This window comes from Humulus lupulus, chromosome 9, assembly GCF_963169125.1.
Source record: "Humulus lupulus chromosome 9, drHumLupu1.1, whole genome shotgun sequence".
Lineage (NCBI taxonomy): Eukaryota > Viridiplantae > Streptophyta > Magnoliopsida > Rosales > Cannabaceae > Humulus > Humulus lupulus.
In genome coordinates this window covers 104,563,493-104,635,581 of record NC_084801.1, presented here as the reverse complement: position 1 = coordinate 104,635,581, position 72,089 = coordinate 104,563,493, and the positions used below count along the sequence as shown (strand labels likewise).

The 72,089-nt window shown below is 39.8% G+C and overlaps 2 protein-coding genes and 1 pseudogene across 2 annotated transcripts; all 3 read right to left on the bottom strand.

Moving 5' to 3' along the window:
* Positions 1 to 31,132: 31,132 nt before the first annotated feature.
* Positions 31,133 to 32,028, bottom strand: LOC133799918 (cycloartenol Synthase-like; the record flags this gene model as incomplete). The annotated part of the gene is made up of 3 exons (XM_062237908.1): positions 31,133 to 31,252; positions 31,380 to 31,460; positions 31,840 to 32,028. Coding segments are annotated over 3 exons (390 nt in total), but the record flags the coding sequence as incomplete, so codon positions are not given.
* A 97-nt stretch (positions 32,029 to 32,125) lies between these two features.
* LOC133799917 (cycloartenol synthase-like) lies at positions 32,126 to 34,713 on the bottom strand. Its single transcript, XM_062237907.1, has 8 exons — positions 34,651 to 34,713; positions 34,417 to 34,530; positions 33,721 to 33,843; positions 33,495 to 33,617; positions 33,321 to 33,419; positions 32,799 to 32,855; positions 32,413 to 32,459; positions 32,126 to 32,318 (listed from the first exon to the last, which is right to left on the bottom strand). The coding sequence occupies exons 1-8, from the start codon at positions 34,711 to 34,713 to the stop codon at positions 32,141 to 32,143; spliced, it is 804 nt and encodes a 267-aa protein (XP_062093891.1). The 3' UTR covers positions 32,126 to 32,140.
* Positions 34,714 to 35,144: 431 nt separating this feature from the next.
* Positions 35,145 to 37,530, bottom strand: LOC133799916 (phosphomevalonate kinase, peroxisomal-like; annotated as a pseudogene).
* Between the last annotated feature and the right edge of the window lie 34,559 nt (positions 37,531 to 72,089).

Genomic DNA, 72,089 nt, shown 5'->3' with positions numbered 1-72,089 from the left:
AAAATCTTACCTTAGTTCTTGAGAGAGTCCCTAGCTGAACTTTGGACTAATCCTTCCAAACTCTAGCCCAATCCACTGATTTCCCAGCTAAAATCCTCAACTTCTAGTAGTTGTCCTTTCAGAGAGAAAGGGAGAAAGAAGGAGGGTCAGTTCCTTATGTTCTACTATATTCTGAGTCTTTTTACTTAGTCTATCCTTAGGTAATTAGGTTAATCCCAAGGCTCGGGGTGCCGGAAACATCCCCGAGGGCAAAATTGTAAAATCCCCCAGTATTCCCACCTAGACTTCCTAACCTCAAATATATCTCCAATTATTTATTTCCATAACCCGATAACCTAAATAACCATTCAATACGTAAAATACCCGTTGACTTGCCCGAAGTCAAGTACTAAGCCCCGTTGTGACTTTCCCGCTAGCTAGCTCCCTAGGATCGCCTCAAGTCGCATGCTGCAGATTTACCCACATAATAATGCAGTTCTCACAATTATAGCATATATTCACATTTATATTCATATAAACATACTAGCATGCTTATCATATAATCATGCATTAAATCAATAAATTTACAGATAAACCAATTATGCTCTCCCAGCACTTTAATCAAGGTCCTTAAGCCATATTAGTGATTTTGGGTCGTTACACACATACTTCCTCAACATGGAAATATGGAACACATTATGCACACTAGACAGTGCAGGGGGTAAGGCCAAACTATAGGCCTCCTGCCTGATCCTCTCCAGGATCTTAAACGCTCCCACAAACCTAGGGCCCAGCTTTCCCTTCTTCCCGAACCTCCTCACCCCTCTCAGAGATGAAACCCTAAGGAAGACATAATCTCCCACCGGGAACTCTAAGTTCCTCTGCTTTGGGTCTGAATAGCTCTTCTGTCTACTATGAGATGCGAGCATCCATGTAATAATCTTCTCGTTAGCATCAGTTTTTTTTCTTAAATGCATCATGACCCAAATATTTCCTTTCACCCATCTCATCCCAGTGAATGGGTAATCTGCACTTCCTACCATACAACATCTCATAAGGTGCCACCCCAATGGTAGAATGATAACTATTGTTATAGGAAAACTCTATCAGAGGCAAATATTTACTCCAGGACCCTTCAAATTCCAACACACATGCTCTCAGCATGTCCTCCAATATCTAGATAGTCCTCTCAGACTGACCATCGGTATGAGGATGATAATTTATACTAAACTTCAGCTGTGTACCCATCGCCCTCTGAAAACTTCCCCAAAACATAGAAGTAAAGATTCGGTCCCTGTCAAACATGATAGACCTCGGAGTCCCATGAAGGCAATCTATCTCCTCACATAAAGATCTGCATACTGGTCAACAGTGTAATTCATCCTTACTGGTATAAATGAGATGATTTCGTATACCGATCCACAATGACCCAAATAGAATCATGCTGGCCCACTATCCTAGGCAACCCCACCATGAAATCCATCGTGGTATCCTCCCACTTCCATTCTGGGATATCTAGAGGCTGTAACAGCCCTGCTGGCCTTTGATGCTTAGCCTTAATCTTCTGACAGGTTAGGCACCTTGCCATATACTCATTCACATCCCTCTTCATCCTAGGCCACCAATATAGAACTCTCAGATCTTGGTACATCTTCATGGTGCCTGGATGTAGAGAATAAGGTGTAGTATGAGATTCATCTTGAATCTCCCGTTTGATCCCTGTATCCAATGGAATGCAGATCTGATCCTTGTATCTCAACAAGCCCATTTTTGACACTGTATAGTCCTTAGCTATTCTAGCTAGAGCCTCCCCTCTAATCTGCCCAAACTGTTGATCATCTAACTGCTTCTCCTGGATCGTCTCTAAAAGATAGAGTGTAAGGTGATGTTGGCCAGCAGGCCCACTACAAACTCAATTCCTACTCTTGTCATATCATCAGCTAACTCCCTAGATATCTGTCTAGCACTATATCACTTTCCCGGACCCTTCCCGCTTAAGGCATCTGCAACCACGTTGGCCTCCCAAGGTCATAGAGGATCTCACAATCATAATCATTTACCAGTTCTAACCACCGTCTTTGCCTCATGTTCAGATCCTTCTGGGTGAAAAAGTATTTTAAACTCTTATGGTCAGTGTATATCTCACACTTCTCACCATACAAGTAGTGCCGCCACACCTTCAGTGCAAAAACTATTGCTGCAAGTTTAAAATCATGTGTAGGGTACCTCTTCTCATATTCCTACAATTGATGTGATGCATAGGCAATCACCTTCCTATCTACGTAAGTACACAACCCAGAACCTGCTTCGAGGCGTCACAATAAACTACACACTTCTCCTGGTCTGTAGGAAGCCTCAAAACCAGAGAGGTGATCAAACTCTTCTTGAGCTTCTGAAAGTTGTCTACACACTTGTCTGACCATACAAACTTATGATTCTTGCATGTTAACTCTGTTAGTGATGACAAAATCTTGGAAAATCCCTCCACAAAGTGTCTATAATACCCTCCCAATCCCAAGAAACTACTTATCCCTAAAGCGTTCTTCGATCTTGGCCAGTCTCTGACCGCCTCGATCTTCGGTGGATCCACCCTAATCCCATCCTTACTTACTATCTGACCTAAGAAAGTCACATGTTGTAACGACCCAAAATTTCTAATAAGGTTTAGGGCCTTGATTAGTGTGTCGAGAGGGCATAATTGGTTTATATGTATGTTTAATTGGTTAAATGAGTGTCTATGTGGCAGACATCATTAATATGATTATATGAGTATGTGATATGCATGTTTACAAGTATTAGATATGCATGTTGACCCTCTATAGCATATAAGGAAATATTTGTAATTTTGGCCTGTTGAGGGCATAAATGTGGATATATTTGCAGCATATGGCTCGAGACGGTCCTCGTGAATGGGTTAGTGAAATAGTCACAGCGGGGTTTAAAACCCGGGTCGGGGGGAGCCAAGGGGTATTTTTGGGAATTTAGAGGATATTTTGGGGATTTATAGATATTGAATAAGTATTTGGAAATTAATTCGACGATGGGGATAATTATTTAATAGTAGGAACACATGAAGAATTAGCTGGAACAAGGAGCGGAATGACCATTTTACCACTAGGAACAATTTGAGGACTAATAAGCTATGAGGGGCAAAATAGTCTTTTTAGGGGTGAAAGATTATATTTTGTAGGATTCCAGACTTAGCCAAAATCACCTAGAACTCTCACCTCTCCCACACTCTCCCTCTCTTTATTCTTTGAAGCTAAGGAAAAAGGGCAAAAGAATTTAGGCTTGAGGCTGAAATTTTGGAAGGAATTTGGAAGAATTGAAGCTTTGGAAATAAGGGGGTTTGGCTGGGACTTGGAGCTAAAGGTCTGAAGTTGAGGTTGGAAGCTTGAAATGATCCAATAGCCATTGAAGTTTATCGCCAAGGCTCAGGACTGAGGATCGTGCTCGGGACCGTTCTGTATCCTTCGCTCGGAATTCAAGGTAAGAAAACTGCACCCTTGTGTGGCTGTGTTCCGACTGAGATTCCCCGTATCTGAGTATATGTGTTTTGTAACTATGATATTTTTATGCGAAACATGAAATGATTGGCCTAAGCGAGCCGGTGTAACGCCCTGGATAACCAAGACCGTTACACTATGTATTTTAAATAGTGTAGGACTTGCTAAGCAAGTCATTTGATTAAAAGTGTGGTCCTAAAGTCAACAATCAGGTTAGGGTTAAAAGATTTTGATCGTAAACATTAAATTTTCATTAAAATAGATGTTTGGTACATGGGATCCATAAAACAAGGTCTAAGAGATAAAAATTACAAATTCTCAAAAGTTATATACAATCTAGTGGCCACTCTAATGGAAAAATACAAATTTTAGGCTCTATCCCTATATTTTCCCTCGGTTATGGTCGACGAGCAGCTGACAATGTACACCTCGCCCCCAGATCTCTCTAACTCACAGTTGATCCATCTTGCCCTTGCCTTTTCCTGCACCACGTTGCACCCAAGAGCCAAGGCCTAGTAAGAAAACCATAACTTTTTACCTCTTATTGTTCTTGCTCTAGGTTTTGATGTTCCTACTAGCTTTGAGTCCTTCAAAACTCTTTCAATACCATAACCAACTCCCCCCAATAACATAGAGAGTTAGCTATTGAAAGACCTATGGTTAAAAACATCACAAAGTCAAGCTTTTTGAAACTTTACCTTAGGGAAACCCTTCCTAGACCAAAGCTTAATGCTTCGAAGCCTTCTTAGTGTTCTTGAGGTTGAATATGGAGAGAAAACTTGAGAGAGAGTTTTCAAAAAAAGATGAGAGTGAAAGTGAGAGAGAGTTGTCGGTTTTGGGGGGTTAGAAGGGTTTAGACTTCTCTAAAATATCCTAAAACCACTTGAGTGTTTTACTATCCACTTGCCTATTTACCCTAATATTTAAAAATGGGATTAAACTTAATTAATTTGGTCTACCCAATATTTTTCTCTCACATGGCCGGCCACCCTTTATTTATATATGTGATTATATATTTTTTTAATATATATAATGGTTAATAAATATTTCCTAAGAAGAAAAATCTGATTTGACATCCTATTTCACTCTTATTAAGTTATAAAAACAAAACTTAACACATAATAATTAAATTAAATGTCTCTCGCATTTAATTTAATTAATCACACAATAAATTAAATTTTAACCTAAAATCCATACATGGAATAAAATTCCTCAATTTAGTAAAATTAAGTATTTAACACAAAATGCCCTAAAATTTCCATTTTCCCTTAGGTTTATTATTTTTTACTAAACTTTAATATTTATGAATGTATTTTACGCCCAATATATAATTGCCATAGTTTTTCATTTTATTTTCTGAGATTTTTACCCGATCAGGGTTTTTGTGTCGGTCCAAGACCGAAAGTCTTATCTTGAATTTTAAACACTAAATTCATAATTTGGCTAGCAATAAATCATGGAAATAAATTTAAAAAAATATATAATATTATTTAGAATAATATTCTTAACTCGAGGAAAAAAAATCCCGACCCGTGTTGTTTCAAGGTACCTGAAACACAGAACGTTACAATCGATCTGTCAAGTGAAGAAGAAGATGTGATCTCGTCGAAGTTGCTTGGTTGCCTAGGTTCTGTCGTCTCCAGCCATCGCCCAAGCCCCACACCGACCTCCAAGCTTTGACAGGACAACAACCACATGCAGAAAGAAATGGAAGAAGACAATGGTGAAGAAGAAGAAAAGGATGAAATGATTTAGTTTAGGATTTGGATTTTAAATTTAGTTTTAGTTTAGTTTAGTTTATTTTTAAAACATTTTAGAAGTAAAAGATTTTTTTTCTTTAATTAATTTTTTGTTTATTTTAATTAAGTTTTTTTATTAATATTTTGATTATTTAATCAGTTTTTAGGATTTTAAAAATAAATAAAATTATTTTATGATATAAGTTTTAAAAACCAAATTATTAAATGGTTTTTTAAAATGGTTTTTAAAAAAAAATGGATTAATCTTGCCCTTACACGTAAACCTAGAAATACACTAACGAAGACCCTACTGACGAAACTGGATGGAATTGTTATTTTATGGACTTTGGTTACTTTGCGCACTAAAAAAAAAGATAGGGTCCATGCCGGGTATTTTTCCCAAACATTGAATACTTATGCCGTAAATATCCCAAATGGAAATTATGAAGAATTCTTGGACTTTTTCTTTTTATGTGATGTAAAAATGAAACTTGATATTATTATTTTAACCCCTAGCTGCTGGCTCATATTAACCTATAATTAACCTTGATTTTGTTTTAATTAATCCTAATTTAGCTAATTAAATCTATGCTTAATGCTGTATTTTTTTTAAAATTGCCATGTGGTAATTCTTTTCTTACCTCACCAAATTGAAATCTTAACATAGTATAATTAATATACATAGATCTTGTCATTTAATTTAAGTTGTCACACTCCTATATTTATAACTCATGTAATGTAATTAGCTCAAATTCTTTTTTTTGGCTAAATGTGCATTTTTTGAAAATAAGGCATTTTTAAAGACTTTTCATACAAAATTAAAAAAATTCAACCTTAATATAAATTAATCCAAAAATATAATCCCCAATTATATTTTTCCATTATTATACTTCTCAAATAATAATTTATCTATGAATTTACTCGATTAGGGTTTTTATTTTGGTTCGGGACCGAAATGCTCAGTTTGTCACCAAGCTGCACATTTCACACTTTAGCTAGTAAATAACAACATGAAATTTGCTTCTCAATCATATATTATTACTCATAATAATATTTATGCATAACTCACCACGCCGTTCTTAGATACTAGTAGGTGCTCGAAATGCGGGGCGTTACGTTTAAGCTTGATCATTCTGACAAACCATAACGAGTTAATCAAAGGACTCGAATGACATAAACAAGAGTTCATAGTAACTTCAGGATTGAGATCAATTTGTATATGATTATCTTATTGATATTTTTAATTAATACTTATAAAATAAAATGGTATTTAATGAAGTATTAATAACATATCTAGTCCTGTTATGTATAACCACATGATACAAAGTACCTCCACTAAGATTTCCTACTACATGAGTATTCCGGAACTAGTTTACATGTATTCATAATACTAGTGAACCGTAGTAACAATATTTTATCCAAATATTCCTTATAACTTTGTTTCACTTTGAACTATTTAAATTCGTTCCTCATAATCTTAATCCTCTCATACCAATACAGGATTGTAGTCATAATAATGAATCTAAGATTTTTTTTTATATTTATATAATATTATTGAAATAATAATAATAATAAACCATTAATATATGCAAAAAATCATCTCATTTATTTAATTCATAAAAATATTGTCTAATACATATGCTTCCAAGGGAACCATTCCTAAAATCTCCTACTTGTCCTTAAGCAAATGAGGCATCTCTCCCAAACCCATGTTTCTAACATGATCCGTAAAAGACTTAGTAGATAAGGTCTTAGTGAAAGGATCTACAAGGTTATGTTCTGAATCTATCTTCATAACGACTACATCTCTTCTATTAATTATATCCTTGATCAAGTGGTACTTCCTCTCGATGTGCTTTCCCCCCTTGTGACTCCTTGGTTCCTTTCAGTTAGCTACTGCTTGTTGTTTTCGTAGTATAGGACCAATTTCTTATCCATGTCTAGAAAAACTTCCAGATCAGTATAGATCTTTTTGAGCCACACAATATCTTTAGTTTTTTCACAAGCCACTACGTATTCAAATTCCATGGTAGAATCTGCAATGGTGGTTTGTTTGATACTACGCCAGACTACAACTCCTCCACCAAGTGTGAACACTGATCTAGAGGTCAATTTTCGACTATATCTGTCTGGTTGAAAATTAGAATCTGTGTAACCAGTGGCGTTCAGGTCACCATTTGAATATACAATCATAAATTCTCTGGTTTTCCTAAGATACTTGAGAATATTCTTTACTACAACCTAATGACTCATTCCTAGATTGGATTGATAACAACTGACTATCCCAACTGCATAACAAATTGCAAGTCTTGTACATAGCATGTCGTACATAAGACTGCCTACTGTAGAGACATAGGCATACTGTCTCATGTCCTCTTATTCTTTAGATTTCCTAGGACACTGTTCTTTAGAAAGGAAAATTCCATGATAGGTTGGCATGTCACCCTTATTGGAATTTTAAATACTGAAGCGTTCCAGTACCTTATCAAAATAAGTCGCTTGAGACAATCATAAAAATTTGTTTTGTTGATCCCTAAGGAACCTAATGCCCTAAACATAGTGTCATTCCCACAAATCCTTTATTTGGAATTGTTCGGCTCGCCATTTCTTCACTTTTGTTAATGTTTCAACATTATTTCCAATCTGTACAATATCATCAACGTAAATAACTAAGAATACAACAATGCCATCTTTGATTTTTTTATAGACACAAGGTTGATTTGTTTCTTGCATGTATTGACTTTAGAATATTTTATTTATCATTTGATTATTCTTAATTTGTCTTTAGACATGAAAATATAATATTCAATCTTTAACATTTTCATTTATTGAACAAAATCTAAATAACTCCAAATTATTTAAAGTAGAAAAACCGCAAGAAAACAAAAGACAAAATGCTTCAAATGAAGATGACAAATATCTTTGGCATCTTAGACTTGGTCATTTAGGACTAGATAGAATAATCTGGTTAACAAAAGGTGGGCCTTTGAGAGAACTAAGAGTTGGAACTCTTCCAGTTTGTGAATAATGTCTAGAAGGGAAAATGACCAAACAACCTTTCTCAGCGAAAGACTCCAGAGCTAAAGAACCTTTGGAGCTTGTACACAACAATGTCTGTTGTAATATCCCAAATTACCTAATAAGGCTTAGGGCCTTGATTAAGGGGCCAGGATTGAAAATTATGTGTTTATGTGATATATATATATATGTGTCATTATATGATTATGTGAGTTATATTATAATATGACTAGATATGCATTTTTGGGCGTATTAAATATTCATGTGGGCCCATTTCTTATTAAAAGAGCAATATGTGTAATTTGGCCCGTTACGGGTATATTTGTAGTATATGTGCATATATATGATATATGTGCGAGACCACATTATAATATGGGTATATTGGGTTACTCGGCACGAGGGGATTCTAGTGAGCAAGTTAGTGGGAAAGTCACAGTGGGACCGAATACCCGACTCAGGGTTAGTGAAGGGGTATTTTAGGGTATCTAGTACATTTCTGGGTTATCGGATAATAGGAATAAATATTGAAGATATATTTGGATTTAGTGAGATTAGGATGGAATTCTGTTGATTTCGACTATTTTACCCTCAAGGACGTTTTTAGGTGCACCAAGCCTCGGGATTTACATAGAGTTACTTGAACTCTAAGTAACCACTCATAACTGAACAACACAGGAAACAGAGGAGAAACTCTCACTCAACATTCTCTCTCTCCTTTTCACACACTCTCTTAATTTTCCTTGGGAATTTTTATGATTTAGGAGGAATCAAGGCTAGCTTAGGCTCGAGATTTTTCGGGGAAAATATTGGCATCATTTGGGACAACTGAGGTAATAATTTCCAGCCTATAATCTCTCTGTTTCTCTAGTTTTAGCTAAGTTATGGAGTTTAGAAACACATTTATGAATTTTGAGATTTGATGAGGTTTTGGCCAAGTTTAAGCTTCAGTTTTGTGTGTTTTGAGATGCTGAGTTGATTGGGAACATTACCTTGGGGATTTAACTATGTTTGGATAGGTTTTTTTGTGGGTTTTGGCTTGACGAAAATGGGGAAATTTATGAGTTTTCATGTCGAGCCACAACCCTATTCTTGGGGCGACGCGTCTCTCATGAATGAGAAGAAGAAGCAGGTGTTGTCAGCCCATTTGAGCCGCAACACCTGTAGTGGCGCACTGTGCTGAATGTGGTCAACAAGAGAGCTTTGAGCAATCTAACTTGAGGCGGACCACGGCTCTTTTTCCTTGGGCCATGGTGGTTAAAGGGCTTTTGAGCTCCAGGAGGGTTTTGAGTGCGGGAACTCAAACCTAAGGGCTTAGGATCAAACCTACTACCCGATTTAGTAGTATTCGATGTCCCAGAGGCTAGGACTTGGTTCAGAAGCCTTTATTCGCACATTATTGACTAGATTCTCCAATTGTTTGTGACTAGATTATTGCTAGGGGCTCAAAACCAGGATCGTGCTCGAGGGTCATTCTTAATATACATTGAAATCAAACCTACAGTAAGAAAACTACACCCAATACAAGATATATGTGATTAGGGCTTGGCCCTATTGTTGATTATAACAATGAATAGGGATCAAACCTTGAGAATGAACGTGATTAAGTAATGTTTGTGCTCGTTGATTAAACATGCTTGAATGCTCTGTGTCTTGCTAGTTGTTTAATGATTATATGCAGTGTGTGCACAGTTAGGGCTCAAACCCATTAAGGAACATGGTTATTACTATGTTTATATTTAATTGACTGAGATACATGACTAATATGTATGCATACATGTATTGTCTAAAGTATCTGTATTTGTATCTGTTTTTCTGGTTATCTAAATATCTGGTTAAGGCCTTGACTTATTATTCAAGGGTGGCAATAGCGCGCTGGTCGAGAGCATTAGGCCCCAATCAGGGATGTGCTTTTACGTTGGCCGACCATATGGTCATTGAAAAACAAAGCGCTTGGCTAGCTCTATAGCTAGTTACTTAGAGTTAAGGGCAAGGGCCTCAGTTGACTCTATGGTCACATAGCTAGCGCAAAGGGCCCCGGGTTGGCTCTATGGTCATCTATGCAGAGAAACGTGCCCCAGAATGATCCAATGATCATTTATTTGTAATTGTATGCATGCATGAGTAGGTTATTACTATTGGGCATGATAGATATGTGTTTGGAATCTACATTTACTGTTCATGCTCATGTTTAAGTTTTCTTGCTGAGCCTTGGCTCACGAGTGCTATGTGGTGCAGGTAAGGGGAAGGGAAAGCCAGACCAGCCATGAGTTGGAGAGCTTCGGTGGTGGCGTGTACATATGCTGCTACTCGACCACCACGGCCGAGGATATCTAAGAGGGACAAGGGTTGTATCCCTTATTTGGTCGCTTAGGATGGCTGCTTGTAACTTTTGATTTGTATATACTCTTTTAAACATTTGTTTGTAACATTTTGGGTTCCCAAGTACATATTAAACTTTTAAATGAAAATTCAATGTTTCCTTTGACTAAAATTTTAACCCTAACCATTGACATTAACCTTAGTTACACATTTATAACTGTTGACGCGGTTTTTCTCCAACAGTGTATTTATAAAATAGTAAGGTTGATTAGTGCTTAAGAATCAGCCTTAATCCGAGTTGTCTGGGAAGCCCTGAGTGCTCTCTTGAAATTAGCAGAAAACTTTTTCTATGATCTAATTGAATGCCTCTTGTATTGTTTAAACCACTACCTGGCTGGCCCAATCAGAGTTGAGGGGAATAAAATGCGCCTCAGATTGGGTCCGATGTTGTGGGCCATCATCATGGTGTTAAACATCCCAAGGTGATCAAACATATCCCCATCTCCGTCAAACTTTGACAAGTGTGGCATTCTGAAACCCACTGGATATATGGCTGTCGCAATATTTGGAGCGAAAAGCTTGAGCTCATCCACTGAGTCACAATCGTCTTTATCTTTTTCAGATTGAAGCTTCTTCATTTGCTCCTCCATCTGAGCTAACCTCTCGAGGGTTTGGTCCCTTGTCCCTATGTTATTTTGGGGCTATTCAACAACTTCAATCCTATCGCACGTATTTGATGGGTTGTTGTCCCTCCAAGCTTGAGCTTGGTGTGATGGGGCATTTCCATTATCACGTACTATGGACTCCTTCTTGACGGATGTGACTAACACCCTCATCTCGAGTTCAATTTCTTCTCTACGAATTCAGGCGATCATGTAGATCAGGCTGTGAATTGTATTGAGGGCTTTGTGCCAAACTTAGATGATTTCTTAGATCGCCCTCGGACCTGCCACTTCGACGACTTTCAGTCCAATAACTTCCATTTGGGAAGCTTACAGCTCGTGGTTGAGGCCAAGGATCTGGATTTTCAACATGTGTCTGTGGGACATAGGTATGGGCAGACGGAGGAGGGTCTGTCCTTCTGTCTCCATAAGCAAACAATGTCCCGCATAGGCTGAGGTGGTGTTGGATGTCTAATAGGTGACAGGGATGCCTTACTGGCGAGGCAGTCCTTGTCCCATCAGGGCAAACTAGATTAAGCCCACTTCTGTTCTGCCCCATTATTTCTAGCTCTCTACACCTGACGATCCGATCGTGATGTAGGAGGGCTAGCTGGAACATTCTGTCTCTGTCAGCCTATCCCCTCCTCGTGGGTTTCCATGGGTATTCCCAGGCGTGTGTGAAGGAGGCATCGAACTTGGGGTCGCAGTTCTAACTGATCGACTGACGTGCTGATGACCCCTACGAGGGCCACTAGGTTGAGCATTTTGGCACTCTCGCACTATAGGCACAGAACTTGGGGTGGCAGTTCTGACTAATCGATTTGGTTTGGATCGGTTATTCCTGTGGGACTTATGAGACCCACTTTGCCTCTTTCCGACATTAACGTCGGCTGTAAAAAGGGGTAACCGAGCCAAAACCTCCTTAATTTTCCTACTTGCCTTAGCAAGATGGCTTCTTAATTGTATATTTTCCAACTCAATCGCAGTTAAGTAGTCTGGGTTTGGATTCGGTGGGGATGATGCCGAACTCCCAGTATCGCCGTGACCCGCCAGTTGCTTTCCCTGATGTTGCTGAACCTCAAGGCCATGCTCGTTTAAAACAGCGGTATGATGGGCCTCCTGCCCACCAGGCTATTATATCTCGTGTCATGCATTGAGCGAGTGAACACCATGATGATATTTGATTGGGTTTTTGATGAAAGCACTAATTTCGTCCTCTCAATGAAAGCACCAAACTTTTGACGCAGTTTTCGCCAACAATATATTTAAGAAATAATAAGGTTGATTAGTGCTTAAGAATAAACTGAAATATGAAATGAATTCACAAGAACACAAATATTTGTACGTGGTTCAGTGGTTAAAATCCACCTAGTCCATGAGTCTATATTATTATTGTTTCTCTCTCTATTTTGGCAGAGTTTCAGTATTACAGAATAATCGTCATCTTCCATGTCCAATATTCTCAGTATTTATAGAGAAATTCCATGGAAAGTTTTGGGTAACTGCATGGGTCAATCACGAATTTTCATATTTATTACATTTAATACAAGTAATTCCCATTTTATATTGGGATATGATTTGATCATAAAATAAACGGTATCCTAATATCTGGGACATTAAATATGATAGGCTGGTCATAAATAATCGTATAAAAGTACCCGATTCTTTGGGGATCCGTGGTTAGGAAATATATTTGAATTACCACGAGATAGATATCTCTCCGAGCTCGTACTTCGGTAGCCCTTTGAATATCATGAGCTCGTGCTTCACAACCTTCATGTCTATAGCTCAGGTTAATCCTAGGACGCCTAACACCACATGTACCCATGTGAAACCAGAGTTGCTTATGTGGATAACAAACATATATCATTTCCGTGCTTATTTCTCCGTATATTTATTTTCCAGCTGTACCCGAGCTGAGTGAAGGACTCGTGCTGAAATTAGGGTACAACAATAACCAAATGACTTGATTAGCAAGTCAGACACTATTTAACGGTTCTGGATTAAGATGACGTTTCAAATTTGTATTAGGGCTGCCAAGGATTAAGGGTTCCTGAAGACTGGCCGGGCATGTACACTCACCACTAAAGCCAAGCTCCACTCAGGGTTTGGTAACTACTTATGTGATTAGGTGTATAACTATTTATATAAATGTATATGCCTTATCTACATGCCTGATTAGGGAGCATGAAATATTTTGATATGGCCTAGCCCTTGACTGTTGCATGAATACTAAAGATATGCTTATTAGCATTGTTATTGCTTGTGAATGCAAAGGAACCACTTATTAGCGTTGTTGCATGGACATGTAGGTCAGGAAATGCTTATTATCTTTGTAATTTGCATATAGGCCAGGAAATTCTTATTAGCACTGTTAATACTGACCTACATGTTATTTTCATATAGGCCAGGGATTAGAAAACATGCTTATTAACAATTCTATACATGTATAAATGCTTGAACATGCATATATGCATCGTTAGTTGCTTATGAATGCTAGAAATGCTTATTAGCATTGTTATTTGCTGATGAATATTAGGAAGTGTGTATTAGCACCATGATTGAATGTATTAAGTGTTGGCATGCTTATTAGCATTTCATTTGTTTGTTTGTTCGGTCTTGGACTGTCAGGTGGCAATTTGATCATTGCAGAGTGGGATAGTTATCAGTATGCTTCCTTGAAGGTTAGAGAGGTTGGCTGGCCAAGAAATACAGCCCAGGGAAGAGAATGACTAGGGCTGGGCCCCACCACAAACTCTAGAGAACTGGCAACAGTTACAGATTCTTGAAGATGAGATTCACCTCTTGAGACAACAACAGGTTCCAACAGGGAACCTACAGCCCATAGTACCGGTAGTGTTACAACCAGTGGTTTCAGCGGCAATACAGCCCCAGGCAAGGGGAGATAGATGGGAACCCCTATATGAGAAGTTTAGGAAACAACACCCTTCAATTTTTTAGGGCAGCTCAGAACCACTAAAGGTTAAGTAGTGGATGACAATGATAACCACCATCCTAGATTTCATGAGGGTAGCTCAGAACCACAGTTAAAGTCACGAAAGCTGAAGAGTTCATTAAGTTACTTCAGGGATACATGTCAGTGACTGATTATGCCTTGAAGTTTGACAGATTGGCAAATTTTGGCGAGGATCTGGTGCCCACTAATGGGACCAGAAGAGAGAGGTTTCTTTAGGGGCTACAACCTATGATATCCCGGGATGTTCATATCACTACTGTGCCAGGAATGACTACCTATGCACAGGCTTTGTAATAGGTGCTTAGAGCTGAGAGCACAGAGAACAAGATCTAGCGCGAGAGTGCGGCAAGAAGGGAGTTTAGGAGGCCAGATCCTCCATTTGTAGGTTTTGGTAGGGGCGGTGGCCCTAGTGACCAAAAGAGAAAGAATCCAGATACATTTTCAGCTGTAAGGCCAGATAGGAGGCCACAAGGCATACAGTTAGGCCAACGGGGTAGTAATGAGACCCGGAAAGCATTCCCAGAGTATACTCGGTGCAGGAGGCGCCACATTGGGGAATGTTGGGTGAAGGTGTGCTTCATCTGCGGGAGTGTCAGACACCTGAAGAAGGATTACCCGAAAGACATGAAGGAAGAGCCCAAGAAGGTGGATAGCCTGACGCCAACTTGGGTGTTCACCTTAACCCAGGCAGAGGACGAGTCTAGTCCCTCAGGTGCTACACACTCTTTTGTTGCTAGTAGGAATATTGATGGATTGTGTAGATCTTGTGACTTTTATTCTGTGGGGTTTGGTTCTATGTTGCCTAATGGGGTGTTAGTGGTTTCCACGAGATGGGTTAGATCACTGGCAGTGACAATGGATGGCAGGGAGTTATTAGTTGACTTGATAGATCTGGTTATGACTTACTTTAATATAATTCTAGGTATGGAATTGTTAGAGAAGTATGGGGCAACGATAGATGGCAAGAAGAAGATGGTAACCTTTGAGCCTGAGGGTGAGCATCCCTTTGTATTTGTTGGCATTGTGCATGGACACCGTATACCTATGATAAATGTATTTAGAGATAGAGTTCTATTGCAGGGGGGTGCATAGGATTCTTAGCTAGTGTGATGGATACCACTCAGGTCGTGCCAGTGGGACTAGGATAGACGAGATTAGTTTGTGAGTTTCTCGATATGTTTCCAAATGGTTACCTCCACACAGGGAGATAGAATTTGTGATTGAACTTTTTCCAGGGACAGAGGCAGTGTCTAGGGCACCTTGTAGGATTGCTCCTGCAAGGCTGAAGGACCTAAAGGTTCAATTACAGGAGTTACTAGAGTTGGATTTTATCTGGCCTAGTTTTTCATCATGGGGCGCACCAGTTTTCTTCGTGAAGAAGAAAGATGGTCTCTAAGGATGTGTATCGATTATAGAGAACTTAACAAGTTGACTATCAAGAACAGGTATCGTCCGCCATAGATTGATGATCTATTTGATCAATGACAGGGTAGGATGGTATGCTCCAAGATAGATCTTCGATCTGGTTATCACCAGCTGAGGATCAGGGAGGAGGATATACCAAAGACAACTTTTTGCAATGGGCTTTATGAGTTTTTGGTGATGTCATTTGGATTGACTAATGCCTCAGCAACATTTATGGATCTGATGAACAGGATGTTCAAATAGTACCTATATCAGTTTATGATTTTCTTTGTCAATGATATACTGGTATACTCTCATTCAAAGACAGAGCATGAGCAACAACTCTGATTAGTAAGGCATAGGCTGAGAGAGCACAGGTTGTATGTGAAATTCAAGAAGTGTGAGTTCTGGTTGTCACGAGTGACTTTCTCAGGTCACATAGCTAGTAAGGATGGAATTATGGTGGATCCAGCGATGATTGAGGCAGTCAGAGATTGGCCAAGGCCGAAGAATGCTTCAGATATCATGAGTTTCTTGGGATTGGCAGGTTATTACAGACGCTTCGTGGTGGGGTTTTCCAAGATTGCGTCACCACTGACAGAGTTGACATGCAAGAATCAGAGGTTCATATGATCAGACAGGTGTGAGGACAATTTCCAAAGACTGAAGAAGAGTCTGATCACCACTCAAGTTCTAAGTCTTCCTACATATCAGGAAAAGTTTGTGGTTTATTATGACGCCTCAAGGTAGGGCCTAGGTTGTGTCCTTATACAGATAGGGAAGATGATTGCCTATGTGTCATGTCAGCTGAAGGAGTATGAGCAGAGGTGCCCCATACATGATTTAGATCTTGGATAAGTATTTTTTTGCCCTGATGGTGTGGTGGCACTACTTTTATTGTGAGAAGTGTGAGATATGCACAGATCACAAGAGTTTGAAAGACTTCTTCACCCAGAAGGATTTAAACATAAGGCAGAGATGTTGGTTAGAGCAGGTGAAGGATTATTATTTTGAGATTCTCTATCACCCAGAGAAAGCCAACGTGGTAGCAGATGCCTTAAGTCGGAAGGATCTGGGACAACTGTATAGTTGTAGGCAGATATCCATGGAGTTGGAAGAGGATATGACTAGAGCAGGTATTAAGCTAGTGGTGGGCCAGTTAGCCAACATCACCCTACAGTCTACTCTTTTCGAGAGGATCAAGGAGAAGCAGTTGAGTGATCCACAGTTGGGAAAGAGAAGAGGGGACGTCCTAGCTGGAGTTTCTAAGGACTATATAGTGTCAGACATAAGTTTTTTGAGATACAAAGATCAGATTCGTGTTCTGATGGACACTGGGATTATACAAGAAATTCTGGATGAATCTCATACTACCCCTTATTCTCTACATCCAGGCACCACGAAGATGTATCAGGATCTGACAGCTTTGGGAAGAAGAGGGATGTGACAGAGTAGGTTGAGAAGTGTCTGACCTGTCCGTAGGTTAAGGCAGAGCATCAGAGACTAGCATGGCTATTGCAGCCTCTGAATATCCCATAATGGAAATGAGAGAACATCACGATGGATTTCGTGGTAGGATTGCCCAGGACAGTGGGCCAGCACGATTCAATCTAGGTCATTGTAGACCGATATATGAAATCAGCTCACTTTCTACCAGTGAGGATGAATTACATGGTCGACCAGTATGCAAATCTCTATGTGAGAGAGATAGTACACCTTCATGGGTCTCTGAGGTCTATCGTGTCTAATAGGGACCCTATATTTACTTCCATGTTTTGGGGAAGTTTATAGAGGGCGATGGGTACACAGCTAAAGTTTAGTACAACTTATCATCCTCAGACCGATGGTCAGTCTGAGAGGACTACTTAAATACTAAAGGACATGTTGAGAGCATGTTTATTGGACTTTGAAGGGTCATGGAGTAATTATTTTCCTCTGATTGAGTTTTCCTATAATAATAGCTACCAATCGACTATTGGAGTGGCACCTTATGAGATGTTTGATGGTAGGAAATATTTGGGTCCTAAGGCAACTCAGAAGACAACTAAAGCTATTGAAAAGATTAGTGCTCAGATGCTCGCGTCTCAGAGTAGACAGAAGATTTATTTAGACCCAAAGTGGAGGAACGTGGAGTTTGAAGTGGGAGACTATGTTTTCCTTAGGGTTTCACCACTGAGAGAGGCGAAGAGATTTGGAAGGGAAAACTGAGCCCTAGGTTTGTTGGACCATTTGAGATCTCAGAAAAGATCGATCAGGTGGCCTATAGGTTGGCCTTACCTCCGACACTCTCTAGTGTCCATAACATATTTCATATTTCAATGTTCAGGAAGTATGTATTAGATGGGACTCATGTGTTGAGTTACGAAGATCTGGAACTGGAGATAGATTTGTCATATGAGGAGCAGCCAATTCAGATTTTAGACCGGAAGGACAAGGTCCTGAGGAACAAGACTATACCATTAGTTAAGGTATTATGGAGGAACAACAAGGTCAAGGAAGCAACCTGGGAGATGGAGGCAGATATGCAGAATCAGTATCACGAGTTGTTCAAGTAAAATTTTGTGGACGAAATTTCTATAAGGAGGGGATAGTTGTAACGTCCCAAATTACCTAATATGGATTTGGGCCTTGATTAGGGGGCCAAGATGGAAAATTATATGTTTATGTTATATATATGTGTGTCATTATATGATTATGTGAGCTATATTATAATATGACTAGATATGCATGTTTAGGTGTATTAAATATGCATGTGGGCCCGTTTCTTATTAGAAGGGAAATCTTTATAATTTGGCCCATAACAGGTAAATTTGGAGTATATGTCCATATATATGATATATGTGTGAGACCACATTATTATGTGGGTTTATTGGGTTACTCAGCACGAGGCGATCATAGGGAGCAAGTTAGCGGGAAAGTCAGAGAGGGACCGAATACCCGACTTGGGGTGAGTCAAGGGGTATTTTGGGTATCTGCTACATTACCGGGTTATCGGGTAACCGAAATAAATATTCAAGGATGTATTTGGAGTTAGTGAGATTAGCAGGGAATTCTGGAGATTTCAACCATTTTACCCTCATGGAAAGGTTTTGGTACCCCAAGCCTGGGATTTACTTAGAGTTACTAGAACTCTAAGTAACCTCTCATAACCGAACTACACAGGAAATAGAGGAGCACCTCTCTCTCAATGTTCTTTCTCTCCTGTTCACACACACTCTTAATTTTCGTTGGGAATTTTTGCGATTTAGGAAGAATCGAGTCTAGCTTAGGCTCAGGATTGTTTGGGGAAAAGCTTGGCATCATTTGGGGCAACTGAGGTAATGATTTGTGGCCTTGAGTCTCTCTGTTTCTTTGTTTCTTAGCTAAGTTCTGGAGTTTAGAAACTAAGTTCCGAATTTTGAGATTTGATGAGGTTTTGCCAAAGTTTGGGTTATGGGTGTTTTGAGGGGCTGAGTTTATTGGGAACTTTTCCTTGCGTATTTAGATATGTTTGGATAGATTTATGGTGGATTTTCGCTTGAAGTAAATGGGGAAATTTATGAGTTTTCATGTCGAGCCGCAACCCTTATCTTGGGGCGCTACGGCTCTCATGAACGAGAAGAAGAACCAAGTGTTGTCAATCCATTTAAGTCGCGGCGCATGTGGTCCAGAGGTGAGCCTTGGGCTTGAAAGGCTTTTGAGCCTTGGGAGGGTTTTGAGTGCGAGAACTCAAACCTAAAGGCTCAGGATCGATCCTACTACCAAGTTTAGTAGAATTTGACGTCTCGGAGGCTAGGACTTGGTCTGGAAGCCTTTATTCTCTCGTTATTGACGAGACTCTCTAGTTGGTTGTGACTAGGTTATCTCTAGGGGATCGGAACTAGGATCGTGATCGAGGATCATTCTTAATATACGTTGCACCAGACCTATGGTAAGAAAATTGCACCCAATACGTGATATATGTGATTAGGGCTTGTCCCGGTTGTCTATTATAACTATGATTAGGGCTCGGCCGCTCATATACTATAATCAAGATAGTTATTAAGAAAGTTCGTCTTGACGTTCATCTGACATATCTCATTATCATATGTGGCCGCTATGGATAAGAGGATGCGAATGGATTTCTGCATGGACACAGGAGAAAAAGTTTCTTCATAACCAACACTTTCTCTTTGACTGTAACCTTTGGCTACTAGTCTGGCTTTGAAAGTCTCCACTTTCCAATCTACACCTTTTTTCTTCTTGTATATCCATTTACACTCAGAAGGCCTGACATCTTCAGGTGGGTCTACAAGTTCCAAGACAGAATTGGAAAACATGGATTCCATTTCTTGGTTCATTGGTTCTTTCCATTTCTCCTTTTCAGAATCATCCATAGACTCTTTGAAGGTTAATGGATTGTCCTTGTCCACATGTTTGTAGCGAATAGGTTGTCTCACAATCCTCCCACTACAACGTTGTACTAGGGTTTCGTTCTCAGGAAAAGTGATGTCCTTGGTTTGTCGTTTATCATTTAATGATGACGATGAAAGAGATAGAATCTTATCAGCTGTGAGTTCCTCCAAAACTGCTTTCCTTCGAGGTTTATAGTTATTCATATAGTCGTGTTCAAGGAATGTCGAATTTATTGAAACAAATACCTTTTGGTCCATGGGAGCTGTGAGTTCCTCTTCTTAATGGATTGTAGCCCACAAAAATGAATACTTTAGACCTCAAATCAAGTTTCCCTGATTTAGATCTAAGAACATAAGCAGGATAGACCTAAATGCATAAATGGTGCAAATTAGGTTTGTTTCAATTCCAAAGTTCCAGTGGCGTTTTTCTTATGGTTTTAGATGAGACCACATTAAAAAAGTAAGTCGTTGTTTGAAGTGCATATCCTTATAATGAGAGAGGAAGTGAAGTCCTAATCCAAGACCGTTACACTATGTACTTTAAAATATTGTCTAACTTGCTAATCTAGTCATTTGGTTATAAATATGTAAGTAAGGTTAATGTCAAGGGTTAGAGTTAAAATTTTTGATCAAATGAAACATTGACTTTTCAATTAAAAGTTCAATACATACATGGGATACCAAAATGATACAACAAATGTTTAAAAGGGTAGATACAAGTCAAAAGTTACAACAATCCGGTCTAAGCGGCTAAATAAGGGATATAACCCTAGTTCCTATGAGATATCCTCAGCCATGACGGACGAGCAGCCACATATGTACACGCTGACACTGAAGTTCTTCAACTCATAGCTGGTCTATCTTTTCTCTCCCCTTACCTACACCACATAGCACCTGTGAGCCAAGGCTCAGCAAGAGAACTTAAACATGAGCATGAACAGTAAATACAGATTCCAAACAGATATCTAGCATGCCCAACATTAATAACCTACTCATGCATGCATACAATTACAAATAAATGATCACTGGATCATTTTGAGGCTCGCTGCCCTAAATAGAAGACCATAAAGTTAACCCGGGGCCCTATAACCTAGCTATGTGACCATAGAGTCACCTGGGGCCCTTGCCTTTTGCTCTGAGTAACTAGCCATAGAACTAGCCAAGCACTTTGTTTTCCGAAGACCATAGGGTCGACCAACTTAATAGTACATCCCTTGATTGGGGCCTAAGCCTCTCAACTAGCGCACAAAACACTATTGCCGCCCTTGACTAATAAGTCAAGGCCTTAACCTAATATTCAAATAACCAGACAAACAGATATAGATACAGATAGGCATACTTCAGGCAATATAAGTATGCATACATATTAGTCATGTATCTCAGTAAATTAAATACAAGCATAGTAATAGCCATGTTCCTTAATGGGGCAGAGCTTTAACTACGCAGGCAATGCCTACATTCATCAAACAACTAACCAGACACGGAGCATTGAAGCATGTTCAATCAATGAGCACAAACATTACTTAACCACATTCATTCTCAGGGGTCTAGCCCTATTCATAGTTATAATCAACAACCAGGCCAAGCCCTAATCACATACCTCACGTATTGGGTGCAATTTTCTTACCTTAGGTCTGAGTGCAACGTATATTAAGAGCGACCCTCTGCCCAAAGAAAAAGAGTCGCGACCTGCCCCAAGTCAGAGAGCCCAAGGCTCTCCTTTAAACCATATGTGCCGCGCTGCGCTACTACAGGTGTCGCGCCTCGAATGGGCTGACAGCACCTGCTCCTTCTTCTCGTTCATCAGAGTCGCAGCGCCCCAAGAACAGGGTCGCGGCTCGAAGGGTGCTTCCCCTGAGGCACTTCCTCTTATGGAAGCATTTACTCTTATTTAGATAATTTTCTTGTAGGACGTTTTGGCCTCCTTGATGTTCATAACGGTAGCTAATCCTTGTGAACTCAAGCGATACCTTACAAGGTCTTCTTCTTGATTTATAAGGGATTATATATATATAAGGGTCTCGTTTAGGATCCTGAAATAAGGGGTCATTTTAGGGTCCTCTTGATAAGGGGTTCCTCTTAGGATCCTCCTGATAGGGGGTCCTTTTAGGATCCCTCTTATATAAGGGGTCCTTTTAGAAACCTTTTGATATCAGGGGTCCTTTTGATATAAGGAGTCTTTTAGGATCCTCCTAATATAAGGGTCCTTTTAGGATCCTCTTCTTTGCTATATATTTTTCCTCCTATCCTACCCCCCCCCCCCCCCAAGTTCTTGGTGAAATTTATTCCAGCAGGCACTTTGGTGGATGCTATAGAGAAGAAAAATAACATGTGAAGTTGCAAACAGTTTCATTCATAGCATGCGGGTTACAATGACATATATGAAAGGGTTACATCTAAATGGGAGGTTAACCGAGTAGCCTCTTTGATTCTTACCTACTAAGTTAACATAACAGGGAACAAACTAAACATAGGTCTTCTTTGCATCAGCTGCAAAAGTCTCACTGGTAGTATTTCTTGAGGTGTTCCGCATTCCATGCTCGACGTATGACGGTGTTATCCATGCAGGCCAATTTATAGGTGTTTGGTGGTATACTTGGTAGGGTCTTTCCCAGTTCGCCCCTACTACCCCCGCCCCCAGGTCTCTCGTGTTAGGGAGTACTTTTCTTAGTACCAAGTCTCCTACCCTGAACATTCTCTCTCGCACCCTTGAGTTGTAGTACCTCTCTACTCGTTGCTCATATGTGGCTAGCCTCAGTTGTGCCCTTTCTCTCTTGGCTTCCAACAGGTCCAAATTCCCGACCAATGCTGCGATATTAGCTTGGTCATCATATGCTTGTGTGCGGATGGAGTTAATCTTCATTTCTATCGGAAGGACAGCCTCGCAGTCATAGGCTAAAGCGAAAGGCGTCTCCCCAGCAGTGGAACGAAGGGTGCTCCTGTAAGCCCAGAGTACATTGGGGAGTTCCTAGACCCAGGCCCCTTTTAACTTTTCCAACTTTGTTTTCAAGTTCTCTTTTAGGATCTTGTTGATGGCCTCTACTTGTCCATTGGCTTGTGGGTGTACTACTGCGGAGAAAGTCCTCTTGATTCCTTTTTCCTTACAGTATTCCTCGAACATTCCTCCTAAAAATTGTGTTCCATTGTCGGAGATAATCTTGTAAGGTACTCCAAATCTGCAAATAATATATTTGTTGTCAAAGGTGGTGATTTGATTAGCCGTTATGTTGACTAAAGGCTCTGCTTCCACCCACTTAGTGAAATAATCGACTGCTACCACCGCGTATTTTTCTCCTCCTCTTCCTATTGGCAACGCTCCAATCAAGTCAATTCCCCACACAGCGAAGGGCCACGGACTGGTCATGTTCACTAGCTCATTTGGTGACTGTCGGGGGTAATTTGCATGTCTCTGGCACTTGTCACACCTTCTCGTGAAGTCGCTCGCATCCTTCTCCATGGTAGGCCAATAATACCCCTAGTGTATGGCCTTTTTTGCCGTGGACTGCCCCCCAACATGATTTCCACATTCCCCTTCATGTATCTCTTGTAAAAAAATTAAAGCCTATCCTTTATCTATGCACCGTAGGAGCGGGGTAGAGAAGCCTCTCTTATATAAGGCGCCATCTACTAGGGTGTACTGAGAATCTTTGTAAGTCAGTTTACAGGCATCTTTTCTGTCCAAAGGCAAGGTCCCGTCATTTAAGTACCTCACGATGGGTGCTATTGACCATGTTGATCCTTTCTTCTACTATGCTTAGCTTGGGGAGGTATTCGACCAGGATGGACTCAAGCGTGTCTTCGTCTCGTGTGGAGGCGAGTTTCGCAAGTGCATCGGGATTTGTGTTTTTCTCCCTTGGGATCTATTCTATGGTGTATTTTTCGAACTGATCCAAATACTTCTTCACCTTGGTGAGATATGCAGCCATTTTTGGACCTCTAGCTTTGTATTCACCCTTCACCTGAAACACTACCAGTTGTGAGTCACTAAAGACATGCAAATGGGTTACCTTTAACTCCCTAGCTAGCCACAAGCCGGCCAATAGCGCCTCGTACTCTGCCTCATTGTTGGAAGCTTCGAATCCAAATCACAAGGCATAATACATCTTGTGCCCCTTAGGTCTTGTCATTACTATGCCAGCGCCAACTCCTCCTTCATTAGATTCCTTGTCTACATGGAGGCTCCATTCTTCAAGGTGCTTTTCCTCTTCATGCGCCAGCTCATTCTCTTCTATTTCTCCCTCTTCATGGGGTCAGTGTGCAAACTCGACTATAAAGTCTGCAAGTACCTGCCCGTTGATTGAGGTCCTTGGGGTGTAAGTGATGTCGAATTGACTCAATTCAATTGACCATTTTAACAACCTTCCTGAAGTCTCCATTTTGTACAAGACTTGACGTAGAGAGGTGTTTGTGAGCACCTCGATAGCATGAGGATGAAAATAGGGCCTCAACTTTCCAGAAGCCACTATCAAGGCATATGCTAACTTCTCTATTTCTGGGTACCAGGCTTCTACGCCTACCAACCGTTTGCTCACATAGTACACGGGTTGCTGGTGCTTCTTTTCTCCTTTGACCAAGGCGGCACTTATAGCATGCTATGATACAGCTAGATACAAATACAACTTCTCCCCTTTTTCTGGCTTGGCCAAAACGGGTGGTTTTACAAGGTGTTTCTTTAGCTTGGTGAAGGCATCCTGGCATTCATCATCCCAAGCAAGCTTTTTGTTCCCTTTTAGGATGTTGAAGAAAGGGAGGCATTTGTCAGTGGACCTGGAGATGAAGCTATTGAGGGCTGCTACTCTCCCTGTTAAGCACTGCACCTCCTTTCTTGCTTCGTGGTGGGCTCATTTCCAGCAATGCCTTGATTTTTTCAGAGTTAGCCTTGATACCTCGGGAATTCACCATAAAACCCAGGAACTTTCCTGATGAAACTCTAAAGGTGCACTTAAGCTGGTTTAGCTTCATTATAAACTTTCGAAGGGTGTCAAACATTTCCATGAGATCATTGGTGAGCTCTCTTGCCTTCTTTGTCTTTACCAGCATATCGTCCACTTATACTTCCATATTCCTTCCTATTTGATTTTTAAACATTTTTTCACTAGCCTTTGATAAGTAGCGCCAGCGTTCTTTAAACCAAAAGGCATCACTTTGTAGCAATAAAGCCCCTTGTCTGTTATGAACGAAGTGTATTCTTCATCGGCCAGGTTCATGGGTATTTGGTTGTACCCGGAATATGCATCCATGAAGCTAAGTAGCTCGTGCCCCACTGTGGCGTCTACTAACTGGTCTATCCTAGGATGTGGGAAGCTGTCCATAGGGTAGGCCTTATTGAAGTTAGTAAAGTCCACACAAGTCCTCCACTTTCCGTTGGGCTTCGGAACTAGCACTGGGTTTGATACCCATAGTGGGTAAAATGCCTCTCGGAGAAATCCATTTACCTTTAATTTGTCAATTTCCTCTTTTAGGGTCGCGTATCTCTCTGGGTCCAATGCTCTCCTTTTCTGCCTCACAGGCCTTTCTTTTGGGTTGATGTTCAGGTGGTGGCACATGACCGCTGGATCTATCCCTACCATGTCCTCATGACTCCAGGTGAATACGTCGAGGTTGGCTTTCAAGAATTCTACTAGCTTCTCCTTCACGTCACCCATAAGGTTTTTTCCTACCTTCAACTTTCTCAACGGCTCATTCATGATCGTGACTTCTCTCCAACTCCTCTACTGGTTTAGCTCTGGGTCTAACTCGTGTGGGTTCGCGCCTTCTTGCACAACCATTGCCATAGGCACTGATGGCTTTATGGTCGTGCAGAGGGATGTGTTATAGCATTCCCTCGCTTCCTTCTGCTCTCCTTTCATGCATGCTATTCCCCTGGGAGTTGGGAATTTCATAGCTAAGTGGTACACAGAAGTCATCGCCTCCAATTATCTTAGGGAAGGTCTCCCTAATACCGCATTGAAGGCTTAGGCGCAATCTACCACAAATTTTTTTTCCATTATGGTGGTTTGTCTGGGCTGTTCTCCCATAGTGAGGGCTAACTCGATCGCCCCTAGGGGCTGTATTGAATCTCCCGTAAATCCATACAAGGAGGTACTGCAAGGCTTTAGGTGCAGGATGTTTAGTCCCATCTTCTCCAAAGCTGGGTGATATAAGATGTCCATAGAGCTTCCATTATCCACTAAGACCCGATGCATCCTCATGTTTGCAAGCTGGACAGTCAACACTAGGGGGTGTTAGGAGTGTGTCCTAAAAGCATGTAAAGACATTTGTTTTTTCTATGAATAAATAAATACAATGGTTTATTATTATTTTCATATTTAGATTTTTAAATTATTGTTTGAATAATTTTGTAAATATCAGAAAAATTCCATATTCATTATTGAGGATGTGATCTTGTATTAGTACGAGAGAATTAAGATCACATGAATGAATAAAAATAGTCAACTACGACAAATTAAATTTATGGAATTCTTTAATTGGAGTTGTAAGTACGGTTTACTGAGTATCATAATGATACAAATAATCTAGATTCGGATTATTGATGTGGTAAGACATCTCGGTAAAGGTGCTTTATATAATATGATTATATATGACATGGACCGATATGAATTAGAGTCTTTATCCAAAAACCATTTAATAATAAAGACTTGTAATTCATATCATAATAGATGATCATTTATAGATCAACCTAAATCCTGTGAGTGTTCAGGAACTCCTGTTCATGTTTATTAAATCTTTTGATTCATTCGTTAAGGTCTCTTCAAAGAATGAGGCTAATGACTTTTGTTTTGGAGATTTAATATCATGGATGGCTGGGAACATGTATCAACAATACAGAATCTAATCTTTCCTAACGGATCGTATATTAGTTCCCTTAAGGGTTAATTCTGGAACTGAATGATTTTGAGCTCAAATCTATAATTAGATTATAGATTAATTATTCACTAGTGAATTAATGGTACTTAAGGAATAAGAAGTAAATTAGAAAGGTTAAATGGTAATTCTCCCATTCTAATTTATGAACTAATTAATTAGAGGGTTGAACTATTGTAAGATGGTTATATCAATGGACGACTTAAGAAAAAGATTTCTGTAAAAGTATATCTATAACATAAAGAGTGCAATTCTGAATTTATAGTGGAGTAATATCAGAATTAATAAATTAACTATTATAATTAAAGAGTTTAATTATTTAGTTTCAATTTATTGGAGCTTAATGCTATAGGTCCATGGTCCCCGAAATGGCTCAAACAATCACTGTCAAAGGCAAATGCAAAAATGGGCAAAAAGGACTTATGTGATAAGTAAAATATTTTTCTATGTATCAAACATAATTATTGTTTAATTATGTGTAATTAATTAATTATTTGATTTATAAAAAATATAATTAATTTTGAATTAATTTATTTTTGGGATTTTTGGTATTTAAATAATAATAAAAATTGGGAAAAATCACATGCCTGCATAGGCATGTGGTACACGTGTGGCACAGTGCACAGGCACTGTGCAACACGCATAAGAGATGGACTTAGTCTCTTGATTCCACAATTTTAGTTATTTAAATATTAAATAAATAATGAGATATTTTAATATGATTAAAATATTATTATTTAAACAAAAATCTGATAACTGATCAATTATTTTGAATTTGTTTAAAATAACAAATATTTTAATATATTGGATATTATTAAATATTGGATATCAGTTTTCACAGAACGTAATTTTTCAGGGATATAAAAATATCTAGGATTCTCTCAGAGAAAAGAGAACAGTGACAAAAACAAAGGTCATTGTTCTTCACAAAACCTAGGTTCAAACTTTATCAGATCTCATGTGTTGAGAACATCTGATAAATAGTTATTGCCTATTATTTGTATAGCGAGCCCACACTCGTTCTTTGTGTGCCTGAGAACATTTTGGAAGATCTTGGTGTGAGATCTCAAGGATTCAGCCATACGAAAAGATAGCAGCTAGGAAGGACCTGAGGTAATTTTTCTATTTTTGTCCTTGATTCAATATATATATATGAGTGTGAAGAAGTAGAACTAGAAATCTTGTAGGATTAATCTAACAATGAGATTGTTGTCCCGCTGTGCATAATCTCTGATTTGATCAATAAAAACCAACAGGGGGTCCTTATGGGGGAAATGTACACCCCAGGTATCTTCCTGAATGGAGTTTATTGAGTCATTTTCACCCTTAAAACTCTTCGGGGGGGCGTTGCTCCAAACTTAAGATGCACGGTGGTGGAATTCATTTGGCCTCCCTGGCATATTTATCTCGCCCCTTCCTTGATTCACCCCCGAATCCTGGCCCTCCAAAGATGGTCCTAACCTCTCCTTGTACTTCCGGGGCCACCTCTCGTGCCCGCGGCGGATGCTCCTTCTTCTGGCCTTTGGCTCTCCTTGTGGACATATCTGCCCAAATGTCCTCTGTGTATAGGCTCCTCGATTTCTACCTTTAAATGGTTGCATTCTGGGGTGGTGTGGCCGATATATTTGTGATACTGGCAATATTTGCTGGGGTCTCTTTTGGACCGGTCTTTTTTCATTTGCGGGGGCCTTCTGAAAGGGACCTGGTTTTCATTCATGATGAAAATATGTTCTCTAGCGTGGGTGAGGTCAGTATAAAAGGTGTAGGGGCCCTGCCTGCGCTCATCAGTGTGTTGGGGCTTTCGAGGCCGATTATCCCTTGTTCCTTCATAGGCACTCTTCTTCTTTACACCGCTTTGGCTTTCCCGGATTGAGGGTTTTGGTGGGGATTGGCCTTTTCCTGCCTTAAGGCTCTTGTGACCATCTTCTATGCGAATGTATTTCTGTGCTCCCTCGTTGAAGTCGTCCAAATCTGTGACCTCCCTCTTGAGCATGTTATCCCATAACTTGCTTCCCAGGCGCACTTCGGCTGTGATGGACATTTTTAGCTCTCTACGAGTCAAACTCCCTACTTTGGCTGCGCCCATAATGAACCTGTGAATGTAGCTCTTTAGACTCTCATTTTCTCCTTGCTTTACGTTAGCAAGGCTGGTGCCCGGGATCGTGTAGTCCCGCACGACGTGGTGTTGCTGGAGATAGTCATCAAAAAATTGCTGCCAAGATCTGATGGACCCTAGTCTAAGTCTTTTGAACCATTTGTACACAGGTCCTTTCAATGTGACAACGAAGCAATGGCATCTAGCCCCGCTACTAATTCCCCTTAACTTCATCAGGTCGTTAAATGCATCCAGATGGTATTTAGGATATGTCCTTCCTTCATATGGGGTCATAAAGGGCTCTATGAAGTTGGCTGGGAGCCGAATGGCTTGGATCTCCTTGATGAAGGGAGACTCATGGTCGAACTCATCGTCCTCAATAGCTTGTCCTCCAGAGGCGGTGATGATTTTGCTCCGTAGGCTCCTCATTTCTGTGTCTAGGTCTTGTCTCCTCTTGTTCAAGGAGTCCCTCAACGTGGATGGGTTAGGATCTTCCTTTCCTTTGCCTTCTCGGGGTGCCATAGGAGGCGTGGTCCTTTTACCCGCCCTCTTTTTGTTGAATTCCTCTAGTAAATTTGAGGGTGTTTTCCTTGAGGTGACTTCGATGTCGTTACGAGGGCCAGCGTTGGTCTGGGACGTTCGTTCTACTTCGTCCAGGGGTTGTTACTGGTGGAGAGTTGAGTCCTTCCATCGTCTACCGGGACAATGGTTTCTTCTCCCTCGTGACCTCTCTCTTTTCACTTAGGGAGTGATACCTTTGATCTCCCTTGCAACAGGCCATTTAACACCTCTTGCATGTTTTCCAGGGTGGTTTCAAGCCTTTGGTTCTTACAGTGCAGTTCACGTATCTCCTCTTTGTAGAATTGAGATCTAGAACTTGAGCTCACAGAATGGACCCGGGGATGCTTGTCAGGTCTGCGCGCCGATGGGCCAGGCTCCTGCCGGCCTGAGTTCGGAACCTGCGGCGGCTTTGGAGGTAGGAACTCACCGGCATCCCTTGTTGGGCCAACCATTGGCCTTGGATGATCCTCCTCAGGTGGGACTGCCAGGGATGAGGCTTCCTTTTCATCTCTGGGAACCTTAGGCTCCTTTAGGGCCTCCACATTTGTGGCTGGAGGAGGATTCTTCATAGAGGCTTTCAGCTGATCTCCGTCAAGGTGGACCTCCACTTCCCACGTCTCTCTCAAATGTTTAGAATATCATGGCATTTCTTTCTTATCGGAATCGACGGAAGAACAGTGGTTTAACACTTATTATTCCCACAGATGGCGCCAAACTGTTGACGGTGAGAACTCGTCAACTATGTCAAGTTACACTACATGAAAAAACAGTATTCATAACACTTAAAAACTGCTAACCGGGACTGTTGATAGCACTTCTGAAAATGCTAACATAGCCCCTGTTATTAAAAGTCCAGTCTTTTCTATAACAATTTTTGAATGTTATGTTCGGTGTTATCTTAAACTATTCAATAACACATTTTTAGGTGCTATAATATTCAAATAATAACATTTAGATAGAGTTTTTGGTTATAAATTTGAAGTTTAATCTTGTACTTTTTTCATAACACTTTTCAACTGTTACATTTGATTATTTTGATAACATTTTTAGTTTGTTATATTATATAAACCATAATGATTTTTTACGCTTATAATATGTTTTTAAATCATAACATATAGTAATATATGGTTTTTTTTTAATTAAAAGATTTTCATTATTGTATTTTGATAAAAAAAAAAATTAATTAATCATAAAATGTAATTCTCAATAGATTGATAAACCATAAGTATTACATTAAACAATAACTAATTCAAACCATGAATGTGTCTACTTCATGAGATCTTAGTTCTAACTTAAGTTTGAAAGCATAACATAATAAAGTTTTATAATCTTGAACAATTTTTACTTCAAAAATGAAAAATAGAAACATTACAAGATACACAAAAGTAAACCATGCGTGAAACTTGCTCCATCCTTCAATTCATCATCCTTTGTGCACTTGTCTTTGTTGTGAGTCCATTTGTTTAGCTACAACAAAATTTAAATAAGTAATGCTTCAACTTATAGTTATAGTAAACTAAAAGAGTACATAAAAAAAGTTAATTACCTAATTATAACTTTATCAGCTGACCATGCAATTATACTACCTACAGCATCTTCTATAGTAGACATAATTGTTGAAGGCCTCCACAGAAATGCATCATTCTTTCTCACAAGATCTATCCCCACTTTCATAGCACTAGGCCCAAGAGGAACATGGTGAACCTCATCCTTTGGGTCACTTGAGATAAAATAACCTTCTGCGTCTCTCTCAGCCTGCATACACACAAGTGTTACACTTAGATACCATTTTTTTTCTTTATCTGTACACAACTGTTTTTAACAACATCAGAAGATTTGAAATGATTCAGATTGATTTGACTCGTCAAATTCTAATACGTACCTGTCCAGCATCAATGAGAGCCATCATAGCCCATCCAGTGTTGACCAAATGTGACCTATTTCCCTCAAGATTTGAGTAGACCTGCATGGAAAATCCAGAAGAGGTTATCGCTGAGAGAATGAAATAACAAAATTTACCAAACCTATTTAAGCTCAATTTATTATCCTGAACCATTTCCCTTTCACTACTATATGTTTAAGAAATTATGCGGTGACAAATGCTTTGACATAGTTTTAAAGTTTAAACCTCACCTCTTGGAAACAGATAATTATATTGTGCATTTCTTAATAAGAGAAGTGTGAAATATATCTATATGCCGAAAAACAAAAGATGAGAAATAATCAAAATATGAATAACTCGACCGTTTGAAATTTCTGAACCCAAATCAGGCTAAGCTTAGACTAGATGTCAAGCATCGCACGAAAACACATGGAACATGTAATTCTTAAAAGAAATTAACCTTGTCTTGGCATGACAAATAGCTCTCTCCCCACCCACCAGACTCAACCTGTTTCGATAGCAAAAAGTTGCACGCTTTGCGAACGCCTGAGCAATTGCTGTAGTTCTTTCCAGCAACCACCAGCCCTTTGACCCTAAACCATGTAGCGTAAGTAAAACAAACAACCCATGAACCATACCTGTTGAGCAACTCCAAAAATTAAAAGCATACTCCAACTGTTAAGAGGAGTTAAAGCAAGAGGAGCCAACAAGTTTTACATTCAAGTAGTGCACAAAACTGATTTATTGGGAGGGAAAAAAAGTCAGAGCTTATAAACTGATAAACATAGGACAAACCATGAACCATCTGAAGCTTGAAACTTTTCAATGTATGCAGTCGCTTTCTTGATACAATGCTCTCTTTTTTCTTGCCGGTGACCAGGGTACAACTTTCTAAATGATGTCAGAGCTTGAATAGCAGCCGAGGTGCATTCCACATATCTAAAGAGACATCATAGTTATAATCGGTGAACCTAAAATCAAAGAGAATGAAAAAAAATAATAATATAGTAGAAGGTTTTCTTTTGGCTCTTACGGATAATCAATGACAATGTCACCAAAGGTTTCAGCAGGATTGATCAGCTGAAATACAAATGAAACAACAAAAAGATTAAGTTACATCATCTATGTTTCATAGAAGATGGCAAATGAGCTCACAAAGGCATCTTCTTGTACATATGTTTTTTTTTTTTTTTGGGAAATATGCATTTCAAAAGTCCAAAAATAAAGATGTGTTCCACACATAAGAGCAATATAACATCAAATGAATGATTCTGAATTATCATGCAGATCCAGATATTAAACAATATCCGATCAGCATAAGTTAATAGAGAGCTTATATGTCATGAGGAACAAAACATTTAACTTCGGATTCGAACGACATAATACACAGTAATATGGAAAAAAATTCAAAGGGAGTACCTCCAACCAATGGTAGGATCTAGTGAGTTCATATGTTGCAAAGCCACCATCTCCATTCTGCAACATTGTAATTCCAAAAAAGAAAAAAAAAAAGATCTGATCATGAATATGATATTTCTTCTTTCAAAGCATAAAAAACAGGAATCTCAACTATTAATATGAAGATAGTGGAGAAAGAACAGGACTGTCTGCTAAAATCTGTCCCTTTTAATACATTTACAGAGCTTAATTCTTAGAGCATCATGATTCCACTGAAATTCAGACATATTAGGTACCCACACTCCCATTTAAAGTAGACACTTAATACAAAAATTGTGTGAGATTTATTACTTGCTCTTCAGTCTCAGATTACAAGATAATTAAAAAGTATCTCTAAATGTGCCACTATTGTTCGTCACTATGAAAAACAAATTCTCCTAGTACATTATAGCATCCTTTACAATCATCTCAAATGAGACTCGTTACTAATTGAAACAATAAGAAAATCTAGCAAGATAATAGTGAAAATCTTGAATAACCAACCTGTAATGAGAGAATGACATTGACAGCATCATATATACGATTTGGCTCTAATGGTTCACCAACAATATCTGAGGGAAGTTTTGATAATAGAAGAGTAGCCTGAGAAATGAGACATAAAAATTATTAACCAGTAAATAAAATAAATGAAAAACATTGAACGTTGTATGCAAGTACTTTTAATCTTTCTGATGTACAATCTGAGATGGGCCAACCATGATCACGAGTGGAGAAAGGCCAAGAACCCTTTGAAATGTGGCGATACCAATTATCAAGATCACCTGGGCAATCTTCTAAAACCTATAAAAAGATATTACTAACTAGTCAACGAAGGAAATGTGGGGAAGGCATCAAATTGGACTTAGAAGCATTAGTTGAATTCAGACCACAGAGCTGCATTGACCTGTGAGGTTTTAATGAACTCACGTGCCTTTCTTAAAGTTATGCTGTATTCTTTGACAAGATCAGTTGACATAATTGCCTGAGCAGCAAAACTAGTGTCCCATAATTGACTTCCATTATACCCCTGCCATAAAGTCATTTATGTATAGGAAGTTAACATAGCACTCAAACTGTTAGTCGCAAAATTTGTCATAATTGAAGCAATTATCAAATGTGTTCCATAGAGAATTTTTTTTTCTTTTAAATGCACCACAAAGAGGAAATATTATCATAAAGAAAGTGAAATTACAAACATCCTAAAGCACCAAAACCTGTAGTAGTTTAGCAATCTCTTTCGGTGTTTGTAATAGGATTGCTGAGTCTAACTCTATTACATAATAATCCTATTACAAACACCGAAAGAGGCCAACTTATTGTCACAAGTATTGGCTTCTCAGAAGTTGTGAGAATAAAACAAACAAATATCACTTTACTTGAAAGGAGTAAAGTTCTACAGCAAACATTGTGCAGGTATCATGTTATGACTTAAAATAGCTAAAGAAGCAATCTCCTATCTAAAAGTTAAATCTCTTCCTTTGTTCCTTGCTTCTTTACAGCTAAAAGCTGTTTAATACTCAACACAAACATGGATTCACCAGACCAAACGAAAAAAGTGCAACACAAATATCAATGCTAAGAAAAAATGAAACATTTGGACCTGCATTTTCATGCCATCTTCAGCAATCCATAGATAATCATTGATTCTTGGAAGGTGCAACTTGAAAGCCTCTGAATTTGGATCTTCAACCCAACAGCAAAGCATGTTTAATACCTGTAAATCACAGTCATAGCTATAATCCTTCACAGATTTAAGTATGAGGTTTTATGTGTTCCCCTCTTCACAAAAGTAAGTTTCAACAGAATAAGGATTACTATTTGAAAACATCAATACCTTATTCATAGGTCCAATGCAAACATAACGAGTGTTCTCATCTTCATAGTGTATATGCTCCATTGCTGAACGGAGAGCCTTTTCTCTCAATTTTTTTCCTGGCCAATTCATCAGAACTGGTTCAAAAGAAAATTGGTGGAGGTACCAGCAGCAATATTTCTTTTTAAAACTCAAGGTGTTGAACTTCAGAATTAAAACATTCTGACTCATATATGTTTACTTTTTAACAACCTTTAAATTTTCAAAAATTGCATCCAAGCATTCTCAGGATAGATTTGTTTCCAAATGTGAATAAACAAGAAGCGCTATATATTTCATAAAAGCTATACTTGGTTACCATTGAAGACAAAGTTTGTCTATTTTTTAATTCTTTTTTCAGGTTAATGGAACCAACCAAGATGAAAATGTAAATTTTTTTGCTCAAATATAATTTCCCCAGAAAAGTTTCAGCCAGTGGGAATTTCAGCTATAAAATTGATTTCTATCAATATTTTTCAGTTCTGTTTCAAAAAAAAAAAAGACAAGAAAATAAAAGAAAAAAGAGCAGCTCGATTCATACCTTTTCAGGTTTAAGTGAGCCGCAACTGTTAATTAGTTTCTTATATTCATCCCAGTGTTCTTCTGCTAATTTACATAATGTATTTAACTGTGTTTCAAGTGCATAATTAGCCTCTGACAACTTTGTCCATGTTTCCTGTGATTTTTCGAGGTTAGACTTCTGCCATTTTTTAACAGCACCTACCATTGATGGTGTAGATGATCCTCCAGTTCCTGGTTCTCCAAGTAACTGTAAAAGCACCAATCACTTAAGGGACAAGACTCACAAGAGCTGCATCTCTTTTTAGCAAAAAGCTTTCAAAGGTGCACATCAATGCTATAAACCAAAATCACAGGATCCAAAATGCTACCAAAATCCATTTACAGCAATCAATTAGATAAACATGAGTAACGGTTCCAACTAATAAGACTGATTTAGAGAGTTAAAAAAGTAGTACATCATCATGGGCAAACTGAAAATTAATATTAATAGATTAAATACACCTCAAATAGCAACAAGTGGATAGTATAAAACGCATGCTTTCAAGATTCATTAATGGTTGCAAGGATAGCTTTGTCCTCTCATGGTCTCATTTTCCTTTTAAAATTTCGATAACCACTTCTCCCAGGGGAGCACCTTTTATGGAAACCTGCAATATAAGAACTAGAAATTTACATGTGATGTTTGTTATTCTAAAAGGATGAAATTGCATTTTAAATTCTGTATCTTTTCATATAAATGTTTGTTAGAACAAAAAATTTGTAACAATGACATATTCCCTTATGAAATTAACGAGCAGCAACAGGTTTGTTTGTGGAAAGAGGAGACAAGATAAAGACCTGAGCAGAAGAGATTACTTCTGGTGAAAAACGGACATAACGATGGCTACCATAAACTGCAGAGCTAACATCAAATCCACTGCCAACTTTCCCCTGTGCAATGCAATGAGCAGTTTGAGCTATAATATGCACCACATCCAGATCTGCAGTGCCCTTCACGTGAGCAAGATCAACAACTCCCAGGTAATGAAGCAAAGCAGCAACCACCGAAGATGTCAAAGCAGCAGATGAACCCAATCCAGTTTTTGCAACTTCTGGCTTGCTATTTTCTCCGCTGGATTCCCCAGAATTGAAAGTAATTGATGCAAAAGGAGGAAGAGCAGCCAATGATTCAGGCAACAAAGGGAGTCCACGTGCTTCAATCTACAACCAACAAGCCTCATTAACATCTTCAATTAGATTCATAAAATAATTTAGAGAAAAAGCACCCTAATAAATTTTAGTAGCATGTTGAAATGTGCTCAAAGGTTATATCCGATGATTTTGTAAATTATGGATTTGACAATATCAAGAAAACGTGTTCATTAACCATACCAAGCACTGACAGGAAGAAAACCATGTAATATATAGAACACTGAAAAGGTAATTACCTGATTCCGATATTAATAAAAGTCATTGCTACCTAAAATTACCTTGCAGTAGTAGTTTTTGTAACACTTCCTTCCTATCCTTGTCAGTTGTAGCATATGCAGCTGCCACAGAGTACTACACTGCTTGCTCCACAAAAGGGTTCCCCGACTCCCTGAATTTTTAATCATGATATAGTGAGTGAGATCTTCATGATTTAATTAACAATTTAATGCTAGTTGAATGATAATTCTATTAGCGGCACTTAGTAACAAAGCAGAGTGGGGGATGATCATTCAAAGTTGACATCTTTGAACCAGAGCCAGTTTTCTCTGTGATCGTATAACCAGTGAGATGGAAATGAGATATATAGCCATGTCTAGATTTTTAAAAAAAACTGATTAAGCAAATAAAATACAAACTTAACATTACCCAGTATAAACTTGCCTTGAAACACTCTGAAGCGTCAGATTTTTCATTAACAACTTATACATGCTTTCTCTATTAAGCTAAGGAGATGTCACTTTCACATCTGCCCATGCCTGGAAACAATTTAACACTCTTGAACAAAGGGAAGCCATACACAGTACGAACCGATACCAAGGCTAGTCCTAAAACTTTGCAGAACTCAGGCAACCAGTGAGTCAAAAATCGCAATAGATGTAAAATTCATCATAGGGCTTTGATTATTTAGTATCACTCATAGCAGAAAATTAAGAAGTAGATTGTGGATCCATTGCCACAGCTAATCAATATTAGACTCACCCAGGCCCAACTATCGGGCTTAATTTCTTCGAGAAGAGGTTTAACAATGGTATAGAAACGAGCGCTTGTACTGAGAACAAGCCCTAGATTCGGTCTCTCCAAAATAAGATATCCCCCAGTCATCAAAACCTTGCCAGGAGCAGAAACAACCCTGCACTGAAAGACAGCCATTATTTTTCTTTTATGATTTGAAATCTAAATTGAAAAGGAAAATGGAGGAGACAAAACCAAACCATATTCTAAACTCTCACCTGGTTTCTGTACGGGTAAATATATTCTTCTGTAAGTTCCACATACTTGCCCTTCATGATTCCAGCTGGACCTCCCCTGAAACCGTACAATACGCTGCCTTTAGCACGCTCCTGCAAGTAATCTACCAGGAAGCATAGAATGAATGAACTCAACCATACTGGATGGACTCTATTAACTGCAAGAAAACGAATTATGATAACCAAAAATTCTCACCAAAAATTCCAGAAATGACATTGTGCCCTCCAGGTGCCTGGCCTCCCGACAAAACGACACCAATTTTCAACTTTTTCTGCAAATCGTTAGAGTCAGAATCGCTCGGCACCACCAAGGCAGATGGCTGGCCGAAAAGTTGACTTCGTGAGGAAGAGATGAGTTGAGAAGACTTCGTGAGGCAGAGAGATGAGACGAGAGAGAGACTTCGTGAGGCGGAGAGGGCGGAGAGACGAGACGAGAATGAGACTTCGTGAGGCGGAGAGACGAGACGAGAGTGAGAGATGGAGGCTGAGAGAAATCTTTCGGGTAACTTAGATTTAGGGAATTTGGCAGATGAGACTAAAAAAAAAATTTCATTTTGGCGCTTATTCATATGGCGCCAAAATATGTTCCGTGTGTTTTAATCCCCCACCAATAATAGCACTTCTAAATATATGCTATTCTTTAATGTAATATATACTAAAAATTCTTGTAGTGTTAGAAAAATCAAAGTGTAGTGCTTATGAACGAAGAACTTCAAAAATCTAAACAGAAACTTAGAAAATAATTGCACAAGAAAATAGGGAAAAGAACTTGTATTTCTCTTTTGTGTCCAGCTACAGTGTTTTTTCCAACCCCCTTCCATGTGGAAGTGGGGTTATAGTGGGCTCTAATGGCCCTTGATACACTGTAGTCCAGGGGACCAGATGGTACACAATTACACTGTCAGGAGAGTGGTCTCAGGGGTAGTGGTGTTGGCTCCAGTACATTTTCAGATTCCGTGGGGATGTCTCCACTACTTATTTAGTATGAGTGTCAGAGGAGTGGCACCAGGTGTAGTGGTGCTGGTGGTGGTGTTGACTCTGACATCTGGTTATAAGCATACAGGCCATGTCCCCTCTCCTAGTACTCCCACTACTTGTCTGGCATGAGTGTTTGGATCAGACATACGGGGTCTTAAAGGTCGTACCCCATATGAGCTTCGTACTTGTACGATCTTTTTGAATTATACTTGGTCTTTTACCTCTAAACATTGAGGTGGAAGGTGCGAGGCCACCTGGGCAGGCACGGGCGCACGAGACGCTGGCTTGGGCAAGGCGCAAGGCCACCTGGGAAGCCATGGGCATGCGAGGCTCTGGCCTGGGCAAGGCGTGAGGCCACCTGGGCAGGCATGGACGCACGAGGAACGGGCCTGGGTGAGGCGCAAGGCCACTTTGGAAGCCACGAGCGCGTGAGACGCTGGCCTGTACGAGGTGTGAGGCCACCTAGGAAGCCATGGGCGCGCGAGGCACTGGCCTGGGTGAGGTGCAAGGCCACCTAGGTAGCCACGGCAGCACAAGGAACTGGCTTGGGCGAGGCGTAAGGCCTCCTGGGAAGCCACGAGCGCATGAGGCACTGGCCTGGGCGAGATGCGAGGCCACCTAGGCGACCACGGGCGCGCGCGGTGTTGGCCTAGGCGAGGCGCGAGGCCACTTGGGCAACCACGGGCGCGCAAGGCGCTAGCCTAGGCGAGGCGCGAGGCGACTTGGGCAGCCACGGCCGCGTGACGTGCTGGCCTGGGCGAGGCGCGAGGCCACTTGGGTAGCCACAAGCGCGCGAGGCGCTGGCCTGGGCGAGGTACGAGGCCACTTGGGCAGCCACGGGCACGCGAGGCGGTGGCCTGGGCGTGGCGCGAGGCCACCTGGGAAGCCACAGGGGTGCGAGGCCACCTGGGCATGCATGGGCGCGCGAGACACTGTTAGGACGAGGTACAAGGCCGCCTGGGAAGGCGGGGGCGCGCGAGACACTGGCATGGGCGAGGTGTGTTTAGCTGCACGAGGCACTTTCCACGGCAGAGACTCAAATGCGCAAAAGGGGGTCGTCAGACCTTTGGGGTGGTTTGATACGTGGGGCGTGGCGAACCCATCTCTCACGAGGTCTCTAGCGACACGGCTACCTCCGCAAGATGCTTGCCTTCTCGCACCATGGACCTAGGTGCATGTGGTGAGGGCATATCGATCTCGCAGAGGTGTGGAGGTGATGATCCCGCAGAGGTGTGTGAGGACCTCACGTGGCACACCTATTGGGCTCACGAGGCATGGGACGGGGGTCCTGTGCAGCACACCTACTAGGGTTTCATTCAGCAAGGTTTATCAATACACACCTAAGGGCATAGGCACAGGTATGTACTTAAGCATTTATGGGACCTTAGCACGTGCTTTGGACCTTTTATAAGCATGGAGTTTTGAGCATCCACTATGACTATGTGCCACGCATGATATATTTGATAATGCGAGTATGTTTGTATGCATGTTTATGAGTATTAAATATGCATGTGGGCCATTCTTCATTGTTGGGGAAAATCTGTAATATTGGTCCGTTGCGAGCATAAATGTTATTATATGTGAGTAAAGAATTGAGACCACATTATCATGTGGATATATTTGTAGTATACGGCTTGAGGCGATCAAGTGAGCGGAATAGCGGAATAGTCACAGCGGGGTTTAATACCCGGATCGGAGCGAGCGTATGGGTATTTTGGGAAGTTAATGTATATTTGAGGTTTATTGAGTAACGAGTAGGTATTTGGTAATTATTTGAACATGTCAATATTAAATGGGAATAGGTAGGATAATTTGAGGAATTAGCGGGAATCTAGAAATGACCATTCTACCCCTAGAGGCAATTAGGGGGCAGGGAAAACTTAAGGGCACTTTGGTCTTTTAGAGTTAAGGATATACTCAGTGGGAAGCTTAGGAAGAGGCCAAAATTAATAAAGGAAGACTCTTAGCTCTCCCTCTCCCTCTCACTCACGATTTCTCTTTCTCTCCCCACTTCTCTTTTGCCTTAAAGTTAAGAAAACTCAAGGAACCAAAACTAAAGGATTTGAGCTAGAAACCAGGGGGAGATTAGGCTAGGAAAAACTAGATGATCACTAAAGGTGGAAGCTTCACATTGAGGTAAGAATTCTGTCTGTTCTGCTAGAATTTAGATATGTTAGGCTAAATCTGTTTAGGTTTCTAGCAAAGAGTTATTGTTGGTTGAAGTGATTGGTTCAATAGAATTTTGGATGTTTTATGCTTTAGAAAAGTGATTAACTGTCCTAAACTCATTTTTGGACTTGGTTTGGGTTTGAGAGTATAATTGAGGTTGAATTTTGGAGGATTTGGCTAGGAAAAACAATGGAAAACCCAGGGGACTTTGGGTTCATGGGGGCGTGCCGCGACCCGTGTGCCCCAGATGCCCTAGGAGGGTTTGCTGAATTTTGGGTGCCCCGTGACCCTAGGGGGTAAGTCAAGGCCCGCCTCCCTCAGATGCAGAGGCTACGCCTTTGACATGAGGCGCGCCGCGACCCTCAGGGCTAGGTCACAGCGTGCCTAGACAGTTTTAGCCTAGGTTTATCTTAAGGCTCGGGGATCTAAACTTAAGTGCTCAGGATGATTTCTACTACCCGGTTTAGTAGAAATTGAGGTCCCAGATGCTAGTATTTTAATCCAAAGCTTTTAAATGGTTTAGAATCTTATGGTTATCCATTATCGCTTTGTGACTAGGTTTTACTACAAGGGCTCATGAGTTAAAGATTGTGCTCGGGGCCGTCATACGCTTGCTGCTCAGGATCTATGGTAAGAAAAATTCACTCGAGTTGTGGTTGGGGCTTAAACCCCTTGCATGAATATATTATGAACATGAACATATCTATAGTCGAGAATATCTGATTGGGCATGCTTGTATGCGCTACCATTGATTACTTGCTATGCATTGTGGATCTATGATTATATTTGTTTACAGCCCAGCTTAAGGGTGTCGGGGGCCGATAGCAAGCGTGCGGAATGCAGACCATCCTAAGGGTGCCGAGGTTGGCCATAAAGCCAGTGGACTCGGCCTAAGGGCACTGGGCCTAGACATTATACAATAAACAGAAGCGTGGTTCACGCTTGACTATTTGTATTTGTTTATGAGGTTAATTTATATGTTTTATTAAGTTGAGTACCTTTATTGAGATTGTTGCATGTATTCTATTGTCTGTTGAATTTGGTGAGTTATAATTACTGCTTTTATACTATTGCCTAGTTGTGCATGTGGTTTTAAGTTTTCTTGCTAAGCTTTGGCTCACGGGTGCTATGTGGTGCAGGTAAGGGAGTTGATAGCTAGACCAGCCATGAGTTGGAGAGCTTCAGGGGAGGTGTTTACATATGCAGCCTGCTCGATTGGCACGGTCAGGATAGTTTCGGAGGAACTAGGGTTAAACCCTATTTTTGCCGCTTAGGACGACTAAATTTTATCTGTTTATCTTTTACAAGTCTGTTAATTGATTTTTGGGATACTGTGTACGAACTTAATATTTTAATGAAAAATAATCCTTTTGTTGACCAAAACTTTTATTACTTGACCTTGACTTTGTTTTTAATTACACATTTAAGTTCAAAAAACTTTCTTTGCAGGTTAATCACTATTTTAAACACACAGTTTAACGGTCTTGGTTATCCAAGGTGTTACAATTTGGTATCAGAGCAGTCTACGTTTAAAGGTTCCTGAAGACTGGTTGGGCATGTACATTCACCGCTAAAGATAAGCTCAACTCACGGTTAGGTATCTAATGATATGATTATGTGGTTAATTGTTTAAATTTGACATGTATCCCTTATCTGGGTGTTAGTATAGAGAAACATTGATGTGTATGAGTATATTTGGTAGTAATGGAATTTGATAATTAATGCATGAGTGATATAAATTGGAGTTTTGATATGTATTGTTAGAGAATATATGTTATTGCTCAATGGAAATGATAAAACCAAGATACAACTCTATGCAAAAATACAATAGACAAGATGATAGATAAATAAGTGTACAACTCAATGACCAACAATACAAGTAAATGTAGAAATGAGAGAAAGAAGAGAATTCTTAGAACTAAAACTCTAAAACAAAATATACCAATAAATATGTAAATAGAAATAGAAGAAGAGGATTACAAACTCAATACAATAATAATATAAGAAGAACAACAGAAATGAAAAGATCAATGGAAAACACAAACTCTCACACAACCAAAGTGTAGAGTAGTGGGGATCACCAACTTGAACAAGGTTCAAAACCTTTGTCCAAAAGCTTATTTCCCCCTATTCTCTAAGCACTAAGGGATCTCTCTAGGAAATAGCTCTCTAGAATTATCAAGCCTCTATGGTGTATTTTCCAGCCAAGTGCTTTGTGGGTGGAAAAATTGTGTGTCTTACAAGTGAGCATTATGCTCCTATTTATACAGTTTGAGATACCCGTTTGAATTTCAAATTCCACCAACCCCCATGGGTGTTACCAATGTTTAATTGGATGTTTATGGAATTAAAATGGAGATTTGGGAGTTATTTGGGATGTTAGAACCGTTCAATTTGGAAAAAACTGAAAAAACATATAGGCTGTCACCTTCACTGGCCGCGGCCACTGGCTTCTGTCCCCCAGGTCGCGGCCACAAGCCATTTGCAGCACAAAAAAGTCATTTTTCCAAAACGTTCCAAAAGTCCAAAATCATTTCCCACATGATTTTGTAACCTTCAAACACCTATTCAGAGTTAAAAACATGTCTCCAACAGCCATATTTCATCATGGCTTTGTGAAATCCAATCTCAAATGTATAACATATAATATACACATTATTGGGTAATATTTGGGAGTTACAAATTTGTAATAGATATTGTAACTCCAAAATATGTCACATTTGGGCACACACATGTGTCTAATTTTGTGACTCTCGATAATATGTTACAAGGTGTGACAAATCACATTTGTCACATTATTTAATCTAACATTATATTATATGAAATAATATAACATTCCCCCACTAGATTAAATAATCATTTTTTGTAACACTTATTTAATCAATCAAACATTATATTAAAATATAATATTCCCTCACTTGATTAAATAATCACTCTCTATAGAAACCTTTGCATTGATACATAAAGTAAAATGTTTTGACTTGAATTTTACCTTAGTGTAATTATCACAAAGTTTGTTGAAAGTTTTGTTGCCGAAGCATTGAACCATTATCCCTTGATAACAAACCGGTGATAACACACACACCTTTGTTGTGTTCACTTGAGAGCTCAATGTCTTGCTTTTGCACCGTTAATGGCCATGTGCACATTCCATTCATAGACATTTCTTGAGAATGACTCCCAATTCTCATGAGGGGCGGCACCACACCTAGGTCTATATAGGTAGAACTTTTACAGTACTTTGTTACCCTAAAATACTTATCTTTTCAAGACTGAGTTCTATTAAAAAACCTTTCGGTTTTAACCCTCATTTTGGTAACACAGTAGTACTCATATCTCAGATGGGACAAAATTTGAGTAATACTACTATTCACTTGATTGACTTGTTATTACCTATTGAACCTAATACTAGTTTTGTGACTAGTATTAAGATAGGTTACCATCAACGGTGAATCTCTTTAGGGAGTCTAAGTCCCATCCCTTGAGATGTAGAACTGATTCCATTTGAATCATTTCTTTTCTCATGTATGCATGCTTTAAACACTCTCTTTCTTTTATTCAAACTTTGTTGCTAGTTGATTAAAATAGTTACCTCTTTAAAATAGTGATTTTGACCCCCCACTATTTTATAGTTTAATATCCAAGATTGAAATTCTCCTTTATGTTTTAAATTGATTTCTTCTTGAATCAAAATATTACAAACAATGACTTTAGACACCAAACATGTCTAGATTTGTCGGTTGTATACACATATAGCCAATGTGATTTAGAATGTGAAATTCAAAATTACCTATTTGATATGAAGACCAAATTAATCAATTATTATCAACAAAATAAGTTGATTAACTTTTGGAGCATCACTCCCACATTTCTCACATAGTGATAATAAAATAACACTTTAAAATAGAAATCTCTTCATTTCTATTAAGTCCTTTATCCTCCAAGATAAATCTAGACCTATGATTCTCAAAGTTCATCATGAGTCCTCTATGCCACATGATAAACTCTCAAGATAAAACCTCAATGTTTATCTTGATTTATTTACTTGCTAAAGCAAGGGACAATCCTTTGAAAGAAACTTTTACTTAGTTTATTTCTTTTATGTATTTCACAAAATAAAATGTGAACACAAATGTAATGTGAGAATTTCTCAAACAAATAATCACAAATTTTCATTTTTAATTGTCTAAATAATCTCAAAATCACTTAAACAACCTTTGTGTATTTCTTAAGAGTCTCTTTGAGATTCTTTTGAAAACATCAATTTGACATCCATTGATTTTCTCATCAAGATCAAAATGAAAATGTCAATTTTTTTAAACACTTTAAATCAAAGAAAATAAACCCTCATTTATTTATTTAAACACTTTGATTTCTTATGTTTTTTGTTTAAAATTATCTCCTCATTGAGATTAATTTAAACATATCACCATTTTTAACAAAAATGAATAAAGTTATCTTTAATCTATTCACTATTGGTGTAAAGATTCAAAATTGCTTCTCCAATTTTGAAATGTCTTCCCATTGAATATTTAAGAATTATTGTCACTAAATAATTCTCAAATATATTTCATTTGCCACACTCTAGACTATAAGTCTATTGAGTCAATATGTCATCCCACAATTTTTGAATCCACTTTGATCCATTTTTCTTGCAATGGAAAGACACTTATCAAAAGATGTAATCCGCTTAGGTTCATCTTTTCTAATCTCATAATTGAGATGCTCAACACTTTAATTGAGAATTTTAATTTCCAAATAATTCTCTTTATTTACCAAATAAATTGTAACTCATCACATTGCAATAATAGAGGATAAAACATATTTATATTATTATCACATTAATAATCATATTATATGGCACACCATAATAATCATGATAATTCTCATCAATATAGGATTAAACATATTAAAATCTCACAAATATTTGCATGATTATATTTCAATATAATTTCACATAGTTGTCAACATATATGACTTATATCAGACTAACATGGTTTTTTTATTAATATGAAAATATCATACACATATGATTTCACATTTCTATTGATTCACAAAATCAATATATTTATACATGTCATATAAAACTCATATAGTTGCCATTCTAATAATTTCCCATTAACACAAAATAAGACAATTCTATGACATGCTAGCATATTACCCAATAATCTACTAGATTATTTACACATTGATCACATATAATAAAAACTCAAGATATTAAATTATCTTCTAATCTAACCACTAAAAAACAAAGGAGATTGGAAAACAATGAATCTCATTTATAAACTTTTCTTCTTCTCATTTCTATCACTATAAGAAAACCATTAGATCTTCTAAGAAAACAAGGAAGAACATTACCTTATCTTACCATCTTTTCAAAGTTTGATCCTCATATGATCTCCATGGTTTCTCCTTCCATTGAAAAGGAAGATAAGATTTTGATTGTTAGAGAAAATATGTTATTTCTCAATGGGAATGATAAAACCAAGAAACAACTCTATGCAAAAATATAATAGATAAGATGATAGATAAATAGGTTTACAACTCAATGACCAACAATACAAGTAAATGTAGAAATGAGAGAAAGAAGATAATTATTAGAACTAAAACAAAATATACCAATAAATATGTAAATAGAAATAGAAGAAGAGGATTACAAACTCAATACAATAATAATATAAGAAGAACAATAGAAATGAAAAGATCAATGGAAAACACAAACTCTCACACAACCAAAGTGTAGAGTAGTGGGGATTACCAACTTGAACAAGGTTCGAAACCTTTGTCCAAAAGCTTATTTTCCCCTATTCTCTAAGCACTAAGGGATCTCTCTAGGAAATAGCTCTTTGGAATTATCAAGCCTCTACGGTGTATTTTCCAGCCAAGTACTTTGTGGATGGAAAAATGGTGTGTCTTACAAGTGAGCATTAGGCTCCTATTTATAGAGTTTGAGATACCCGTTTGAATTTCAAATTCCACCAGCCCCCATGGGTGTTACCAATGTTTAATTGGATGTTTATGGAATTAAAATGGAGATTTGGGAGTTATTTGGGATGTTAATACCGTTCAATTTGGAAGAAAAAAAATGAAAAATCATATAGGTTGTCAGCCTCACTTGCTGAGGCCAGGACTTTTCAGTGGCCATGGCCACTGACTTCTGTCCCCTAGGCCGCGGCCATAGGCCATTTTCAGCACAAAAAATTTATTTTTCCAAAACATCCCAAAACCTTTCCCACATTATTTTGTATCCTCCAAACACCCATTGGGAGTTAAAAACATGTCTCCACACATCCATATTTCATCACGGCTTTGTGAAATCCAATCTCAAATGTGTAACATATAATATACACATTATTGGGTAATATTTGGGAGTTACAAATTTGTAACTGATATTGTAACTCCAAAATATGTTACATTTGGACACACACATGTGTCTAATTTTGTGACTCTCAATAATATGTTACAAGGTGTGACAAATCACATTTTGTCACATTATTTAATCTAACATTATATTATATGAAATAATATAACATGTATATTGTGTGTGTTGTTATTGTAATTGTTTGGACCTGCCCATGGGATGATTCTGGATATGAGTATCAGGGCTGAAGGGTTAAGTCATTGATTAAGGACTGACTCAGAATGTATGTACTCAAGGTAGTTATTGGACCTGGTATCGTTAGTATAGGGGTTGCAGATGGTTGTTAGGGTCAGAACTCTCCATCTGCCCTTGGAATTCGCAATAGATGTATGCTGGTATGTGAGTAAGGCTGCTAGATCAGGATAAGAAGATTAGATGATTAAGACAACGGGTTCCATCGAAAAAAAAATGTTGTTTCGTATGTCTTGACAGTAAGGGCACCAGTGTTGGTTTTGTTTGAGAATGGAAACATATAAGAGTTATCGTATGAACGACGTTAGAAGCATTATCCTCTAGTTTTTGAGGAAGGTTTATGTTTGCTCAAGAACTAATTAGTAGATGGGCGTGATTGACTGCGTCCTTCATGATATGAGAATGGTAGGCCATGATAGGGTAGTTACGCCATGCGCATGTGGTAGGAGGACGCCTTGATGTGGTAGGGAATAGTACCCCAGACCCAGAATGTTCTCATGATGGGTTGAGAGGAATTCAGACAGTGACTTGATAAAAGAGACTACTGTGATGTTATTTGAACTATGAAGACTAATTATTTTATGAACTCAGTTCAGAATGGTAAGACAATGACAGGGTACGTTAATGAATTTGGTGGGTTGGTGAATCCGCTTGGAGGTTTGGTACTAGCAGATGTAGCTCGGAAAGAACGATATATTTAAGGTCTGAACTCTGGAATGGCCCAGAGCATCACGATCGCTCCAGTGCATGATATTTTCATCTGTGCTTAGGCAGTAGGGACGACCTTGTTATTACAGATATAAGAGATTGGATATGAAGCGAGAGTGTTGTAGGATAGGAAGCTTAAGCAATAGTATTCCCATTTGCGGGATTGGGCAGGGGCAGATGCCTAGTGACCAGAAAAGAAGGACCCCTGATAGTTCTACTACTCATGGTTTTGACAGGAAGGTTTATAGTTTAGAGGATAGTCGCTAGGACGGTGATGAGGCCTGGTGAAGTTATTTATTATGCGTCAGATGCGGGAGACGTCATCTGGGAGGATGCCAAGTGAAGACATGTTTTCTACATAGAATAGTTATGTATGTTAGGGTGGATTGCCCGAGATTAGGGAAGGGAGGACTAGTCTACCTTGATACAGTCAGAGCCCGAGGCTAGTCCCTCGGAGGCGACCGGTTGACTAGTAAGTCCTCGTCCTTTATTATATAATGAGCTGGAAGAATTCGGTCTTGCATATCTGTTAGGGAACTTATACAGGATCTTTATTTAATTTCATGTAGATCTATTATTAAACAAATTAATATAAGAAAACCTAGAACATGTTTCTAAAATTGAATTCAAAGAGAAACAACGATAAGAATACTTACAGTATACGCAGCGGAATGAAAGAGTCCTTCCTTTAGTTTCTCTAACCCTTGTATCCTTTCTGTCGCAGAGTATTATCAAGAAACTAAACCGATCTTCAATTATCTTCACAGTCTTCCAAAGTATCCTTAGAATCATCTAGACTAGAGTGGGAAATTCTCAACACATGGGATAGATATAGAGAGAAGAAGAGAAAATAACAAAGTGGCTTAGAAAATGACTTGTGTTTAGAGAGAATCTAAAACCTATCAAAAAACTTGACTTCTGAACTTATGAACTTGTCAGAACTTGTGTTTTGACTTCTCTCTAAGCACTCCTTTTATAGACTCAATTAGACCATTTAATTTAATTGAAAAATCAATAAAATAATAGACAATTTGAAGCCCTAGGTTGAAATTCTCTTGGGCTTTAGGCCCGTGAAATTTCTCATTTGATTATAAGCCCATTAGACTTAAAATCAAGGACTGTATTATTTTCTATTGATTTAATTAATTAAATAATTATTTAAATCCTTTATCAAATTAATTATTTATAATTTTAAACTTATTTATTAATTTAGATACTAATTTATCTTAATTAATAAATTTGCCCTAATTTATCTTTTCTTCTCTAAATTACATTACATTGTGAAACTATCCAAAATTGACCTGGTCAATTTTGATAATTCTAATTGATAATTAAATCAATTAATTGAGACTATCTAGATGATTGTATCCAAGGTACAATGGGGACCATAGGCCTATGAAATCAAGCTCCAATAAGTTATCATAAATCTAACAAACAAATTTACTAACTTATTAATTCCTCGTGACTCCACTATAGACTCGGAATTGCACTCTTGAATTCATAGAACGCTATATAACAAATATGGATACGCTATTAATTATCCATTGTTACAACCACAATTGTCACTTAATCCTCTATAGATGGCTACAATGAGATAAGACTAAATACCATTTTACCCCTCATTGTATTTTATCCTTAGAACACTTAGTTCCTTGTAAATGACATTTCAGTAAACTAATTTAATTACTGAAATGAGATCTCCATCATTTAACACCTTGAACCAAACTAAAAGGAAACCATCATTTCACTTCTTCATCAAAAGCTATAGATGTTTATATCTATGATTAACACTCCCACTCAATTATACTACCGAGTTCCTAAGATGTAAGTATGGGCTAGTCCGTAGCTTAAGCTGGTAACGAAAAAGTCAAAGAACTCAAATAATACAATCAGTTAGAATACTAAACACTAAGAATTGAGATTGAATTGACCTATGGTCAACTATATGATATGACTAGAATAGATAATAATGGTATGTTTACTTATCTTATCAACTGTCAATATCGCTCTTGTTCGATGTAACAAATACATCAGATCTTATCTACTTTGCTAATGTTTTGGAAAGAACATAATACTACAATGTGTGAGTAGATCATACAGTAGATTGCCAAGTCAGTGTAAATCCTGTGGACTGACTAATCTTAGGACTAACTTATTTTGAACATATAATCATATTTATATTCCACTGTGATTACGTCACTATAAATATTATTAGCTATATGCTCTGGATTTAATAGAAGTTTATATTAAACGAATAATCATGAAAATAAAACATGAGAGCAAAGTAATTGACCAAGTCAAAAAATGATTTCTATTCTTTTATTTATAATAAAATTAGATTACAAAGAAATTGGGTTTTAATTGGGGCATAAAACCCCAACAAACTCCCACTTGCACTAATTGAAACTAATCCCTTAATTCTACTAATCCTATTTCCTTGATATGCTTATCAAATGTAGCTTCTGGTAGTGTATTTGTAAATAGATACGCAAGATTGTCTTCAGTTGCAATCTTCATAACCTTCACATCTCCCGTGGCGACATATTCGTGAATAATGTGATACTTTCTTTCTATATGCTTACTCCTCTTGTGACTTCGAGGTTCTTTCGAGTTGGCTATCGCTCCTGTATTGTCACAAAACAACACAAGCGGTTTATCCATTTCTGAAATATCACCAAGATCCAAATAAAACATCTTTAGCTAGACAATTTCCTTAGCTGCTTTTGACACGGCTATGTACTAAGCCTCCACGGTGTAATCTGAGATTGCAGACTGCTTTACGCTTCTCCAAATCACAGCTCCACCCCCAAGAGTAAACACCACCCTTGTAGACTAACATATAATCCCTAGTCTTCCTTAAATACTTCAGGATATGCTTAACTGCTATCTGGTCCTGGGTTTGACTGATACCTGCTCACTGCTCCCACTACATAGCAGATGTCTGGTCTAGTACACAGCATGGCATACATCAGACTTCCACCTACAGATTCGTAAGGAACTTTTGACATTGCATCTTCCTCTTCAGGAGTCTGGGGAGACTGCTTCTTTGAAAGATGAATTCCATGGAGGGATGGTAGACACCCTTTCTTGGAATTTGTCAATGAGAAACGTTCAAGCACTTTATCAATGTAAGCTGCTTGAGATAGAGCTATGTAACGCCCTAATTTCTCATAGATTACCGAGAACACAGCGTTGGGTCATAATCGTAAATATTGCTCTTTTATTTAATAAAACTTAAAAATAAATACATGGATCCATGATTTTATAAAAATAAAATACTTGTTTTTAACATAAAAATGAGCATCATTTAAATAAAACAAACTTTAAAATAAACTTTAAAAAAATTAAATAAATAAATAATTTGGCCTGCTTGATCTTGCTCGACTATATGGTCCCCAATGAATACATCATGAAGCTCTTACGTCCCACTCGCCACCGGCCTTTCTATCCTTAATTTCCTGAAATAACAACATCATAAGGAGTAAGCTTCTAAGCCCAGTAAGGAAAATACAAACAAGGGTTAGCCATATAATCAAACATAACATATATTCACCAAAGTCATACAAACACAACATCTAGATCATATCATATCTTAAGTCATAATTCTAAATCATAATCTAAGCCATAAATCATAAATCATACTCTAAGTCATAATTCATAGGTCATAAGTCATAGATCATAAATCATAGGTCATAAATCATAACTATAGGTCATATATCATAATCATAACTAAAAATAACAAATCAGATATAATAAAAAGATAAGTGCTTATACAGGGGTGGCAATTAAGCCCCAGAAAAAAGTCTGTCATACACCGGACATAGGTCCGTCATAAAGTTTTGGCAACTGAGCCTACCGGACATAGTCCGTCATACATCATTGGACACCTTAGGTCCAGACACACTTACCCCTTTATTGTACCTGAAATGTTAGTTCATACAAACATAAACTATATCATACATTACATAAACTAGATCATAATACTAAACTATCTAATTTTCCTTACCAACACTGGGATAATTAAGAACAAATGCGGAACTTGGAACACTCCTAAAACCAGCAATAAAAATAGTGAGTATTTCTATAGGATAGAGATGAAAGGAATAGAACTAAACCACCAAGAGGAAACTTACTAAAAAGACACCTTAAGTTCAAAGAACTTAAAATCCTAACCACAGAACCATAACAAAAGTTAGAACCTGAATGAAAACTAAAGAAACTAAGGAATCAAACAGAATGGAACTTAAGAATAAGAGTACCTCAGTTGACCTTATGGATTAGTCTAACTCCAATACCGAAACACTCTAACCTCACTTCCCAAAGTGTTTTATAAAGCTTAAGAATAGAAAAGATTTTTCCCAACCCAAGTGTTTATCACTCTTATGGTCTCACTAGCACCTTGGAGTCTAATCACAGCTGAAGAGTAAGTGAAAGGGTTGGGTCCTAAGTCATATTTATAGAGTTCTAGGAATAAAAATATTCTTTTTGGATTGAATAAAAATAAAGAATTTTATTGAAGATATTTGAATATTCGCCAATCAGAGGCTGAAGACTCGGTCAAAACTATCAGCGGTTGGTCTAAGGAGTCAAAGTTGGTTTTTAAAAATTAAAAAAAAATAATAGAATCCTAACTTCTAATTTCCTATATCTCGTAACTCTAAAATCACCTATAGTAAAATTAACATAACTGGATCAGCAGTACTCTGATTTAGACAATCGTTATACCATTAGAAAGATAATTTAATTATCTACAACTTTTTAGAAATACTATTTTTTGAAATTCATAATATAACTTGGTCAAAAATAGGTTTGAAGTTACAATACCCTAAAGTTACGAGAAAATCTATTTAATTATCTAAATAACAACCTAATCCACAAATAAATAAAATTGTGACAAATGTCATGCTCCTAACAGATTCTGGTGAAGACTAAGTCTTATATTTCCCTTATTTTATAATTAAAATAATAATTCCTTAATAATCATGCACATGACAAATGTCATAATCCTATTGGCTCTATCTAAACCTTAGGAATAACCATGCTCATGACAAGTGTCATTATTATTGGCTCTATATAAACAACCTCAAGGGCAATTCTGTCATTTCACCTAAATTCCGCTAAAACCTCAAGTATTCCTATAGATCCACATTTAATCCCGACATGTCTAAACCATTACTAAATTACCAACCACTACCCAATAATTCCCGAACACTTTATGATATTCCCAAAATACCCCTAAGCTCCTCCCGAGCCGGGTATTTGACCCTGTTGTGACTTACTAGCTAAACGGCTCCCTAGGATCGTCTCGGGTCGTGCATCACAATTATAACACCACTCTCACGTGGTATCAATCACAATATAGACAAATATCACATTTATGCCCTCAACGGGCTAAAATTACAAATATGCCCTAATATTCTACACAGGGCCTACATGCATACTAATTCTCATAATCATGTATCTCATTTATTCATATAATCACATAAGCATGCTCATCACATAATCATGCATTAAACTCTTTAATTCACACATAAACCATTCTTGCCCTCCCGACACACTAATCAAGGCCCTTAAGCCTTATTAGTGATTTTGGGTCTTTACAACTATCCCCTCCTACTCAGAATTTCGTCCTCAAAATTTACCAGAATAGCTCGGGATACTGATCCCGCATCACCGACTCAAACTCCCAGGTCGCTTCCTCGACCTTGCTATTCCTCCTCAATACTTTAATTAGTAGAATAGTCTTAATCCGGAAAACCTTGTCCTTCCGATCCAAAATCTGAAATGCTTGTTCCTCATAAGGCAAATCTGTCTGCAATTCCAAGTCCTCATATCTAAGTACATGCGTCGTATCTGAGACATACTTCCGCAACATGGAAACATGGAACACATCATGAATTCCCGACAACGACGGTGGTAAAGCCAACTTGTACGACACCTATCCAATCCTTTCTAAAATCTCAAAAGGTCAAACAAACCAAGGGCTCAGCTTGTCCTTTACTCCAAATCTCCTCACCCCTCACAGTGGTGAAACTCATAGAAACATGTGGTCCCCAACCTGGAACTCTACATCTCTACGCTTAGGGTCAGCATAGCTTTTCTGTCTACTCTGCGAAGCAAGCATTCTAGCTCGAATCTTCTCAATAGCTTCATTTGTCTTCTGAACCATGTCTGGCCCTAAATATTTCCTCTCACCCATCTCATCCCAATGAATGGGTGACCTACACTTCCTCCCATATAACATCCCGTAAGGAGCCTGTAACGACCCAAAATTACTAATAAGGCTTAAGGGCCTTGATTAGCATGCCGGAAGGGAAAACTTGGATTATGTGTGATTTAAATGATTAAATATTATGTGATAAGCATGATTATATAATTATTTGGATATATGTGATGCATGACTATGTGTACTAGTATGCACGTAGGCCCTGATCAGGTTATAAAGGCATATTCGTAATTTTGGCCCGTTGAGGGCATAAATGTAAATATCTGTGATAAATTGTTGAGACCACATTATTATGTGGATATATTTGTAGCTTGTGACTCGAGGCGATCCTAGTGAGCGGTTTAGCGAAAAAGTCACGAGGGGATTTATTCTCGGCTCGGGGTGAGCCTGGGGGGTATTTCTGGGAATTTAGGAAATATATTGGAGTCTATTTGATATTGAGGAATATAATTGGTGATTAGTTAGGTGTTGGGAAGTAAGCGGTAAATATTAGAGACACTCAAGGAATTAGCGAGAATTGGGAGTAATGACCAAAATGCCCTTAGAATGATTCAAAGGTTTAATTATTATTGGGAGGGCAATATGGTCATTTGGTTTATAAGGGATAAGAGTTATTTCTGCCTTTAAGGATTAGAGGAATGTTTAGAGTATAGTGGAAGCTGAAAGAAAGAAACGAAAGAGACAAAAGGATAAAAAGTAGGAAAGAAAGAAAAATATAACACCTAGAGCTAACCCCTTTCTTTCACTCAGTTGGCCATTCTTCTTCATTTCTTAAGGATCTTCTGGAGCTATAACTCAGGGAGAGGTTGGGCTAAAGCTTGGAGTTAGGGACCTTGATTAAGTTTGAGGAATAGCAGAGGTTACTCATCCAATTAAGGTAAGTTGTCAAGGTTTTCTTCAGTTTTGGTTTTGGTGTTGAACCGGATTTATGAACTGGGTTTTGCTGGGAATTCTAGGGAATTAAGGTTGAGCTTTTGAGGAGGGAAAGGTAAGGAAGTGTGGCGGATAGCCTAAGGTCAAATTTCTCTATTGAAAGTAAGAAATTTTGAACTTGGTCACTTGAATTCTGAAGTTTCTATTGTTTTCTGTTGAGCTTTTGAGCTTCAAGCTCAATCATGGTGGTTTCTTCATTTTGGGATGCATGTGCTTAAGCTTCATATGGTTGGGTCATATGGGGTGAGCTATAAATGATGGTAGGCTTGCTTTGGTGTTTGGTTAAGGTTTGGAAGAAGTTTAGAGGGTTTTGGCTCGAGGAAGTTCGAAGGGGAAAAACCAGGGTGTTGTCTGGCTATGACTAGCGTTGTAGTGCTAGCCTTAGGGCACTACATGGCTAGGCTTGGGTGCTTAGGGAATTTTTGGCTCTGTTTGTAGCGCTATAGCACCCTCTTTATGGCGATGTAGCGCTACCCTATTTCCAGAAGAGTTTTGGGATATTTCTTAGGGTTTTTGCCCGGGGGCTTGGGGTTTGATTCCACCACCCCATTTTGGTGGAATTAGAGCTTCCTGAGGGCTTGGGTTTGGTCCTGAAGTTAGGTTTTGGAATTGAAGTTTGGTATGGTTCTAACTTGTGACCGTGACTAGGTGTACGCTAGGGCTCGGAAGGGATCGTGCTTGAGGGGTGTCACCATTGATCAAAGCTACTGGAATCCAAAGGTAAGAAAACTGGGCCCAGATATGTGTTTATGTTGGGACTATGAGCTCCCTATATCTGCTATGATGTCATAGATGGTATTATGCCATGGGACATGTGATAAATGGCTTAAGAGTGCCGAAATCAATATTTGCGCACAGGGCTCAGCTCGGCCACTGGTAGCTGAGGACAACTTGATATTTATTGAGCTCGGTTTAAGCGGGCTGGAGTCAGTGGGATAAATAAGGGCTGCGACCTAAGGGCATTGACCCTGGTTATCATATGTGAATTTTTTATTAATTTGAAATGATGAACTTGGTATGTTGAATACCTGATTATTGTGAATATTTGGATTGTTTGGTATATGATTATACTGTATGAGTTATCTGATTGTTTGATTGATGATTATGCTTTGTTATTATGTTTTCTTGCTGTGTCGCAGCTCACGAGTGCTACGTGGTGTAGGTAAAGGAAAGGGAAAAGTGGACCAGTCCTGAGATGGAGAGCATTGGGGCTGAATGTACATAGTCAGCTGATCGGTCGCCATGGTTGAGGAGTGGTACAGGATGGGAAATGCCTAAATGTCTGTTTTGCCCTTAGAGTGGCTAGTAGCTGTTCTTTGGTCTTGAAATTCTGTAAACTTTCTTTTAACATTATTACTTCTGGGATCCCATGTAGAAGAATGTTTGATTATATAAAATGTAGCTTTTGTGGCCAAAACCTTTTAACCCTAGTTCAACCTTCTAACTAAATGACTTGATTAGCAAGTCTTGCACCTTTATAAACACACAGTGCAACGGTCTTGGCTATCCTGGGTGTTACAACTTGGTATCAGAGCATCCTAGGTTTAAGGGTTCCTGAAGACAGGCTGGACGTGTACATTCGCCGTTAAAGACAAGATCGACTCAGAGTTTGGTAATTGTGTATACATGATTATATGCTTAAATGACTAGAAAGGATTATGAATGCTAATATCTATATGATAATAGGAAGCATGAGATATTGATAGGGCCTGGCCCATGATTATTGTGTGATGATATTGAGGCATGGTTATTTGCATTGTTATGCGTGTGAATGAATATATGGATGAAAACTTGGATAAACTGTTATATCTTGATTGTTTGTGAATGTTTGAGTTCTAATGGTGGATCATGGAAGGATTATTAACCTATCATCATAGTCTGACCGCCAAGTCGTTGATTGCAGATTAACTTGGATAACTATGCATCCAAGGAAATCTACACGACTAGCCGACATCAGGTCTGAGATTAGAGATGATGACCAGGGCCAGACCCCTTCGCCAGTCCCTGAGAAGTGGCAGCAACTTATGGCAGACATGCAAGCACGGCTATAGAGCCAGGATGACCAGATCTGAATTCTACGACAACAGGCTCCATCAGGGAGTGCTGCCCCTATTGTGCCACCTACAGTTGTTCTAGTTGTACAGCCAATAAAGGTTGGGAACAGATAGGAGTCATTGTATGAACGATTCAGGAAACAGCAGCCCCCAATCTTTGAGGGAGGACCTGATCCACTGAAGGCGCAGTAGTGGATGACCATGATTACTACTATCCTGGATTTCATGAGGGTAGGACATGACAGAGTGGCCTGTGCCACATATATGCTGAGAGAGGATGCCCGTATCTGGTGGGAAGTGGCATCACAGACCAGAGATGTTACTACACTGAGTTGGGAAGGATTCAAGGATCTATTCAGTCAGAAATACTATAATGTTTCCATCAGGGCAGCGAAGGTAGATGAGTTCATGGGGCTGGTTCAGGGCAGCATGACAGTTACAGAATATGCCCTAAAGTTTAACAGACTTGCAAAGTTCGCACCAGATCTTGTGCCTACTGATGCAGCTAGGCAGGACAGATTTATCAGAGGGCTTAATGTTATGATAGCCCGAGATGTGAGGATTACAATAGTTCCTGGGGGGACAACTTATGCCCAGGCTATTGAGAAGGCTCTTACAGCTAAGGAAGCGGAGAATAAGATCTGGAGGGAAAGTGCAGTAAGGCGGGAGGGCCGCAGGGCGGTGCCTCCATACTCTGGTTCTGGTAATGGCGGAGGCCCAATGATCTGAAGAGGAAGACCCCTGATGCTTCAACTGCTCTTGGTCTTGATAGAAGGGGTCATGGTACTCAGGGTAGCCGTCAGGGAGGCGGTGATTCATGGAGGAGCTATCCTGAGTGCACGAGGTGCAGAAGATGCCATCCGGGCTAATGTTGGGCTAAGACCTGTTATGTGTGCCGGGTGGTGGGACACCTCAAGAAGGACTGCCCAACAGTGAAGAAAGGAGATGCAGGGAAGGTGGACAGGTTGACTCCAGCTCGAGTGTTCACCCTAACGTAGGCGGAGGCCGAGGCTAGTCCTTCGGTAGTGACAGGTCAGCTTTCTAGTGCTGGCTCTCCTTTTACTGTATTGATTGACTCTGGTGCTACACATTCGTTTGTTTCTAGTAAGGTAATTGATAGACTGTGTAGACCTAGTGGGTATTATACTTCGGGGTTTGGGACTATTTTGCCTACAGGAGAACTGGTAGTTTCTAGGAGGTGGATTAGAGCACTGCCAGTGATGGTTGATGGTAGGGAATTGTCAGCAGACTTGATTGAGTTAGGTATGAAAGACTTTGATATGATTTTAGGCATGGATTGGCTAGTTAGATACGAAACTATTATTGATTGCAGAAAGAAGATGGTGACCTTTGAGCCGGAGGGTGAGGATCCCTTTGTCTTTGTGGGAGCGGTGCATGGACCCCTCATACCCATGATATCAGCGCTGAGAGCCAGAGATCTGTTACAGGGAAGATGTATAGGTTTTCTGGCTAGTGTGGTAGATACCATTAGGGTTTTGCCAATAAGACCGGAGGAGACCAAATTGGTTTGCAAGTTCTTAGATGTGTTTCCTAAGGACTTACCTGGATTGCCACCGCGTAGGGAGATTCAGTTTGTTATTGAGTTGGCACCAGGGATAGAGCCGATGTCGAGGGCACAATATAGAATGGCACCAGCAAAACTGAAGGGATTTAAGATACAGTTACAGGAGCTTCTGGATTTAGGGTTCATCAGACCTAGCTACTCGCCATGGGGTGCTCCAATTTTATTTGTGAAGAAGAAGGACGGGACTCTGAGAATGTGTATTGACTACAAGGAATTGAACAAGTTAACTATCAAGAACAAGTATCCACTACCAAGGATTGACGACTTGTTCGATCAGTTGCAGGGTAAGATGGTGTTCTCAAAGATTGATCTTCGATCTGGTTATCACCAGCTGAGGATCAAGGATGAGGACATACCAAAGATGGCCTTTCGGATGAGGTATGGGCACTATGAGTTTTTGGTCATGTTGTTTGGTTTTACCAATGCCCTAGCAGCCTTTATGGATCTAATGAACAGGGTGTTCAAAGACTTTCTAGATCAGTTCTTTATTGTCTTCATCGATGACATCTTAGTTTACTCCAGTTCAGAGGCAAAGCACGAGTTTCATCTTCAACAGGTTCTACAGAGGTTGAGGGAGCACCAGTTGTGCACCAAGTTTAAGAAATGTGAATTTTGGCTACCAGAAGTGACATTCCTTGGAAATATTGTTGGTGTAGATGGGATTAAGGTGGATCCATCTAAGGTGGAGGCAGTTAGGGATTGGCCAAGGCCAAGGAATGCCTCGGAGGTGCGGAGCTTTCTTGGTCTAGTGGGTTACTACAGACGGTTTGTGGAAGGCTTCTCGAAGTTAGCGGCACCGATGACAGAATTGACACGATAGAATTTGAAGTTTATCTGATTAGACAAGTGTGAGAACAGTTTCCAAGAATGGAAGCGACGACTTATTACCGTGCCTGTGTTGAGTCTTCCTTCGGGGGAAGGGAAGTTGGTTGTCTATTGCGATGCGTTGAGGTTGGGTTTAGGCTGTGTGTTGATGCAAAACGAGAAAGTCATTACTTATGCGTCAGGGCATCAGAAGGAGTATGAGTAGTGGTATCCTATCCATGATTTGGAGTTAGCAGCAGTGGTATTCACACTAAAAGTTTGGCAGCATTACCTATATGGGGAGAAGTGCGAGATATACACTGATCATAAGAGTTTGAAGTAATTTTTCACACGGAAGGACCTGAACATGAGACAGAGACATTAGCTGGAGTTGGTAAATGATTATGATTGTGATATTCTTTACCATCTGGGGAAAGCCAATGTAGTTGCGGATGCGTTGAGCCTGGAGGGGCCCAGGTCAGTTATATAGTTCCACCCAGATCTCGAGAGAGTTAACTGATGAGATGGTCAGAGCGAGGATAGAATTGGTGGTGGGCCGATTAGCCAATATTACTCTGCAGTCGACCTTACTAAAGCGAACTAAAGATGGTCAATTGGTAGACGCTTAGCTACAGGAGGTTAGGGAGAATGTCTTAGCGGGAGTAGCTAAGGACTATTCTATTTCTGAGGTTGGCTTGCTACGGTATCAGGGATGGATTTGTGTTCCAGCTGATGGGGGGATCAGACGAGAGATATTGGATGAGTGTCATACGATGCCGTACTCACTTCATCCGGGTACCACGAAGATGTATCAGGATTTACGAACGTTATATTGGTGGCCCGGGTGAAGAAGGATGTGGTGGAGTACGTAGCCAGATGTTTAACCTACCAGCAGGTGAAAGCTGAGCATCAGCGACCAGTAGGGTTGCTTCAGCCTTTGGGTATTCCCGAGTGGAAATGGGAGGATATTACGATGGATTTTGTGGGAGGTTTACCCAAGACTGTAGGGCTTCATGACTCGGTGTGGGTGATAGTGGACAGATACACCAAGTTAGCTCATTTTCTTCCCGTAAAGATGACATATACTGTGGATCAGTATGTAGATTTGTATGTGAGGGAGGTCATACATCTGCATGGGGTTCCTAAGTCTATAGTGTCAGACCGGGATCCTATCTTTACCTCCAAGTTTTGAGGTAGTTTGCAGAAGGCTATGGGGACTTGACTGAAGTTCATTAGGGCCTTTCATCCTCAGACTGATGGACAGTCTGAGAGGACGATTCAGGTATTAGAAGATATGCTTTGAGCATGTGTGATTGACTTTGAGGGATCGTGGAGTAAGTATCTCTCGTTGATCGAATTTTCATATAACAATAGTTATTAATTGACGATTGGAGTAGCTCCCTATGAGATGATGTACGAGAGGATATGTAGATCACCCATTCATTGGGATGAGATGGGTGAGAGGAAGTATTTGGGGCCAGATATGGTTCAGAAGACAAATGAAGCTATTGAGAAGATTCGAGCTAGGATGCTCGCCTCACAGAGCAGACATAAGAGCTACGTTGATCCCAATCATAGGGACGTGGAGTTCCAGGTTGGGGACCACGTGTTTCTCCAAGTTTCACAACTGCGAGGGGTAAGGAGATTTGGAAAGAAGGGCGAGCTAAGCCCTAGGTTTATCGGACCTTTTGAGATCCTGGAAAGGATCGTTCAGGTGGCTTACAGGTTAGCCTTGCCACCATCGTTGTCAGGATTCCATGACGTATTCCATGTTTCTATGCTCTAGAAGTACGTCTCAGATAAGACACATGTATTGAGGTATGAAGACTTGGAATTGCAGAGCTTATGAGAAGCAACCGGATCAGAAGGATAAAGTACTACGGAATAAGATGATTACTCTAGTTAAAGTATTATGGAGGAATATTAGGGTCGAAGAGGCAACCTGGAAGCTTGAGTCAGCGATGCGGGATCAGTATCCTGAATTATTCAGGTTAATTTCGAGGACGAAATTCTCATTAGGAGGGGATAGTTGTAACGACCCAAAATTACTAATAAGGCTTAAGGGCCTTGATTAGTGTGCTGGGAGGGAAAACTGGATTATGTGTGATTTAAATGATTAAATGCATGATTATGTGATAAGCATGCTTATTTAATTATTTGGATATATGTGATGCATGACTATGTGTACTAGTATGCACGTAGGCCCTGATTAGGTTATAAGGGCATATTCGTGATTTTGGCCCGTTAAGGGCATAAATGTAAATATTTGTGATAAATTGTTGAGACCACATTATTATGTGGATATATTTGTAGCTTGTGACTCGAGGCGATCCTAGTGAGCGGTTTAGCGAAAAAGTCTCGGTGGGGATTTATACTCTGCTCGAGGCGAGCCTGGGGGTATTTTTGGGAATTTAGGAAATATATTGGAGTCTATTTGATATTGAGGAATATAGTTGGTGATTAGTTAGGTGTTGGGAAGTAAGCGGTAAATATTAGAGACACTCGAGGAATTAGCGGGAATTGGGAGTTGTACGCCCTAAATATCCACGGGCTATTAGCGAGCTGAGAAAGGGCATAATTATATCAGCCATGTGGATGCATGTACCCGGAGCTGCTGTTACCAGGTCCTACCTCTTTAGCTCGAGGTAACCAAAGGCTTAACGAGATTACTAAGGAGTCGGGTCAAAAGTACATAAAGCTCGAGGTGCGAGCTTGAGTTGGCACCTCTGACCCCTTATAAAGTCAACCACGCAAAGTAAACGTGCATATATCAGACATCACGTGTATGATCCATCCCTGAATTCTCGGACACGCAGCATAAACGTGCGTGTTCAGGCACCCATGACTGGGTTGGGCCGTGCGGCCCATTATCCCCCTTACCTATTGATTAGACCACACTTCATTGTCAGGTTTTAGGAATTAATCATGAATGTCACAGAAGTGACATGATGGGTAAGAAAGTCACGGGATGACGTCCCTTGACAACCCCCAGGTGCCCTCTCCCTATAAATATGGAGACCCTGGGAATTGCAAAGGGTTGGATTCTAATCTGCAAAGAAATACCCTGTAAAGAATATCAGAAAGATATCAATAATATTGGCTGGTGGACTACAAGGATTTTAACCTTTGAACCACCTAAAAAAGTATTCGTGTTATCATTTTATTTTGAGATCATTCATCTATTACGGTTCATTATTTAGCACTAATCCCGCTCTTTATTCTATTAATTATCTATTGCCGAAGAACCGCATCAACAGGAGTAATGACCAAAATGCCCTTAGAATGATTCAAAGGTTTAATTATTATTTGGAGGGCAATATGGTCATTTGGTTTATAAGGGATAAGAGTTATTTCTGCCTTTAAGGTTTAGTGGAATGTTTAGAGTATAGTGGAAGCTGAAAGAAAGGAAGGAAAGAGACAAAAGGAAAAAAAGGAGGAAAGAAAGAAAAACATAACACCTAGAGCTAACCCCTTTCTTTCACTCTGTTGGCCATTCTTCTTCATTTCTTGAGGATCTTCTGGAGCTATAACTCAGGGAGTGTAATGCCCCGAAATCCCTAATGCAGTTTAATGGCTAGATTAGTAGGCCAGGAGGGTCATAACTGTTTAATTATGCCATTAAATGAATATATGCATGTCTATGTGAATTATATTATAATATGATGTTAAATGCATGCATGTGGGTCCACATTTCATGACAGGGCATAATTATATATTTTTATGTATGTCGGTGATATATTGTTGAGGCCACATTATAATGTGGATTTTTTCGAGCTTTTCGACATGAGACGATCTTTGAATATTAAGTAGAGGTTTAGTCATAACGGGACTAAGTTCGAGGCTCGTGGTGAGTCTTGGGATGTTTTAATGATTAGAGTGTCGCTGGGAATAAAAGGGTAACGGGATATGAATTATTGGTATTTGGGAATATCGAGAATAGTGGGAATTTGAGAGTGTTAATTATGATTAACGAAATAGGTTGGAAAGGACGATTTTACCCTTGGGAGTCTTTAGAACTTTTATTTGACCTAGGGGCATTAAGGTCATTTGGCTTGGGATATGTATGACTTAGTTGGCTGTAGAAACATTCAGAACTAAAAACAGAGCAAGGTTTCTTCTTCACGTGGAATTTTCGGTCCCAAATTGAGGAATTAAGATAGGAAATCAAGGCTTGGAGGTTATAGACTTAGTTCATCCATTGAGGAGGACTCAAAACCAGCTTGAGGTAAGAAAAGTGCACCTTGTGTATATGACATGCATGATTGTTGTTGAGGCATGTTGATTGATAAATGTGGACATTGATTGCATATTAAATGCTAGCGGATATTGTTTACTTGTCTATGGTACTGACTTGTTAGGGACACTGACCTAAGAGTCAGAAATGGCATAAGCATCCTGAACGCAGGGCCGAATAAAGATTAGATCTAATCGATATCAACATTGAATGACTCTAAGGCATTAATGTTGGACCGACCCTAAGGTCGATGAATCTTATAAGTGCTTGGCTAGTCTAAGACTAGTTACTCAGGGCCAGGGCCAAAGGCCTAGGTGACTGCTTGTCACATGGATAGGGAACAGTGTTCCATAGTTATGACTCTAGAGTCATGAGGAAGGTTGTGTTGGTGACTAGTCATCATGCACCTATCATGTTTAAGCTAGTGAAAGGCTCACTTATCTATTAAGCCCCGGTGACCCTATCGTCACATGGCTAAAGGAAGTTGTACCCATCTTAGTGACTTTTGCGACTGTCACTTACCTGTTTTGGACTGAAAGTCCTGAATGATTATTATGATCATTGTTGATATTATATCATGCTATATTGTGTTTTCTTGATGGGCCTTGGCTCATGGGTGCTACGTGGTACATGTAAAGGGAAAGAAAAGCTCACCTAGCCTTGAGTGGAGAGCTTAGGTGGTGATGTGTACATATGCAGCCGCTTGACCGCCACGGCCAAGGAGTTCTCAGAGGAACTAGGGGATTTACCCTATTTTTGCCGCTTAGAACGGCGGGTTTATAAATTTGGAACAGTAATGACCATTCTGAGTTGTAAATAATTTGTAAATGTTTTTTTTATGGGCCCATGAACAGTTTTATGTATTTAATAAAATATATCCTTTCTTTTTTATTGTTTTTCACCTTAGCCTGTTAATAACCAAAGGACTCGGGTAGCGAGTCAAATTTCTGGTTCACTGTTCACTGTAACTGTTTTGGGGTAACCAGGGCATTACAGGGAGAGCTTGGGCTAAAGCTTGGAGTTAGGGACCTTGATTAAGCTTGAGGAATAGCAGAGGTTACTCATCCAATTAAGGTAAGTTGTCAAGGTTTTCTTCAGTTTTGGTTTTGGTGTTGAACTGAATTTCTGAACTGGGTTTTGATTGGAATTCTAGGGAATTAAGGCTGAGGTTTTGAGGAGGTAAATATAAGGAAGTGTGGAGGATAGCCTAAGGTCAAATTTCTCTATTGAAGGTATGAAATTATGAACTTGGTCACTTGAATTCTTAAGTTTCTGTTGAGTTTTTGAGCTTCAAGCTCAATCATGGTGGTTTCTTCATTTTGGGATGCATGTGCTTAAGTTTCATATGGTTGGGTCATATGGGGTGAGTTATAGATGATGGTAGGCTTGCTTTGGTGTTTGGTTGAGGTTTGGAAGGATTTTAGAGGGTTTTGGCTCGAGGAAGTTCGAAGGGGAAAACCACGGTGTTGTTTGGCTGTGACTAGTGTTGTAGCGCTAGCCTTAGGGCGCTACAGCGCTAGGCTTGGGTGCTTGGGGAATTTTTGGCTCTATTTGTAGCGCTATAGCGCCCTCTTTATGGCATTGTAGCGATACCCTATTTCCAGAAGAGAGTTTTTGGGATATTTCTTAGGGTTTTTGCCCAGGGGCTCGGGGTTTGATTCTACCACCCCGTTTGGTGGAATTAAAGCTTCTCGAGGGCTCAGGTTTGGTCCCGAAGTTAGGTTTTGGAATTGAAGTTTGGTATGGTTCTAACTTGTGAACGTGACTAGGTGTACACTAGAGCTCAGAAGGGATCATTCTTGAGGGGTGTCACCATTGATCAAAGCTACCGGAATCCAAAGGTAAGAAAACTGCACTCGGATATGTGATTATGTTGGGACTAAGAGCTCCCTATATTTGCTATGATGTCATAGATGGTATTATTCCATGGGACATATGATAAATGACCTACGAGTGCCGGAATCAATATTTGCGCACAGGGCGCGGCTCGGCCACTGGTAGCTGAGGACAGCTTGATATAAACTGAGCTCAGTTGAAGCAGGCTAGAGTCAGTGGGATAAATAAGGGCTGCGACCTAAGGGCGTTGACCTTGGTTATCATATGTGAATTGGTTATTAATGTGAAATGATAAACTTGGTTTGATGAATACCTGATTATTGTGAATATTTGGATTGTTTGGTATATGATTATACTATATGAGTTATCTGATTGTTTGATTGATGATGATGCTCTGTTATTGTGTTTTCTTGCTGGGCCTTGGCTCACGGGTGCTACGTGGTGCAGGTAAAGGCAAGGGCAGAGTGGACCAGTCCTGAGATGGAGAGCTTTGGGGCTGAATGTACATAGTCAGCTGATCGGCCGCCACAGTCGAGGAGTGGTACAGGACGGGAGAAGCCTAAATGTCTGTTTTGCCCTTAGAGTGGCTAGTAGCTGTTCTTTTGTCTTGAAATTCTATAAACTGTCTTTTAACATTATTACTTCTGGGATCCCATCTAGAAGAATGTTTGATTATATAAAATTGAGATTTTGTGTCCAAAATCTTTAACCCTAGTTCAACTACAGTTTCAGTAACACATTTCTAACTAAATGACTTGATTAGCAAGTCTTGCACCTTTATAAACACACAGTGTAACGGTCTTGGCTATCCAGGGCGTTACAGAGCCACTCCAATCGTGGACTAATAACTGTTGTCATATGAAAACTCAGTCAATGGGAGATACTTACTCCAAGATCCCTCGAAGTCAATCACACACGCCCTAAGCATATTCTTCAACACCCGAATCGTCCTCTCAGACTATCCATCAGTCTGGGGATGAAAGGCTGTGCTAAACTTCAACTGAGTCCCCATGGCTTTCTGCAGAGCTACCCAGAACTTGGAGGAAAAACTGGGGTCTCGATCGGATACAATAGACTTAGGAATCCCATGGAGACGAACTATCTCCCTCACATATAACTCTGCATACTGTTCCACTGGCAGAAAATGAGCTGACTTGGTGTATCTGTCCACTATCACCCACATCGAGTCATGAAGCCCTACAGTCCTGGGTAAACCTCCCACAAAATCCCTGGTAATATCCTCCCATTTCCACTCGAGAATACCCAAAGGCTGAAGCAACCCCGCTGGTCGCTGATGCTCAGCTTTTACTTGCTGCCATGGCAAACACCTGGCCACATATTCCACCACATCCTTCTTCATCCCGGGCCACCAATATAATGTATGTAGATCCTGATACATCTTCGTGGTACCCGGATGAAGCGAGTACAGCGTAGTGTGAGACTCATCTAGTATCTCTCGTCTGATCCCTTCATCTGCTCGAACACAAATCCGTTCCTGATATCGAAGCATACCAGCCTCAAAAATAGAATAATCTTTAACTACCCCCACTAAGACATTCTGTCGAACTTCCTATACCTGCGCAGACACCAATTGACCTTCCTTGATCCGCTCTAATAGGGTTGACTGCAAGGTAACATTGGCTAATCTACCCACCACCAACTATATCCTTGCCCTGGTCATCTCATCTGCTAACTCTCTGGAGATCTGAACAGAACTATATAACTTCCCCGAGCCCTCCGGCTCAATGCATCTGCCACAACATTGGCTATCCCTGGGTGGTAAAGAATATCACAATCATAATCCTTAACCAACTCCAACCAATGCCTCTGCCTCATGTTCAGATCCTTCTGGGTGAAGAAATACTTCAAACTCTTATGGTCAGTGTATATCTCACACTTTTCCCCATACAGGTAATGTCTCCACACCTTCAGTGTGAATACCACTGCCGCCAGTTCCAGATCATAGGTAAGATACCATTGTTCATACTCCTTCAGCTACCGTGATGCATAAGCTATAACCTTCTCATTCTGCATCAGCACACAGCCTAAACCCAACCTTGATGCATCACAGTATACCACAAATTTTCCTTCCTCTGAAGGAAGACTCAGCACAGGTGCTGTAATTATTCGTCACTTCAATTCTTGGAAACCGTTCTCACACTTCTCTGACCAAACAAACTTTTGATTCTTTCATGTCAACTCCGTCATCGGTGAAGCAATATTTGAGAACCCTTCTACAAACCGCCTGTAGTAACCTGCTAACCCGAGGAAACTCCGAACCTCCGAGGCATTCCTTGGCCTTGGCCAATCTCTCACTGCCTCCACCTTGGACGGATCCACATTAATCCCCTTTGCACCAACTATATGCCCAAGAAAATTCACCTCTAGCAACCAAAACTCACACTTCTTAAACTTGGCATATAACCGATGTTCCCTTAATCTCTGCAAAACCTGACGAAGATGCTGCTCATGCTCTGCCTCTGAACTGGAGTATACTAAAATATCGTCGATGAAGACGATGACGAACTGATCCAAGAAGTCCTTGAACATCCTGTTCATTAGATCCATGAAGGTTGTCGGGGCATTGATCAAACCAAAAGACATGACCAAAAACTCATAGTGCCCATACCTTGTTCGAAAGGTTGTGTTCGGAAGGGGCATTGGTCAAACCAGATCGAAGATCAATTTTTGAGAACACCGTCTTTCCCTGCAACTGATCAAACAAGCCATCGATCCTTGGTAAAGGGTACTTATTCTTGATGGTCAACTTGTTCAACTCTCTGTAATATATACACATCCTCAGAGACCCGTCCTTCTTCTTAACAAACAAAACTGGAGCACCCCATGCAGAGTAGCTGGGCCTGATGAACCCCAAATCTAAAAGTTCTTGTAACTGGATCTTCAATTCCTTTAACTCTGCTGGTGCCATCCTATATGGTGCCCTTGGTACTGGTTCTGTCCCCGGTGCTAACTCAATAACAAATTGAATCTCCCTACGCGGCGGAAATCCTGGTAACTCCTCAGGAAACAAATCCAAAAACTCACAAATCACTCTAGTCTCTCTCGGTCCTGCTGGCAAAACCTTGGTAGTATCCACCACACTAGCTAGAAAACCTATACATCCTCCCTTTAAGAAGTCTCTGGCTCTTAGTGCCGATATTATAGGTACGCGGGGTCCACATACCGCACCCACGAAAATGAAAGGATCCTCACCCTCAGGCTCAAAAGTCACCATCTTCTTCCTGCAGTCAATAGTAGCCCCATACCTGACCAGCCAATCCATCTCTAAAATCATATCAAAATCCTCCATCTCTAGCTCAATCAAGTCTACTGATAGCTCTCTACTGTCAACCATCACTGACAGTGCTCTAATCCACCTCCTAGAAACTACCAGTTCCTCAGTAGGCAATATTGTCCCAAACCCCGCAGTCCGATATTCACTAGGTCTATACAATCTATCAATTACTTTACTAGAAATAAATGAATGTGTAGCACTAGAGTCAATCAATACAATAAAAGGAGAGCCAGCACTAGAAAGCTGACCTGTCACCACTGAGGGACTAGCCTCGGCCTCTGCCTCTGTGTAACGCCCTACTTCCTTAGAGCCGTTACTGAGTGAGTTTTTAAGACAAAACAGTGTGCAAAGAACTCGCTAACCGAGGTTTTGAAACAAAAGTGTGACTAATTAAAAGTTAAGGCTGTAATCTTAGAAAATGCGTCGTTTCATTAAAACTTCTATTATTAAACATTTGGGATCCCAAAATAAGGTTTGAAAACTAATCACGTCTTGAAATAAGGTTACATTTTGAGAAATCATAAAATCATAGATTATTACAGCCATTTACGAATAAACCCCCAACCAAAGCAGTCGGGCAGGCCAAACATGTACGCGTCGCTTCACGCTCTCCGTACTCATGGTTGGTTGACTCAGTCATTGCCCTTACCTGCAACACAGAGCACCCATGAGCCGAAGCCCAGCAAGAAAACTCATGCAGAACATAACATATGCATTTATACAATTTATCATAACAGATAATCCACATATAAACAAGTCAACCATTAGACTAAGCAAACACGGCCATGCCGCCCCAGAGGCCTTACCAAAGCCCTGGGGTATCGGTTCTCACCGCGAGGATAACTCATGTATCCCTTGGGTCCCACCCTGAATATAGCATAATACATGTATCCACCGGGCCCCGCCCTGACTATAGCATCCCATGTGCTAGGTGTTACTTTCGGCCCACGGCCGCCCCGGCTTACGCCGTACTCGGCCCACGGCCGCCCCGGCTTACGCCGTACTCGGCCCTTGCCGCTCCTTTCATCATAATCACACATATAGTACATTCGAAATAATCATTCACACACATCATGATTCATTTAAGGTTTAAACATTTGCACATAATACAATCTGGGGCCATGCCCTAACCTCGGGTGTTATAGTTTTCTTACCTGCATTCCGAGCCTCCTGATGCACTAAAGCCACGAGCACGGTCCTCAAGCACGAGCCTCTCAAAGAACCTAGTCACAACACGCAAGAAACATCCCTCATTACTAACCAACCCAAAACCACTTCCCGGGACCAATCCCACACTCTCGGGACTCCCAAATTCCTAAAACAGTTCATCGGAAACATCCCCCGAACCCCCGGAGCAAAAGCTGAAAAATGCAAATTTTCCCATCCTGAAAAAGGCGTAGCGCCGCGGCGCTACCCGCAAGGGCCGCGGCGCCCAGCGAAGTCAGAGAGCTCCTTGGCTGCAAACAGCCTCGCGCCGCGGCGCCCAAGAACAGGGCCGCGGCGCTCCCTCGCGAACCCAGAAAAACTGGGTTTTTCCCCTGCATTTCCTCGAGCCAAAACACTCCCAAATCAACCCAAACTCACACCCAAGCCCCAAAACCAACTCAAGACTCCAAATAAACCATTCCACAACCCATAAACTCAAGATTCAAGCTCAAAACATAAACATACTCAAAATCCACCCAATTGATCTCAAATTTCAGCAACTATCCCAAAACTTAACAATGCTTAGCTTAGGCTTTAAATTCATCAATTCAAAACAGAACCCAAACTTAAATGTGTATAAAACTCTTACCTCAAATGGAGAATCCACACAAAGCTTCCTTGATCTTCTCCTAGACTCCCACCTCTCCTTCTCTTCTTCTTCTTGCCCTAACCTTCTTTCTCCTTCTCTTTCTTCTCTTCAAATTCTATCAAAGCCTCAAGTGACCAAGACCAAACCGTGTACCCCTATAACACAGCTCAAATTTGTCTATTAACCTTGCCAAATGACCACTTTACCCCTCCTTGCTTATCCTTTCATAACTAAACCTCAAGGGCTTACTTGTCATTTCCTATCCATTACAATTCTACCATTTTACCATCAAAACCTGTTACTCTCTATGGTTACTAACAGTCACACAAGTTACCAAATTACCAGTCACCAAAATCTCTCAAGAACTAAGTTACAAAATCCCCGAATTACCCCTAGGCTCCCCCCAAGCCGGGTATAAAATCCCGTTGTGACATCTAAGTTAAACTAGCTCTCTAGGACCGTCTCGGCACGTGCATCACAACAATAACACCACACTCGCGTGGTACAAATCACGGATTACAATTATCACATATATGCCCTCAGCGGGCTAAAATTACCAATTTACCCCTATCATGCAAACGGGGTCCACATGCATAATTATTTCACCTAACATGCATACTAACCACGTAGCCATGCATCTCAATGTTCAATTAGTCATATAACATGCTTTAAATCATAACCATGCATTAAACTCATAAAATCACACATAATTTCCATTATGCCCTCCAGGCACACTAATCAAGGCCCTTAAGCCTGATTAGCGATTTTGGGTCGTTACACTCTGTCAAAGTGAACACTCGAGCTAGAGTCAAGCTGTCCACCTTTCCTGCTTCCTTTTCTTCATTACTGGGAAATCCTTCTTGAGGTGCCCCACTGTTCCACACACATAGCAGGCCTTGGCCCGAAATTCACCCTGATGGCGTCTTTTGCACCTCGGGCACTCCGGATAACTCCTCCATGCCTTGCTGCTGCCCTGACGGCCACCCTGACCACCCCGACCCTTCCTCTCAGGACCAGTAGCGGTCAAAGTGTCAGGGGTCTTTCTCTTCACATCACTGGGGCTTCCGCCCCTACCAGTCCTAGAATAAGAAGGCACCACTCTACGACCCTCGCACCTTGCCTCACTTTCCCTCTAGATCTTGTTGTCCGCTTCCTCAGCAGTAAGAGCCTTCTCAACAGCTTGAGCATAGGTCATCCCCCCAGGTACTGTTGTAATCCTCACATACCGGGC

Coding starts and splice junctions, on each gene's coding strand:
- LOC133799917 (XM_062237907.1), bottom strand. CDS start 34,713: ATGGAGCATATACACTATGAAGATGAGAACACTCGTTATGTTTGCATT. Junction 33,844..34,416: donor AAGATGGCATGAAAATGCAG/GTCCAAATGTTT, acceptor ACTTTATGGCAG/GGGTATAATGGAAGTCAATT. Junction 33,420..33,494: donor GTACATCAGAAAGATTAAAA/GTACTTGCATAC, acceptor CTCATTTCTCAG/GCTACTCTTCTATTATCAAA.